General features: G+C 43.4%; 4 protein-coding genes across 8 annotated transcripts; 2 read left to right on the plus strand and 2 right to left on the minus strand.

The window, feature by feature from the left end:
- Positions 1-1,661: 1,661 nt before the first annotated feature.
- On the plus strand, positions 1,662-12,519 carry CCT2 (chaperonin containing TCP1 subunit 2). Its single transcript, XM_035127650.2, has 16 exons — positions 1,662-1,756; positions 3,750-3,824; positions 3,961-4,026; positions 4,211-4,322; positions 4,646-4,722; positions 5,029-5,141; positions 6,237-6,439; positions 6,976-7,076; positions 7,158-7,285; positions 7,692-7,795; positions 8,795-8,914; positions 9,926-10,054; positions 10,162-10,265; positions 10,931-11,030; positions 11,345-11,486; positions 12,259-12,519. The coding sequence occupies exons 1-16, from the start codon at positions 1,754-1,756 to the stop codon at positions 12,287-12,289; spliced, it is 1,608 nt and encodes a 535-aa protein (XP_034983541.1). The 5' UTR covers positions 1,662-1,753; the 3' UTR covers positions 12,290-12,519.
- A 74-nt stretch (positions 12,520-12,593) lies between these two features.
- LRRC10 (leucine rich repeat containing 10) lies at positions 12,594-14,851 on the minus strand. The gene has a single exon (XM_035127654.2). It carries the CDS (start codon positions 14,849-14,851, stop codon positions 14,021-14,023), a length of 831 nt encoding a protein of 276 aa, XP_034983545.2. The 3' UTR covers positions 12,594-14,020.
- Positions 14,522-30,880, plus strand: LOC118091055 (cathepsin E-A-like). Of its 3 annotated transcripts, XM_060279659.1 has the most exons (10): positions 14,522-14,539; positions 18,119-18,182; positions 19,241-19,418; positions 22,584-22,701; positions 23,028-23,146; positions 23,641-23,840; positions 24,752-24,874; positions 25,754-25,898; positions 26,620-26,718; positions 27,361-30,880. In XM_060279659.1, the coding sequence occupies exons 2-10, from the start codon at positions 18,127-18,129 to the stop codon at positions 27,523-27,525; spliced, it is 1,203 nt and encodes a 400-aa protein (XP_060135642.1). In that variant the 5' UTR covers positions 14,522-14,539; positions 18,119-18,126; the 3' UTR covers positions 27,526-30,880. The 3 variants fall into 3 exon arrangements, with proteins under 3 accessions (XP_060135642.1, XP_034983544.2, XP_034983542.2); XM_035127653.2 differs by lacking the exon at positions 14,522-14,539 and having other exon boundaries at positions 17,879-18,182; positions 27,833-30,880; XM_035127651.2 differs by lacking the exon at positions 14,522-14,539 and having other exon boundaries at positions 17,880-18,182.
- Positions 30,881-34,283: 3,403 nt separating this feature from the next.
- On the minus strand, positions 34,284-53,069 carry BEST3 (bestrophin 3). Of its 3 annotated transcripts, XM_035127783.2 has the most exons (10): positions 52,814-53,069; positions 50,334-50,503; positions 48,071-48,165; positions 46,611-46,844; positions 45,364-45,518; positions 44,358-44,435; positions 42,828-42,980; positions 37,728-37,808; positions 36,626-36,777; positions 34,284-35,360 (listed from the first exon to the last, which is right to left on the minus strand). In XM_035127783.2, the coding sequence occupies exons 2-10, from the start codon at positions 50,483-50,485 to the stop codon at positions 34,433-34,435; spliced, it is 2,028 nt and encodes a 675-aa protein (XP_034983674.2). In that variant the 5' UTR covers positions 50,486-50,503; positions 52,814-53,069; the 3' UTR covers positions 34,284-34,432. The 3 variants fall into 3 exon arrangements, with proteins under 3 accessions (XP_034983674.2, XP_034983672.2, XP_034983675.2); XM_035127781.2 differs by lacking the exon at positions 52,814-53,069 and having other exon boundaries at positions 50,334-50,624; XM_035127784.2 differs by lacking the exons at positions 46,611-46,844; positions 52,814-53,069 and having other exon boundaries at positions 50,334-50,624.
- Positions 53,070-54,815: the final 1,746 nt, after the last annotated feature.

Consider the following 54,815-nt stretch of genomic DNA (forward strand, 5'->3'; position numbering starts at 1 on the left):
TAGAGAGTTGTTTTGTGTTGGACCGTTCAAAAATGCAAGCTTTCCTTCTCTACCTTTAAAGAGTGGAGTCTTAATAGCTTCTGACCATTATTTTTGCTAATAGTTTAAATTGGGCCAGATCAGAGGGGGTGTCTAACTACTTTCTCCCCAGCAACAGGAGATTTGGAAGTTTTTTCTCTCATACACAAGTCAACAGATTGCCTGGATCTTGACGTCCAGGTCTCTGACATTTGTGGCAACTCGGTATATTATTTAGAACCTTCAGTTTTGCCTAATAAAAAAAATATATAGCCACTGCAGAAAACAAGATACCACTTTGCGGGACTACTATACCCAGAACTAACAGCTGCAATTCAAAGTAGGCCTGTTGCTGGAAGAAATCTAATTGAATGCATTTACCGTAAGTAACTGGTTAAATCTACATATGGAAAAGAAGCAGCAGCATTCTTTCAGGTTGGCTATTGTGGGAAACAATGCTGCTTGGAAAATAGCTATCTATGTCCCATATGTACGCATGTATGTGGGTCTTTGGTCTAATTCAGAATGCCTCTCGGGTTAAATTGTAGGCGGTGTGTATTGTCAAGGCAGCCGTTACAGTCATACATCATGCTGCGTTAGGTTCATGTTGCGTCTTTTTGGCTTGCGAAGGCGGCAAACCCAGAAGTGTATACTTCCGGGTTTTGCCGCTTGCGCAGAAACGTTCTGCGCACTTGGCACATGCACAGAAGCATACTTATCGCGCTTGCACAGAAGCGCTGCTCTAGTTGTGGACTTTTCGGGGTGTGAACGGCACCCTGGAACGAATTGTGTCCACAGCTAGAGGTACCACTGTATATCAGAAGATGCATTGCCACCCCCTGCATCTAAAAGCTTGCTATTTATGCATTTGAAGGTGGCTTAGACTAGACAGGTATAGGATTGCAGTGCACTATAAAAACCAGAGCTGCACTGAGGGGGTGAACCTTTGCCTTCCCCAGCACGCAACCTGACCCTTATGCATGTCTATCCAGAAATAGATCCCATCCAGTTCAGCGGGGCTTGCTCCCAGGTAGCTGAGTTGCAGGATTTTCAGCCGCAGCTAGATTTAAAAAAAATTAAATAATTATGCTTTTCAAGTTTATACATTTCACTAATTTTAATATTTCAAAATTTGACTTTCTTCCCTCTCTTCTGCGGTTCCTTAAATTTATTTTTAATATCTTCTGCATATCCAAATCAACTTAATTTACTCATTTATTCATCTACTTTGAATATATACTCTTACAAAACTGCAGGTGGTTATAATAATCCTGCCAGTGTTCTTATCTGTTTACAATTTATCTGTAAATATTCAATAAACGTTTCCATTCTTTTATAAAAAGTTTGTTATCTTGATTTCTTCTTCTTCCTGCATATTCCATAACTTTTTGTATCCAATTCTTCCTTTGCTGGGACTTCTGCTTCTTTCCATTTTGGGGCGAGTGAGTAACATTCTTGCCGCTGTACCCATCTCCATCCGTCACATTACAAACTCGTGCCGATCCCTGGCTAGGCTCCAACCCACTACGCAGAGGAATAAAGGACCCGCCGGTAGGGAGAAAACTACACTTCCCGGCATGCAACGAGCCCACTTTGCCCTTCCTTTCTGCGCCGGCGCCGGCGATCGTCATTTCCGGTGTTCGTTGAATCCGCTAGAACGCGCAGCTGCGGCTCCGGGCACGAGGCGGCTGGGAAGATTCGAGTAGCGGCCTGGAAGCCCGACCGCGCCGTCAACATGGTGAGCCTCGAGTCTAATAATCTCATTCTCTGTCCTTCTTCGCTGAGGGGGAGCAGGAGCCCGTCGTGGCCGAGCCGGGTGGGGGTGGTTTGAGGGAATCGAAGGTTCCAGAATTACCGGGAAGTGGGAGGGGAGGGGAGCCGGTGACGCCCTGGCGGCAACGGCCGGGGATGGAGAGGCCCCTGGGCCCCGCTCTCTCCTCGGGTTGGGGCCTTCATCCCTTCCTTCCTTCCGCCCGTCCCCCCCGCCAAGCGCCTTTCCTTGGCCCGAGGAGGAAGGCTCGCCTCCCTCTCCATTCAGTGCGCAGGCGGCGCCAGAGACAAAGGAAGCCGCATCTCTGGGAGGAAACTCCGGAGAGAGGCCTCTTGGCTGTAGTTACATGCAGCCGCTTCATAGAGTTGGAAGGAACCCCGGGGGTCATCTAGCCCAACCCCCTGCAATGCAGGAATCTCACCTACATCATACATGGCAGAGACGACCAGCGAACCTTTATGATTCAAAATCTCCCAGGGAAGGAGAGTCAGTCGCCTCTCGAGTTCGTCATTGGGGATCTGTGTGAAGACTTCTTTCAGGGGAACCCTGGCTGCTGCCATGCCTACGGTGTCGCATATCAGACCCACCCACACCACCCTTTATCTTATATTTTGATGTAGTGATTTGCACACCCTATTTGTTCACGTTGCATTATGCATCGGGGTGGGGAGACTGGATCTGGTGGGTGGACCAGATCCTTATTTCCTTCCCCTGCAGGCCATGTTTGACAGGTGGGTGAGGCTTACCCGTTTTTGCCCTTGTTTGAAACCAAGCAGCACAGGCAGAGAGGCACGTAAAGTGCTGAGTGTCGTCGGATAATTGAGCCTGTTGACACCATGTGTTTGGCGTTCTGCAAGAACCAGCAGCCGTCTGATCGGCAGGACTTGCAAAGTCCCATGCACAACACTTTGCAAGACTTGATGATCAGAGCCTGGGAAGCTTTGGGGACAGTGTGTCTTTAGCTGCCCCACACTTGACAATATCAGGTACAAGACAGGCTCGTGCGGCTTGACCAAAATGGCCTGGTTGGGCCGTGTGGGCATTATTTGGCCTGTGGTCCAGATATTTCTCATCACTGTTCTCCAGCTGTAAGCTCTTGTTTAGTTGTGTGATTTGTGTGTACATTTTACACCTGAGGAGGGACGAGCATGCTAAGCTCATTCCCCAACCATCACCATCCCTGTTGCCCTCCACAAATTGGAGGACGAAGTGCTTCTACTCATGGAGGCTCCACATGTGATCTAGAACCCTGCTTTTGTAATATTTTTATTATTATTATTACTATTATTGTTTATTAAATTTGTATATTACCCTTCAGCTGACAACCACAGGGCAGTTGACAACATTAAAAAACAAAACAAAATGAGAACACAAAATACATAATAAAACAAAAACAAACCAATTGCTTCTCTGCCACAAACACATTTAAAAAGCCATAGAATGTTAATCAGCCGAATACCTGGTTATAGAGTAACATTTTTGCTGGGCACCTAAAGATGTGTGATGAAAGCACCAGGTGGACTCCTTGTGAAGAGCATTCCACAAATGGGAAGCCACTCCAGAAAAGACCTGATATTGTGCTGCCACCTTCCAGATCTCTTGTGGCAGAGGCACACAAAGAAGCACCTCAGGTGATGATTGCAGGGTCTGGGTCAGTTCATACTTTAAATCACACTGTCATCCTCCACCCTAACCCCCAAAGAGAAAATGCTGTCCACTTCAGACTCATGAAGGGCGATGACAGTGGTGATCTGGGAGGCAGAACCTAGTGCTCTTGTACCTGTTAGTGTGTAGGGTTTATAAGTGAACATCATGCCTGAAAAGAGCAATAGTCACAATGTGAGCAATTCAGAAATTACATAACACTCATAGTAAGTGGATGGGGCAAGGTGTAAAATTGTTATTTGAAAATTAAGTCTTTCCTATATGCTAATTGGCATTTTGTTTCCTTTTATTTCAGGCATCCTTATCCCTAGCACCTGTGAATATTTTCAAGGCTGGTGCTGATGAAGAGAGAGCAGAGACAGCCCGTTTGGCAAGTCTAATATTAAATGACACTTGATATGTAGAAATAATGTTGCACCTGTACTGGTATATGTTTCACCATAAAAGAAAGCTTGAGCATATTCTGCTTGGGGTCATATTTATAATTTCCCCTTTTTTTATTCCAGTCATCTTTTGTTGGGGCTATTGCCATTGGAGATCTAGTTAAAAGCACGTTGGGACCTAAGGGCATGGTAAGTTATCTGTAATTTCTGAAATACATTGTTTTTGTCACTGTTACCACTTTTGAGTCAAATATTTAATAATAATAAATAAATAATAATAAATAATAAATAAATAAATAATAATAATAATAATAATAATAATAATAATAATATATTATTTATACCCCGCCCATCTTCAAATATGGACCTTCAGGACAAGATTCTCCTCAGTACTGGAAGAGAAGGCACAGTGACAGTAACCAATGATGGGGCAACTATCTTAAAAGCTATTGGAGTGGACAACCCTGCAGCCAAGGTTTTGGTTGGTATGTTTGACTAAATACATAAAAGAGTGTAGATTGTCTGCTTCCTGTGTAAACTACACTGTGTTCCCAGTCTGACATTATTCACCACATCATGCTGGTTCTTGAACCAAAGCAGTCAGAAAACAGACTTAAAGAAAACGCTGGATGGTGCTGTATTTGCTTCTCATGGCATAGTGCCCTATCCTGGGCACACACAGCCTTGCCTATAGTATGACAGTGCACTTAGAGAGATCCTGCTTTTATATCTGATTTCTGTATAGCCGTATAGAATGCTAACATGATATTTCAATGTTAAAGCTTATGTGGTAATGTTCTCCTCACAGATATGTCCAAGGTTCAAGATGACGAAGTTGGAGATGGAACTACTTCAGTAACTGTTCTGGCAGCTGAATTGCTAAGGGTAATAAATAGTTACATTCTTTAAAACACTGAAAAGATATGCTGAAATGCTAAGTTGAAGGGTTTTTTTTCTGCAACAAACCAATATAGCTAACTTTATAGAATATGTATAAGGTATACTGATTAAAAAAAATTAGGGAGTTTTTATTTGTTGAAGATTCCGGGTAATCTTATTTCAGCCATTACATCATTGAGACAACTGAAAAAAGGAACAAGAAAGTGGCATGTGTTTGCCAGAAAGCACACTTGAAGTTATTGTTTTTCTTGCAACTGCATTAAGATAAACTAAATGCTTTTATAATTCTAGGAGGCAGAATTATTGATTGCCAGAAAAATCCACCCTCAGATCATTATTGCAGGTTGGAGAGAAGCCACAAAAGCAGCAAGAGAAGCCTTGGTGAAATCTGCTGTGGATCATGGGTTAGTTCTAGTCACAGACAACATGCATTTGTCTCTCAGATCATGTAACTAATGTCGGGTGTGTGCAGCCAAACAAAAAGGGAAAGTAGCATTAAGAGCTGAATGGTGCTTGCACTTAAAGAAGTGTTTCCTGCTATTTGAAACACACAACTTCATTGTAATATTCTACCAATAAGCAAAATAGTCTTGAAATCTATCCTGAACATACTACTAGTACTACTACTACTACTTATAATAATTTATTATTTATACCCTGCCCATCTAGCTGGGTTTCCCCAGCCACTGTGGGCGGCTCATAACCAATTAAAAACATTCTAAATTCTGCAGTATATTATTTTAGATACAGTATTGCTGTATTTATTTATGAAAAACATGTTTTAAAGACAGTGGTGTCTGATGTAAATGGCTTCTTCCCTCCTAGGTTTTCTGCTTTTCCAACTACTTTAAATATTTTACAGTGGCTATTATGGGAAAATGCTTTTGTCCTAGTGAACAAGACTTCTTTACACCTGGATAGGACAGTGCTCTAGGACGTTCTCCTATATTTTGAATAAAATTGTCTTGTATTACAAAAAATGTACCTGTGTTGCAAAACTTTGATTTATACCAGAGTTCAAAAATGTGCTAGTTACAGAGGGAAATGAAGGACTGGGTGTATGGCACATTAATGAGGCAAAACCCTATTGTACTGCTGTTTATTCATGGATTTTAAATGCTGAGGAGATTCTGCATTTGAAAAAGTCCATGATTCGTGGATTAATTTAGTCTCTTCAATATGCAAATGAAACATTGGACATCTTTATATGAAAATACAGTTTTACATTCTTCTAAAATACAAATAGTGCAGCACATGCTATTATGCCTCTGCTAGCGCTTATTTTTGTTCCTCACATTTGAAGATACTGAATGTCTTCCAAGTTTGGATAGTGGCTTGTTAGGTTGGTGTAGGTGGGTGGTTGCTGTTCAAAAATGGAGAGTCAGAAGCCTTGCAATTATATGCAGAACTTTGCTGTGTGGTCCTCTGGAGCAAGGCCATATATTTTAGTGATGATCCAAGATCTGCTTTTCAAAGTTTACTTTTTTTTTGCTTTTCAGGGGAGATGAAGCTTCATTTCACAAAGACTTAATGAATATTGCAGAAACCACACTCTCTTCAAAATTGCTTACTCATCATAAAGATCACTTTGCAAAACTTGCAGTAGATGCTGTCCTTAGGCTGAAGGGATCTGGTAACCTGGAAGCTATTCATATCATCAAGAAACTAGGAGGAAGTCTAATAGACTCCTACTTGGATGAAGGTATAATTTTGCTTACTGGTAACAATTCAGTAAATTATGTCAGAGCAAGGAACCTTCTCATTGCTTACTATGAAGATAAAATAGCAGGCTTGCCGCTAAGCCAGTTTAAAAAACATTGTTTACTGTCATGTAAGCCATAACACCAGACAGTGTTCACAAACAAAATTGTGCCCACTTTATTCCTGCAGGCTTGCACTGGGAGAAAACTAGCTCACAATTCCTGTCTTAGTGTTATGCCCAAACTAGGAATCATAGTTTGTTTCACTCTAAATAAACTGATCTGTGAATAAATTTTCTTATTTGCTTACTTCTCATGGTTTGTAGGAGCAAAACCATCACAATCCCTGGTTCAGATATATAGTGGTACTTTGATGCTTCATATGATTTGGGGGGAATACTGCATTGTTTTATTCAGCTAAGTGTTTGAATCTATTCCTATGACTGTGAAAAGAGACCCAGCTAACCTGTTCAGTTTCATAAAATATGCCCAATAATCCTTGCTGCTGTAACAAAAGTCTGATTCTTCTTCATTTTAGGTTTTCTGTTGGATAAAAAAATTGGAGTCAACCAGCCAAAAAGGATTGAAAATGCAAAAATCCTTATCGCAAATACTGGCATGGATACTGATAAAATTAAGGTACGTAATTTTTGTGGTGCAAATCCTAGTGTAGTCAAAGCAGTTGAGTTATTGCTGAAAATTGCCATATTTATTTCTTAGATATTTGGCTCCCGTGTAAGAGTGGATTCCACGGCAAAGGTGGCAGAAATTGAACAAGCAGAAAAAGAGAAAATGAAGGAGAAGGTTGAACGTATTCTGAAGCATGGAATAAACTGCTTTATCAACAGGTATGTATTATGCTGAGGGATGTTTGGAACATGCTGATTGACCCCTCAGAGGCTCTGCTGACAAGCATGTAACATAGTGGCACAGTTCACACACCACCTTAAACCACAGCTTAAAATAAACTGTAGTTTAGTGTGAACAAACAGCATGCTGGTGCAAGGTGCTCAGAAATTCCCACATCACTCCTTCCTCACACCTGCTGCTGCCATGCCATGTCATGCCATGGATGAAAGCTAGAGCCTGGCTTGTCGAACCCAAGAACAAAACCTTGCTTACTAGTCGTTAAAAGTTAAAGTCATACACAATGTATAAAAATCATTGTACTGTTAAGCACTATGAAAGTTTTTGTTGAGATAAATTAAGATATGTTTTCTGCCACATTATTATGAGCACCTTTTCTTATTACAGGCAATTGATCTATAACTACCCAGAACAGATGTTTGCTGCTGCTGGTGTTATGGCTATTGAACATGCAGATTTTGCTGGAGTTGAACGTCTAGCTCTTGTTACAGGTACAGAATTATTTTTAACCTGCCTTTCGTTGCACAAGGGATCCCAGAATGTGGTGCAGTAAAAACAACAACAACTGCATAATAAAAGTAAATCAGCAGCACCAGATAAAACATGCCACTAATAACCAGGAATCACATAGTAAATACCAGACCTTGACTGCAAAGTACCATCCATTGAACAAAGGATCTGAATTCCTACTCCTATACTTCATTTTTTTTACAACATACTGTAAATCTGATTTCTTTCTTAGCTTTTCAAGAAAGTTAGACAGAACCTAGCTTCTTTGCTGCGTGTGGGCCAAATATGAGAGCTGAAATTAGCTACCAATACATTTTTTAAAAAAAAAAATCGCACAATGATAGTGGGGGTGTCTCCATAATTTAAGGTGAAAAGTGGCATATCAGCATAGTAAAGGTAAAGGTACCCCTGACCATTAGGTCCAGTTGCAGACGACTCTCGGGTTGCAGTGCTCATCTCACTCTCTAGGCCAAGGGAGCCGGCGTTTGTCCGCAGACAGCTTCCGGGTCATGTGGCCAGCATGAGTAAGCTGCTTCTGGCAAACCAGAGCAGCACACCAAAATGCCGTTTACCTTACCCCCGGAGCGTTACCTATTTATCTACTTGCACTTGACGTGCTTTCGAACTGCTAGGTGGGCAGGAGCTGGGATCGAACAATGGGAGCTTACCCCGTTACGAGGATTCGAACTGCCAACCTTCCGATTGGCAAGCCCTAGGCTCTGTGGTTTAGACCTGTGTCAGCATAGTAGTTTCTTTAAAACAACAACAACAACACACACACACACACACACACACAGAGAGAGAGAGAGAGAGAGAGAGAGAGAGAGAGAGAGAGAGAGAGAGAAGACTGATGGACATCTGCTCATACTTCTTTTCATAAAAGCTTTTCAAAGTTCAGGTTTGTATGCCTATTAAGTAAACCGTTACTAAAACTATTTTACACTTGGGAAAGGCTAACATGAAGTTGCATTCATTCTCAGGTGGTGAAATTGCTTCAACTTTTGACCATCCAGAATTGGTAAAGCTAGGAAGCTGCAAGCTGATTGAAGAAGTCATGATTGGTGAAGATAAACTTCTTCATTTCTCTGGAGTTGCCATGGGTAGGTTTTGCTGCTAAATGTTAGACAGAACAATCATATGTACCAGCTACTGTCCACTGCTATGTCTGTGGAGCAGCTGGCACCTTGCATTCATACTTTACCCCAGGAAGGGAGGAGGAGATACCCACAATCTTAAAATTTTAAAAACAACAGGCACATCTGTCAAGCAGAGATTTGACAGGCATATGTCAAGAATGCTTTGATGGTGTTTCCTGCTTGGCAGGGGGTTGGACTGGATGGCCCTTGTGGTCTCTTCCAACTTATGAATCTATGATCTCTGGAAACTATCGGGGATGGTGGTTAGCAGCAATGCTCATATGTTACCCATACATGGAAAGAGCAGTGACCCCAGCACCTCTACCACCTAGAGACAGTATAACACCTTTTGCAAGTACAGTGGTACCTCGGTTTAAGTACACTATTGGTTCTGGAAGTCTGTACTTAACCTGAAGCGGACTTTCTCATTGAAAGTAATGGAAAGTGGATTAATCCGTTCCAGATGGGTCCACGGAGTACTCAACCTGAAGCGTACTTAACCCGAAGTATGAGTGTAATTGGTTCTGGAAGTCCGTACATAACCTGAAGCGAGCTTTCCCATTGAAAGCAATGGAAAGTGGATTAATCCAGACACGTCCGCAGAGTACTTAAACTGAAAGTACTCAAACTAAGGCGTACTCAAACTGAGGTATGACTGTATGCAAAGGCAAATGCCTGAATATGCAACATCTAGTGGAGGGAGAGGGGTTTCTTGGTTTGTTGTTTTTTCTTGTTTTTATGCTTTTGTATTGTGTTTTTCTATGTTGTGAAGTGCCCCAAGATCTGCAGATGAAGGGTGGTATAAATATTTTAACAATAATAATAATAACAATAACAACAACAACCAGTCACTACTATGCAGCTTTAGAATTTGGCTTGATAGCAGCAGGTTCAATGTCCTTTTATATATTGCTATGTAGGAGACATGATTTTGTTGCAAATATTTTTATTGCTTTCTCCTTTTTATGACTTTAGGTGAAGCATGCACTGTAGTTCTGCGTGGTGCAACACAACAGATCATAGATGAAGCGGAAAGATCTCTGCATGATGCACTGTGTGTTCTTGCCCAGACTGTAAAAGATACTAGAACAGTGTATGGTGGAGGTAAATATACAGTGCTCTTATTTTTACTCCCAAAAATTGAAAGGTTAACTTTAATACTTGCTCAGGTTGGTTACAAGGTATCTGCTTGTTTGCTTTCTAACTCATAGGCTGCTCAGAGATGTTAATGGCTAATGCTGTCTGGGAGCTTGCAAAGAGAACACCAGGCAAGGAATCTGTAGCAATGGAGTCCTTTGCTAAGGCCTTGAGTACGGTAAGCTAGTGTTTGGTTCTCTTTACTACCAGTATAATGAAGCACAGTGCTCTGTAAAACTAGTAATTCTGAGGAGGAGGCTGAGCACCCAAACCACATTTATTGGTTGTTGGTCATTGCAAAGTCTTTCGAGTTGGTAGTTTTCAGGTTTGTGCCCTTGTGCCCAAACTGTGCCCTTGTTAACCAAGGAACAATAACATTACCTATCTTCCTCTAGGCCCTTTCCCATGTTTCCTTTGGCTTGGCTGACTTTACATAGCGTTCTTTCTAAGCGCTTCTAAAACATGGGTTGGCTTTCTCTCTCTCCAAACCAATTGTAGCAGGATTCCCTTGAACCAGGAATGGGGGACTGTGGCCCTCCAGCTGCTGTTGGACTCCACCTTCCATCAGCCCTGGCCAGTGTGGTCCAGTGGTCAGGGATAATGGTTCCCTAGCCTTGTCCTAAGCAGAGATCTGGGATTCTCTTGTAAACTTGTTTCTCTTCAATGAATGGGATTGCCAAAGAAGGATACACATACTTTGAGTAAGGATAGTGCAATAGTACAATAGTAATTAATAGCGCTTACATGTGCTGTGCATTATTGTTATTTATTTTTGTAGTTGGTATATAGTTTGCAAGTTTGATCTTTGCCAGATGATCTAACAAGCCTGCTTTATTTTGTTAGCTCCCAACTATCATCGCTGATAATGCTGGCTATGACAGTGCAGATTTGGTTTCCCAGCTTCGTGCTGCTCATATTGAAGGGAAAACTACATATGGACTTGGTGAGGAATTTTATTTATAGTTTGTATGTTTTATTTTTTAAAAATACACCTTTGTGTTACTAAGACCAATAAACACTTGCAGTGGGAATAGAAGCTGCTTTGGGGTGGTTTATATTCAACAGCAGCAGTGAAAATTAAAATCAGGCATAAGACTGAATTTCACTAAATGCAAATTCCACTTGAAAATGTGTAAACCTTTAATTAAAATCAGTATCATTTTAATAGTGCCAAGATAGAAATGCAAAACAACTATGGAAATGGGATGCTTGCCTTATTAACACTGAGAAACTTATTTTTTAAAAAATCTCTTGAAGACATGAAGGAGGCTACCATTGCAGACATGGCAACTCTGGGAGTGGTGGAAAGCTTTCAAGTGAAACGGCAAGTTTTGCTGAGTGCTGCTGAAGCTGCAGAGGTGATTCTCCGTGTCGATGATATTATTAAAGCAGCTCCAAGGTACAAACCAAAGCTTTCCCAGTTCTTGCGAGACAATGCCGTAATCAATCTTTATCAGAAAAAGAATTGATTTGAACTATAATTTCCTTATAATAGGTATGCGTTTATGAAATTTCGTTATGGTTGTACCTTTGATGCTGCTGGCTAATATAGGATATACTGCATCAAGGTACCATCATCAGTTTCCTATCTGGTCTAGTAGGATCTGTTCCATCCAGGTTTTGAGGCCTGAGGATGTGGCCAAGGGAGTTGAACCAAAAACATACCCTCTCAGCACTTGCCTTTTGTGGCTGATTCAAAATAATCGGAAAGGCTTGGCCAGAGGGAACCAATGTGTGGTGAACTCGTACATGAATATCTGTGGGGAGGCCCCCTTGATGGAGCTGCAATTAATGTGACTGATACACAGCGCAGGAGGGAGGGCTTTCTTGGTGTTGGTTGTCTGTTGAATTCCGTCCCTGCCTTCAGATATAGCTGGTGCCAACTTTCTTGTAGAAATACTAATTTGTCCAGGCATCTGTGGTAGTGGGCCGAATGGTGGTTTTATCCTCTTGACTTGTAGTTACCTCTGCCTGATACTGTTATGAATTGAAATATCATTGTAACCTACTCTGGGATTACCTGGGCAATTAAGAATGGACCAGGAAGACTATTGCTGATGAACTAAATAACAAACATGTACGAACACTTTTAGGTTCTTACATGCAATGAACTTGGAAACTCTTCTTTCCTCCCAACATTTGCTTGTACTGAAGTCTTATTCTTCTTTCAGGAAAAGAGTACCAGATCGTTATCCGTGTTGAGTATTCCATGGTCAGTAAGAACACGTGGACCAGAAGTTTGCAAAATACGTTGTGCACTTCAGACCGATTTGAAGAATAAAGGGATGGAATTTAGAGCTTTGGCATGTGATCAGTCTTTTGTTGGTTTAACTTATATCGTTTCAAAAAGACCAATTCATTCTTATTGTATAACATCTATACTTCCCCACCATCCTCTTTGTAGTATCCCATAATAAAAGTTTCAAATCTGTTTTGACTTTCTATTTACCTTGGTAAAGTACTAGAGTGTGCACTTTTTATTGGAAAGACATTCGAATATATACATGTGAAACAATGAGAGCACAATTCAGATAATATGCAGGTGGCTGATCATGAAACCAGAGTTTGCTGCTAGTATTTAAAAATGTCATCCTGTGCGATCATTTTATTAAACATTGCATGAAGATAATACAGGCCACTAAACCTTTAGCTAGTTGTCGGCACATCTCGGCAAGGAGGAAGTAATCTGAACCCTCACTGTTTTTGTTGGAATTGGAGGTTCAAGTGCATGACTCCCTCAAGACAAAAAAAAAGTTAATTTCTAGTTGGCATGTTAAAAAAACCTGGAATAAGTAACCATATTAGATGATTGCAGCAAATGATAGAGTGCTGTGGTACTGTAACTGAACACATGTCTTGTGGCATGAGCTTTTATAGGCTGTAGTCTACTTTCAGAGTTCTGAAATAGCTTGGAATGTTGGAGGAGAAATAGTTCACAATGAAATAATTTAAAGCTGTACTTAGGATCCCAGCCAACATATTTCATGCCTTTTAATTTAAAAGGTAAAACAACCAACTGCATAGATCCTCTAACTTGTTAGGCACATATAACGGGCTAAAGAAGTTGTGGTCCAAGGCACCATTCACATAGCAAAAAGTACCAGAGATACCAACATTTTCAAAAGTAGGGGAGTCATTGGCTTGACTTGAAAAATGGGGTCCGCAGTACTTCGTTAATTGGAAAGCACTGGGCTAAATAGTTAAATGGCAACAAATTATTCCAATGGCATATCTATAAATCTTTTCTATCAGTCATGGCTTCCCCAAAGACTGAAGGTGCTGAACACTATGCTAGGGGCCCTATGTCTCCTAACCCTACACATTTCCTACATTTCCCTGAGCAGCTTTCAAGCTGGTATGCAGATATGCTCCACATGGTTGGATTTGTGACTGGTGAACCCCAACTTAAAAGTTCCCCTTTACACGCACAAAACCAGGATAAAGGCAAATTATTTCCCTGTTTGGCTGTATTAGATACATTTGCAGGATGAAATATCAAAGTGCCTTCAAAATACACACAATTTCTTCAATACCACAGGGCTAGTGGTTTTAATTTACAAAAGGCAAGGCACCTGCATTTTTATCTTTAAATTGATTCCTTTCCCCCTTCTCAAATTAAAGATTCATTCATAATGTGTACTAGGTTTTGTTGCATCTGAATTCCATAGAAGAGCTGCAGGTATCAGAGGGGATGCATTAGCTGACTGTCACAGTTCGGAGTTTATCTTACTAATTCCAGATATTTAAATTACTCACCAAGCTGGGCATGCACAGAATACCGTAGAAATCAAGTGAAATCAAACACATGAAGCTTTACACTGGATTATACAGCCTGTGAAAACACAGTCCAAATATTCTCATCTTTATCAAGAGATGGATACCCTGGATGAGAAGGCTCCTGTGGCAAGCTCTGCAATCCAGTGGAAATTTTTGTCACTCGGCTAGGCTGAGATGCCCTGGAGGAGGGAGAATGGAGTCTATGTCCTCGGATCCTTTGTCCCTCTCCATACCAGAACGTTTCCTAGGTTCGGGGCTTTCCTCAGACCATCTCCCAACCCTATGCACCCCCTTTGCTACCTTGGGTGCATTTCTACAGGGGTTGTGGTCATAGATCACCAGCTTCAAGCTGCTCAGGTGCACAAGACTGGGGAAGTAAGTGATGGCATTGCGGTCGACGTCAATAATTTCCAGGAATGGCATGTGAAGCAACACGGGGGGAAAATCGGGCAGCAGGTTGCCTGAGAGCCAGATGCTGCGCAGGTCCTTCAGGTAACAAAGCTGTGCAGGCAGGGAGTGCAGCGCATTGGAGCCAGCGTGCAGCGTCTTGAGTTGCTTCAATTCGCACACCACATCGGGCAGGTGATACAAACAGTTGGACTCAATCCAGAGCGTCTTCAGGTTCTGCAGCTGGCACAGCTCCACAGGCAGGTCTCCGAGTTTGTTGTTGCCCAGGTAAAGGATGCACAGCTGCTTCAAGGTGCACACCACCGGGGGGAGAGTTTGGAAATTGTTGAAATCCAGTGCCAAGATCTGTAGGTTCTGCAGCTGTTCTAGCTCAGAGGGCAGATGATTCAGATTGTTGTCGCTCAGGTACAATTTGACCAGTTCCCTGAAAGAACAAATGTGCAGTGGGAACCGCCTCACCTGCCTGCTGCTCAGATCCAACATTTTATCAATTGGCATCTCTTCAAGGTCTCCCAGGATGTATTTCTGGCAGGCATCTGATGGGAAGAAAGCAATGACTGTTCGTAAAGCGTTGCCCATCCTAACAACTTCAGAAAGTTACATTGGTTCTTCGCTACCCAGTGAATCAGGCTTACGGAGTAGGGAAGCTGCCTGGCTTCTATTTTGTGTGCTGTTCCCTCCTCCTTGCTGTAATATATATATATATATGGTCCACATAGCAACAATCATGAATCTCAAGAGCCCTGAAATGTTCCTGATAACTGAATGAGTGTCTGCTGATGAGAAATACAGGCATTGCCTTGGAATAGCTCTCACCAAGGTGAAGTTCTGAGATTGCACAGTGGTTAATCAGACATATTTTCCAAAACAGTCCCAATGTTGCCCTTAGCATGCTCTACTCTAAAAGCTCTGCTGTAATGGTGCTTTATGCTATAGTCACTTGCTAGTAACATGTGAGAGAGAGATGTTCAGTACACATTTAAGTAAATGTCATCTACTGTAAGTACTGTATTTATTCATTGCAAGTAACATATTGTGCTCCCTGGCACAAACTAAAGGGTTCTCAGCCATGGCTTTCAGTCAGGGTTCAACCATCAGCCAAGCAATTCTCGTTGGCCCTAAACTGTGACAGGTTCCCGTTCCTGGTAGGTGTGGCTGTTTTAGTATACCTGATGTAAACCACCCTTCACCTGTACCACAAACCTGAACTGAATTGGACTCCATTGGCTGATTTTGGTTAAAAAGTATGTGGGAGTCTTAAGCATGGGATTCAAAGACACCTTTAACATCTAATTTGACACCGAATGGATGGTTTCAAATTCCATGGCACAATTAGGCAAATCCTACTGCTTAACTTGGACATTGATTTATATGACATTTTGCTCTTTCTGGATGCAGAATGCCCATTTACATTTATTATGTTGTTAAGGAACATATTTAGGACTTACCTAAATATATTATGGGGTAAAAACTCTGGTTCACAGCTTAACTATTAATCTAGCCTTATCAATGCAGATCACAATGACCTTAGATTGCTGCACCTTGTGACTGTGTTGGCAAGCCAAAGTCTCCTTGCAGTGGGCTAATGAGATGAAGGCAATGAAAAAATAGCCTAGAGTCTGGACTTTTGAGGACATTAATGAGTGGTGGGGGTGAAGATCAATTAACATAGGATGCTCTGCCTCTCAGAGGTGAAAGTCTTGAGACAGACAGTAGTTGCACCTTTGTTTGCAAGAGAACAAGAGCTGATTCATGTAGCCCTCCACATGTGATCAGATGTGAGTGTTGATTGAATCCTGATTCAACTTGGGTTGTGTCCCCAAATGGTCATGCAGTGACTCCATCCACTAGTGCCCATTGGGACTGCTGGAGTGCAAGGCAAGGAGGCCAACAGGAAGTGGAGCCACAGCCAATGACAAACAGAGCCATCTAAATTTGTTTGGATCCCATCCTTGTCCCTGCTGAGTTTTACAATGATATCAGAGAAACTGGGGAGGAGGAGGGAAGCGATAGGCAATGCTACCCCTTGGGCTATAGTTGTAAGCAAGCAGCCAGCCAGGTTTGGGTTTGGTGGGGCAGTGAGCCATTTGCCCTAAAGGAAGAGCCTGTAGTGTATAGTCTTCGTTACTCACTGGGCTTGCCCTGAAGTCTTTGCAAACCTGCTTGCGTTAGATGTGCAAGCCAAAGGCCAGAGCCATTGAGCAACAGTTTTTGACACAAGGATTACTCAACTCCACATTATATATGTCAGGGGCAGGGAAGCTTTTTCAGAGGACCACATTCCTTTACAGGCAGCCTTCTGGGGGCCACATGCCAGTGATGGGCAGGGCCAGAGGTAAGGAAGAGGCATTGCCAGAGTTCAAGGATGCATTTGAGCCCCAGGAGGGTGCAAAAGAGGGCTAGTGAGAGGCATGGCCTGGGGAGAGGCTGTGTGGCTGAGGAGGAGGAGGAGCAAACTGGAGACAGTCTATCTGGAGGAATGGATGTGGCCCCCAGGATTGAGGTTCCCCACCCCCAATACATTTTGTAGGATTGCAGACAAACTCTACCTTTGAAGCACGTTCTTTCTCTCCATGAATTCTGGACCCTGTCCTTTGTTTATGAGGTGCTGGGAATTATAGCTCCGTGAGGGGTAAACTACAACAACCAGAATCCTTCAAGGGAAAGAATGTGCTTAAATGTATATAGTGCCTACACAGCCTTAGAGTGCAAGCTTTGCACCTGCCTCCTTGGGGAGAGGTTAAATCAGGCACCCCCAAACTTCGACCCTCCAGATGTTTTGGACTACAATCCCCATCATCCCCGACCACTGGTCCTCTTAGCTAGGGACCATGGGAGTTGTAGCCCCAAACATCTGGAGGGCTGCAGTTTGGGGATGCCCGGGTTAAATGAAAGTAATTCAGTAATAGCTAATGAGAAAAATCAGGTGAAATAAGGAAAGGTCAAATTGCTTGTTATGGTGCTGAATCTTTCAGATGATCCCATTTACCCTTCATCTTTCTATAGTGCTTTGAATTGCATAGGTTCACCTATGAAGACCTGGGGACATGGTAAGAGACCTGGGTTGTAATTACTTAGTCCACACTGAAAAAGACTCATTATTCTTAAGCGTTAGTGGCATGTGTGGTGAGACACAGCCAACTTCCTTACAACGGAGTCTACTAGAGGCAGAGTTTAAAATTTTAATGGCACCCTGTGCAACACAACAAAATTTGGCACCCCCATCCCCATCTCTCAACTTTCATTATAAGTCATTGTGGGTGAACCAGTCGTGCTTCCCTAAATCCACCTCTGTCACTGCTCCTTATTTGGACAGCATTGGGGGAGGGCAATAGTGGCAAGTTTGGGGTGGGGTGGTTGTACCAGTGGGAGAATCCCTGCCGGCCCAGCACTCCTGTCAGTGCAAATGCACAGTCTCGCCCTTATTGGCACCTCAGCCCCATTCAGGTAAGCAACCACACCAGCGTCAAGCTCTACCACACGCACTGCTACTACCTGCCTCCATCACTCCCTTGTTTGAGTATTCTAATGCAAGGGTGGGGAATGCGTGGTCCCCTAGATGTCACTGAACTCCAACTCCCAGCATCCCTGGCTATTGACGATGCTGGCTGGGGTTGATGAGAGTTGGAGTCCAACAGCATCCTGAGGGCCACCGGCTCCCCATCCACCTTGTAACAGATTGCAGTATTTACACAAATTGGTGGGTCCTTGTCCAGCACATTACAAATGTTCTGCCAAGCAACTGACCTGCAGTCGTTGATTGACCCCGCAAACAGCTGGTTGTGATCCAGCAAAGTATATAAAAGAGATAGAGAGAAGAATAGCCAGCTTTATTTCCACTTCCAGCTGAAGCCATGAGGGTTCTCTTAGCAGCTCTGATTTATATTCCGTGCATCACAGCTGTAGTAAGGTAAGGAAATATTTCATATATTTTCAATGTGTTCTTAGCAGTGGGCCCGTGTTTCTGTAAAAAGAAATCTTGTTAATTACTTTAGAAGCTTTTTTTTATAAAAAAAGAAACTTTTGGTGTTGGCATGCTATAGAAAGGTATTTGCTACAAGATGGCCCTAGCCTCAAACCCTGGGCAAAATTCATGGAAACATTTCCCCTGCAACAAGACCCAGTGGTAGGAATGCATAATACCACATTCACAATTTATGTTAATTTCAGTTCTTAGGAAGATGCTTTATACTAACCCAGGCTATTTTTCTAGTCCAGTATACTACACAGACTAGCAGTGGCTCATGTACCTCAAATAGGAATTGGGGAGAAACTTGATTCCATTGGCTCTGAAAGCTTACCAACTTTGTGTCTTCTGAAACAAGATGCGAACTGAAGAACAACTATCCTTCAATATTCTCAGCCAGCTTTTTCAGCGCAGTTCTCCAGTCAACTAATGTACATAAAAGTGCCTATACAATGGTAAAGGGTACATATATTAGTGAAAATAACATATAAACATGTGAATATTGGTATGCGCATTGGAGAGATTTTCGCTAAAATGTTAAATTTTCATGAGGATTTTTTTAAAAATCGCAAACAGATGCAGAAATGTGGAATTTAAGATTAGAAAACCGAGAGAACCCCAAAATGGACATGTTCGCCCATTCCAGGCCTCAACATCTACCTTGTAATTTTATAACACTCTAAAGGCCGGATTCAACTCAACTGGTGCACTAGCAGAAGCCAGTGCAAGACTTCTGATAGCTCAGAAGAGCTTTCCCTCCTCTTCTCCCCCTGCACTTCCCCAATTCATTTCAGAGGGTCGGGGAAACCCCAGAACAACACATGTGGGGAGGAGAAGGATGATTGTTCCATCTGGTAGGCAGAAATGCTTGAATTATCTTATTAGTACTATGTTGATGTCTATCCTAAGCTAGGCAAAATTAACAAGGTACGTACCAGGGCAAAAATATTGCTTTTCTGGGATATCATTGTCCATTGTATGCATTCATGTCATTCACCCAGGATCCCTCTAACGCGATTTGAATCTATCAGAGGAAAACTCCGCAAAAGAGGAGAGCTGCATAAGTTTCTCGAAGACCGCCAACCTGACATTTTTGTTCAGAGGTACCCGCACTGTCTCCCTTCAGATATTAATTTGTCACAGGGACTTGCAACAGAAAGGCTCTATGATTACATGAATGTGAGTATGTCATTGCATAATAATGGGGTGAAAGCTCATAGGACTGATGCTGCTCATTGATTGACTGATTTGTAGACTGATAACCTGCTCTTTCATGAAATAATAAGGCTCCTTCATAAAACAAGGCAGATTGCAACATATAAAAACCGTCTATAAATGTCCATTAAAAAAGTAAAAATGTCAGCAAACATCCACTGCTCAAAGTATATGTCCATCTGTCCCTTAGTAAAATTGCTGCACTTGGCACCTATTAAGCCAATATTTATAGAGCTGTTAGTAGCCCAGACCATACCAGAAGCATTATTGTCGTATTGTAAAGTAAACCTAAATTAGATTGCAAATTTAAACCATCCCTTCACTCCCAGGACAGAGTAGGAATTAAAGCACATGCCTCAAATAAGCAACAATTGACTTTTTTTACATTTTCTGAAAATATAATAAAGGCTCCATATGTAAATTCCTAATTCTAGGAAACATTTATTCCTCATAAACTGCAAAGAGAAGGAAGGTTGGTTTTATCATTTAACATGCCATTGGCAATGTGGTGCCATCCAGATGTTCCTAGACTACTACTTCCATCATCCCTGACTGTTGACCACACTGCCTGGGGCTGGTGGGAGCTGTATTCCTATGAAATCTGGCGGGCTCCCTCTGTGCTAACCATTTGAGCAGAATAGCAACCAGGCTTCTTGTCTCAGGATTTGTGAGTGGCTCTTGGTTTAATTCTGATCCTGTTTGCTTGAGGAGGTGGCTGGACTTAGAGGAGGTCCTTCCAAAGGGACTGTGCGAGAAAAGGAGGAGAAAGGGATCGTGAGGTAAATCTACTTTATGAGAGGTGTGGTAAAAGCAACTCTTTCCTCAAACTGCTGTAGAAAAGGAACACGACGAGATGGAAAACAGTTTCCTTGTGAGGCCACAAATGTTTTCATTTTGTTTTAGCTATGTTTTGAGGTAGCCGTGAACAAGGTTGCTGCCTTGGGCCAAAGATTGGGGGGGGGGGGCAGCAGTGCCACGGTGCGGTGCATGTGTGACATGCCAGTGAATTTCGCAACGCGTGTTGTGTCATGTGTTGTGTGTGCGTCATCGGGAGGAGACAGGTCGTCGGGGGGAGGCCTTGCCAAACACCACGCAGCTTCAATGACCACAGCTCCTCTCTCACACTCAGGAGGAGGTTGCCTTTGATGCTGTGCCACACTTGGCTTGGCGCTTTGGCCTCCTCCACCCCCTCAATATTGGGGGCGCTGAGGCCCCTGCTAAGAAATATTGAGGGCACTGACGGCACATCCGCCCCTTAGAGTTGGCACACCTGGCCGTTAAGGTCTGTTAAAGCAAAAACAACTAGGAGTATCGTGGCCCCACTATTATATATGCATATGCGTATGTATACAGTATGTATATAATATTAATTGTCAATAGCAGTAGAGGGACTTGCTCCCTTGCAGTTGTTGACCCATGTTGCTTCAAATGTGTCAACGAGGGCTGGGGAACCCGTGGCCCTTCAAACATTCCAGAAATAAAAAGGTAAAGGACTCCTGGACGGTTAAGTCCAGTCAAAGGCGACTATGGGGTTGCAGCGCTCATCTCACTTTCCGGCCGAGGGAGCCGGCGTTTGTCCACAGACACCTTTCTGGGTCATGCGGCCAGCATGACTAAACCACTTCTGGTGCAGCGGAAACCAGAGCACATGGAAACACCGTTTACCTTCCCGCCATACCTGTACGTACTTATCTACTTGCACTGGTATGCTTTCGAACTGCTAGGCTGGCAGAAGCTGGGACAGAGCAACGGGAGCTCACCCCATTGTGCGGATTTGAACCGCTGACCTTCTGATTGGCAAGCCCAAGAGGCTCAGTGGTTTAGACCACAGCGCCACCTGCTTCAGACATTCCTGGACTATAGCTCCCATCATCCCTCCCTATTTGTTCTGCTGGCTGGGGCTGATGGAAATTGGAACCCAGCCATGTCTAGGGCGCCACAGGTTCCCCAGCCCTGCTGTAAACAAGGCTCTTGGTTTGCTCAGGAAAGAGTGAAATTGCTCCAGGACAGCCCCATAGTAGCTTCTCCTATTTTGTTCTTTAAAATTTGCCGGGGGAAACAAATATGCAAAATATGCATTTCCAATTAAAGCAATGAAAATATAAATTAAAAGTTAAAGCCTGTTTTTGGAATACAAGATCATGTCACCTTCTGCAGCAGATGCCTGGAATGGGTTGTTGTTGTTTTAAATACTAAAAATAGAACATGAGATGGGGCTGTGCTGCTCGTCAGGGGATGATATGGAAGTGGAAGGCTGATAAGCTTGTGGAGTTCATCTGTGGGCTGATCCTGTCTTGTCATCCAGGACTCTTTGCCTGGTTTCTAAATTCACTTGGATGTTTAAGAAAGCATAATAAACCCACAAAGCAAAGCTTAATCAGGCTTGTTAAGAATTTCTGAATAAAACATTCCCTCCCCCCAATTTGAACAACATTCCATGCAGGGTATGGCTCAGAGTTCTGTGCAGTAAGTCATTTAGAAATATAGCTGTGCCTTTAAGTGCAGGGTTTTGTTTTTAAAAGCAAAATTACCATGGTGGGTTCCCTAATGCAAATGGGAATCCTAGCATGGGGTGGGTGGGAGGGAGGAAGGGGGGCAGAAGCATTACATATTTGCCTCTGTCATGGTCTCAGTCTGGATTGAGGCCCCATGCCTCCAGTTTGCATAACAAAGAGAGGGGGGAAAGCTCCCATTGCTGGTGTAGGGATTGGGACCACAGCAGGAAAACAGGATTAAAGCCCTCTGCCACTATGCTAAAATCCCAGTCCAGATTGGGACACTGTGCTGACAATCCCTATAAAAGACGAACACCACATTGGCAGGCATGTGACTAATGTAACATGCGTACTTCCTTCCCACAGAGGTGTGCCTGGCACCTTTATTAGACAGCTTCTCGCGAATGCTGAAGACATACCTCTTTACCTTGGCTATTTAGGTGTATGTTTTTCAAACCCACCTCTATTTTCAGTGTTAGGCTTGGAGGGTCATTACCTTTGCACCTAAAATGGAACTACCTATGCAATGATGTGTTTACCTGCTGGGCACCACCACCCACCCGAAGCTCCCCCAACCTTGTCTGTCAGGTGACTGAATACTGGACTAATGGGTTGTTCTCCCCCCCCCCCCCAGGCCCAGTACTATGGAGAGGTGAGTGTGGGCACTCCACCTCAGCGATTCACCGTGGTGTTTGACACCGGCTCCAGTGATTTTTGGGTCCCATCCACTAGTTGCTACAGCAAAGCTTGCAGTAAGAAATATTTTGACATTTAACGGATTTAACGCAGTAGCAATCTCAAACATATTCCACCTTGTGTACCACAGAATTCTCCAGACCCAAACTAAAATATTTTAAGGTTTGTTTCCTCCCCACAGCCCCCCAAAGATGGGCGGGGTACAAATAATATATATAGAGAGAAATAATGGATTGGAGACGGGGAAAGGGAGATTTTAGATGCAGTGCTTTGCTTTTAATTAATGAAATGCTTTGCTTTTATTATTTAATCAAAATTAGGCCTAAACCTGGGGGGAAATCATGTTTATTGCTGAGGTTACTAATGGGTTTTGTTTTTGCAGGCATGCATAAAAGATTTGAGTCGTTTATGTCACACTCCTATGCGCTAGGAGGGCAGCCGTTTTATTTACAATATGGGACTGGGAGTTTGATCGGCATCACTGCCAAAGACACCGTACAGGTGAGGGAAGCTCTTACTAGGGTTGCCTTCAAGCATTCTGTATTTCGTTGCGTTCTTGGCAGTACACGTGAGGGCATGGATAATTTCGGACATGTCTTTCATAGTAATTCAGCTGATGTTCAAAATGCATTGTTAAGGAAATCCAGTCCGTGTTTTATGTTCACCAAAGTCTCTTTGAAGGCAAGGGAACACAAATCACACAACTATCTTATAAAGTCACTTTATATGCAGATGATATAGCACTAATACTATCATTCTTTCTCATCTTTGCCGGAACTGGAGAAAGTTGCTGGCATATATGGTTCAATATCAGGTTGTGTGATAAGCTTTTTCCCATCAGAGGCGGGAAAATGTAGGCCCAAGCTGTAGAATTTTGTGACATAAACCAAACCTGAAAAGGTTCAAGAAGGAAATTGCTTTGAACTGAATAACCTCAACTATAATGTGGTTACATGTTTTTCATATTGTTTCTCTTTGGCAAATAAATGAACCAGTTCAGCAACATTTCCATTGAGGCTCAAGACTTTGGAGAGTCTGTCTATGAGCCTGACCTGACCTTCATCTTTGCACACTTCGATGGGGTGCTGGGCTTGGGATATCCATCGTTGTCAGTACTGCATGGACTTCCAGTATTCGACAATATGCTGAGGCAACAATTGATAGAGGAACCTGTATTTTCCTTCATCTTGAACAGGTCAGTGTTTGAGAGTGAAAAGACAGGATGACCAACAAACCAGCCTTTCCACAGAATGGTTTCTGGGGAAATATTCATGTTGTTGTTGGCATCCATCTGTCTCGAGAGACCATAGAGTGTGCCTTCTGGGGTAAATCAAACCACTGTGATAGCAACACCAAAGTAACTTCCCTGGGGCATAGGCCTGGGCTTTGTGTATGAGAGTCCTGGGCTGCCCAGACAAGACCACCATCCCTGGTAGCAGATTTCTGTTCCATCTTTTTGTTAGGAAATGAACATATTCATATTCGAGCTTTTAAAGAACTCCAATCAGGACAGTAATTTCTAATGAACTTCTATTATTATTATTATTATTTTCAATTTATACACCACCCTATACCCGGAGGTCTCAGGGTAGTTCACAAACAAAACTACAACATATAAAACCAATCAAAAAACTCAATTAAAAAAACAACCCCAACAAGCCACATTCTAAAAGGGTGTGGGATGTCAATAAGATCAATCTGAGTTGCTTTTCAGATTTGGACTTGATGGTTCTGAAGTATTAAATACTGTTTTTGCATTCCGGCTATTCTCTTGTCATGGTTTGACTACGGCTGCACACATACCATACATTTAAACCATGACTTTCCCCAGAGAATCATGGCAATGACAGGTTACCTCTCACAGAGGTACAATTTTCACCACCCTTATCAAACTCCTTTTCCCAGGCTTATTTGAGGAAAGTCATGTGCTTTAAATATGCTTTGAATGTATGGTATGTTGGCAGCCTAGGACACTTGCAGCTTCCAAGGCAAACACAAATACGTATCTGAGAAAACTGAACTAGGTTACACCCTCATTCAACTTCATGTCAAACCACAACTCTGTTTACGCTTGCCTATCCAATTGTTTTTCTTTTTTCCCTTTAGAGGAGGCAACACTGAGAATGGGGGTGAGCTGATATTTGGAGGCATTGACCATTCTCTCTACAAAGGGTCCATTCACTGGGTTCCAGTCACTGAGCAAAAGTATTGGAAAATTCATATGGACAAGTAAGTTTGAAAAATAAATGGACCAGAAACCTTTGGAGTGGTAATGTAGAAAGGAAATCATCTCTGGATCAAATAACACAAAAGAGGGAGGCACGTGTGTGTGTGTGTGTGTGTGTGTGTGTGTGTGTGTGTGTGTGTTGTGTTTGGACCAAAGCCCTTGTAAAATGTGATTTATGGAGCAAAAAATTTGCAGGCTCCATTCTAAGCAATTGCTTTGGGGAAAAAGAGCTTGCTCTCACCTTTCAGTATTTTTAACCAATGAGCCAACTCATGCATGTCCTAGAGAGGAATTGTAAAACGAACCAGGAAGTTCCTTCTCCAGACAATGGCTGGCTGCAATTCAGCAGGTTAAGCCTTGGCTATTATGGAAATACAATTATGGTGGAAAGTTTACCTGAGGACATTATGCTTGTCGGGCAAACTTATTACTTGTGTGTGGCTCCTGATTATTTTTGTGGGGGTTTCCTCCACTCCTTTGCAAAACAGTTTGAATACAAATACATTTTATTGCTAATTTTATGCAAATATTGTGCCAGTCTTTGCAGGGTGTGGGGATGACCCAACCCACATGCCATATACCAGGCCCAGAAAATCTCTTTGGAGCTCCTGGTTGATGGTATTTGGAGCCCAGCAAAATCTGGATGCCACAGTTTCCCCAGCACTGTTTTAAGATATTAAAAATTAGAACTAGTTGAATAATACAGAGTCAAATTTTAATATCCTTCAGAAGATAATTTTGCTGAGATGATTTTAAAAGGTTATGTTTTAACTGAGTGCTGACCCTTGCTTGCTTTCCTCATCTATATATGCCCCACATGCTTGCAACCTGATTCAGTCAAGAGTATTCATGATTGTTCTTTTCTCCCCATAAAAATACAGCGTGAAAATCCAGGGACAGATAGCAGCATGCAAAGATGGCTGTGCAGCCATTGTAGACTCGGGTACTTCCCTCATTACTGGCCCACCCTCACAAATAATACTGCTGCAGCAAAAAATCGGAGCCCACCCAGCCCCGCATGGCGAGGTAAACAGAATGTTTGGGCAGCAGAGCCCCAAAGAAAATCCAGAGCTGTTGATATGATCCATAGCTGCCAAGTCTTCCGTTTTTCACGGAAAACCCCCAGATTTTAATCCGTTTTCCGCTGTTATCCTGAATAGAAAAAAATCCCGGAAATCCCCCGGTTTTCCTACCTGCCAGGGAGGCTCCATTTCGGGTGCCACTCTGCCCATGCCTGGGCACCGGAAATCGGGCAGAGGGGCTCCGGAAGTCGCTTCTACGCATGTCTGGACATGCGTAGAAGTGACCTCCGGTGCCGCACCGCTGCTGATCCCGCATTTTACAGCGGGAGACTTGGCAGCTATGTCCAGGACATATTGTTTGAGTTGCGGGGGGGGGGGGGAGGAATCAAAGGTCAAAATAAGGGGGAGGTTTTGGGCAAGGCTACATATATACTTCGCTGGAATTTGAGAGAAATAGGAAGTTACGTTTGTCTACTCTCGCGTTATTGGCAAAAGCAACAAAGATTCTCGGGGCACCTTGTCTCATCTGCACCATACATTTAAAACAGTCTTCTACCACTTTAAGAGTTGTGGCTTCCCCCAAAGAATTCTGAGAACTGTTGTTTGTCAAAGGTTTCCTAGCTGCCAGCTCTCCCCACATACCAACGCCAATAGGTCACTTTCGCTGTTTATGTGAATGACAATAAGAACCCCAGTTCAAGTGGAGGAATTAATTTCTGTTACAGTTTACTGTAGACTGCAGAAGACTCTCCAGCCTGCCTCCGATAACCTTTACCATTGGGCAGAGAGAATACACAATAACTTCAAAGCAGTACATAATCAAGGTATGTATCTGAATTCTCACGGTTGCTATCTTCTGATGCAAGAGCTGTGTTGAGTGTTTGTGGGCTGAGTGTCGATATGGAATGTGGGTTTTTAGCTGATGGGCATAAAAAGCCACTCAAGAGCCTCCCTAACAGCTGGCATTCAGAGGAGAGCACTACCTTTAACAGTGGGTGCCCACTGCCTTCTCGCCACTTTCCCCTATACAAACATCCCTGTACCCTTTGGCCAAAGGGTGTGAAAAATTGTGAAAGGGAGGGCATGTGTTTTGCAGAGGCCAAGCGGCTTATGAAACGAAAGCCTGTCGGTTTTGGTTCAATCCAGGGAGGGCATGGCTCATTTCACCACCTAAGGTGAAATGGGAAATGCCAGCTTTACCCTGCTGCTGCTCCCACCCTCACATGTCCTCCTGCATCTGCAGCTGGCGGAGAAATGGCATCACCACCAGTATTGATTTTAGGCAAGATTGCACCGATTTGGGGTGACATCTCACCCAAAATCATGTGAGATCTTGCGCTCTCTGCGTGGGTGGCATCTGCCGCCCGAGGCAGCGGCCTCCCCCTGCCTAATAGCTGTGCCAGCTCTGGTTCAAACGCTAGTGTAAAAGCATCACCCAAACAGAAGTGTTTGTTTTTCTGTGACAGCAAACCAGTGGAGGAGAACCTTTTTGCCTCAGTGGCTTTCAGGCTCTGGATCTCGGCCCCCGCAACAAACCGATGTGGATTCTGGGAGACGTATTTATGTCAGCTTTTTATTGCGTCTTTGATCGCGGGAATAATAGAGTTGGATTTGCTCACAAAGCAAAATAGCACGAGTAATGGGAAATGCTTTGACAGCGGTTTGCATCCCGCCAGTAAACCTGCCCTAGGTGCAACGAGTCCAACTGATTTGGATGAGGGGGTGGGAAGAGGCAGTGTTAAAGAAGACTTGAAAATTCTTGGATCAACTTGAAAGTGAACCAGTGTTTATGTGGGCATAGGAAAGCAGTCGTAGGTTGCAACCCTGTAGCCACTTACAGTGCTACCTTGGTTCTCGAACGGCTTAGTTGTCAAACAAATTGGCTCCCAAACACCGAAAACCCAGAAGTAAGTGTTCCAGTTTTTGAATGTTTTTCAGAAGCTGAACCTCTGAGTGCAAGAAGTGCAAGAACTGCTTGAGTGCAAGAAGCTCCTGCAGCCAATCGGAAGCTGAGCCTTGGTTTTCGAACTGTTTCAGGAGTCAAATGGACTTCCAGTTTGAGAACCAAGGTACCACTGTACTTGCGAATAAACCCCATTAAACTCGGGGCTAACAATGCATGGAATTGTATTTTAAATCTCTGGGCTAGAATTTTTCTCAAGGAGCTGAAAGTAAAGCAGGAAGTGAAGCCATCTCAGGGATGCTGGCCCTCCCAGAGAAGCCTGACTTTTCTAAGAATTGTATATGCACCATTGTTCTTGCCTTCTGTGGTCTTCCAATGGTACATTTCTTTTCTTAGTGGAGGGAATAGGACACCTGACTAATATGAAAGGGAAGAACCCAAATTATTCACTGCAGACTGGATTTCCTCTTCTTCTGAGCAGTAGTTAAGGAAAGAGGAGTCTTGGCTTCTCAGAGTTTGTGTTGCGTTATAGGTAGGCAGTGATAATAATAAAAAATTCCTTTGACCGTGCAATCCTATGCATGGTTTACTCAGAAGTAGGGATAGAAGGACCTTTTCAGTTCTCCCAGTTTAACAGTTTTCCAACCTTAAATTAAGTTCTTCCCATTTCTGCGGCAATCTGTGAATCTTTTCTAAAAATCCTCATGGATTTTTTAGTGCAAGTTTCTCCAAATAAACATATTTTTGTATGTTCTGACTAATGTACACATTTTTTTGCAAGTATTTCCCCTAAATATAGGTGCTTTTATATGTTATTTTCACTATTGTATCCACACTTTTCCATAATTGATTTTTTTTTGTAAACCTTATTTGGTTGGAGAACTGCACCACAAAGTTTGGCTGAGTCTGAATTTTGTAGGATATCTGTGTTTTGGTTCTCGTATTGCTTTGGCAAGTGCAAATTTAATAGATAAGGTTTTAAATGTGTACTGAATCAAAGTTCTCCTCAGAAGTCAACAAATTCCAGTGGGGCTTATTGCCATGTAAGTGTGCATGGTCCAATGAATGGGATTTGCAGGTTAAACCTATGCAGAGCAGCACTGTAAGTCTGGAATTTGTCACTTGCACAGTAGAAAGGAGAGAACTCCAGGCAATTTGGTTTTTAAATCTCAGCTACAGATGCTGAAACCGCTTAAAGCAATTTAAACTTTACTTCTGGCAACTGTGTCAACATGTCACGTTTTAGTTCCTGCTCTGTCCTACACAAAAATATTTTACAAAGGCTGAATACTAATCAAATGGTGTTTAAACAGATCCTTTAAATGGCTGCATTTTTCACTAATGCCCAAAGGGCTAGATTTATTAAATCTGGTTTTAGAATCAGATGTATGGATGAATTAAAGTTGATCAAGAAAATGCCCTTTGGGGTTGTCCTGTTTTCACTTTATTTGACCAGTTTGTTTTCATTTGCAAATGACTTCACTCTGTTTGTGTCCTCTTGCGGATTTATGCTGTGGGAAAAGGGAATGGAGGACATTAACTCTGTCATACAAAGAAATGTCTCTATTGTTGTGAGGCATAAAAGGGGGAAAATCCAAATATAATGGAGTGGAAATCTCCAAAGGGTTTGCTGCCGACTTTGATTTACAGCTCTTCCTTTCATTGCATTCTCCAAATTTGATTGGAGATATTTGTTGGAGACAAACAGCATATTTAAATTTGAAGGAATCCTGTTGTTACAAACATGACAGTTCTTACTTCAGCCAGAAGGATAACTACTCTAAATGTAGCTTCACGGATCCTGTGAGAACTCCTCTTTTAGTTGATATTCCCGTGCGCAGATTCAAACATCATTGTTTCATCTGCCCCACTACCCCCACAGAATCAGGTGGCGCTGTGGTGTAAACCACTGAGCCTCTTGGGCTTGCTGATCAGAAGGTTGGTGGTTTGAATCCCCACGAGAGAGTGAGCTCCTGTTGCTCTGCCCAGCTCCTGCCAACCTAGCAGTTCAAAAGCACACCAGTGCAAGTAGATAAATAGGTACCGCTGGGAAGGTAAATTGCATTTCTGGGAGCTCTGGTTTCCATCACAGTGTTCTGTTGCGCCAGAAGCATGCTGGCCACATGACCCGGAAAGCTGTCTGTTGACAAACGCCGGCTCCTTCGGCCTGAAAGCGAGATGAGTGCCGCAACCCCATAGTCGCCTTTAACTGGACTTAACGGTCCAGAAGTCCTTTACCTTTACTTACCTTACAGACAGTGGGAGAAGGACAAAGGAGATTTTAATGGCCCAACTCTCTTTGGGACTGTCTCTTCCACCTCTGTGCCTCCCTGCAGCTTTTTCTCCCGTCTCTGACTGCCCAGCCTCTTCCTCTTCCCCCTGCCTCATGGATGGCACAGAACCCCACAAATCACCGGTCCTTTCTCCGGGATCATCCTCCTGCCCCCCTGCCTCCTTTGCCCACACTTTGGACTCTCTAGCCTGTTCATGACACCAGGCCTTTACCAATGTTTCATTCCTGTCAATTTGTTAATTTGTACCCTGTTGTTGGTTTATCAACTACACTGGTTATTTTCACTACAACTTTTTTGTTTATTTTTTTATTTTTTAAAAAACATTATTTCAATGGGCAGTCTCTGGCCCCACCCACTCTTGGCACTCAGCCCCTGGAATAGTCACTACAAGGGGATGCAGCCATTGGGCTGGATTCTGCCTCGGGTATCAAGATGTCTTCCCAGTGCAGATAAAGGCTGCTGAACCGCACCCACCATTGTGAGGTCTTGCTGAGGTCATGATGATGCCTCCAAGGCTGCTTCCATTGGCTGTGGACTGCCTGTGATGTCACAAAAGCAATAATGCTGCTGGGTGGATATATTGGAGGTCTATCCCCTTCTTCCTAGCAGAATGCAGTTGGCAACTGCTGTGATGTTCAACCCTAAGGTGGTCACACGGCAGACAGAAGGAGGTAATCGCCCAGTCATGAGATGCTGTGGAGCAGCAAGAAGGCAAGTTCATATGCTGAGTGGGATTGAGGCTTGAAGGGACGTGATATCCATGGTTGGTTTCAATAATAATAATAATAATAATAAATAATAATAATAAATAATAAATAATAAATAATTCTTATACCCCACCCATCTGACTGGGTTCCCCCCAGCCACTCTGGGCGACTTCCAACAAAAATTCAGAGGGAAAGAAGGAGGGTGGGGGGGGGGGAAGAAACTTCAAACCTTAGAAGCTTCCCTGTGTCTCAACGGCACCAGCCATATTAAGAGCGTTCAGGCTGCTGAGGGGGAAATTAGACTTCTGCTTCAAAGAGTGAGGTGGGGGGCATCAAAGAGGGCTGCAAAATGGGGGAGGAGGGGAAGGGCACCTGGGGGGCATAAGAGGGGAAGGACAGTAGTTGTGACACAGTAGGAAATGAAAAGCATTATTTGTCAAGCCCTAATTCCTCTGACTGTGTGCCTGAAAAGTCGCTTGATGCACACACAGAGAGACAGAGACAGCGTGTGAAAGTGGCCACAGCGGCCATATTCACTTCATACATAGTTGTTCCCTGTCATGAGGGATTTTATCGTTAACCCATTCTGGGGAATGTAGCTATCTGAGGGGAATAGGGAGAGTCCTCTAGCAACTCCCAGCACCCATAACAAACTAGCTCCCAGAATTCTTTGTGGGAAGCATTGAAAGTGGTATCAGAGGGCTTTAAACACATAAAGTGAATGTGGTTTAGAATTGGCGTACATCCTGAGGAGAATGGCGCTTACCTGTTTTCCATAGCCACTGCAGCTAGAGCTGGGAAAATGAGATAAGGGGAATGCTGACTGCTATGCTATCCATGTGGCGTGGTGGTGGGCAAGGCTTAGATTATGATGGAGCAGCTGCCGTTTCTGCTGTTCTTCACACTGTGGACCACCAGCATGGAGCTCTCAGGCCACTGGTGATCCATGGACTAGTTTGGGAACCTCTTGATATAGGCCAGTGGTTCCCAACAGGTGGTCCGGGGACTCCCAGGGGTCCGCGAGCTATGCAAGAGGGGTCCGCAAGATGCTATTAGAATAAAAAATATATTAAATATATTTCGTATGATAACAAATTTTTTGTTTTGGCCGCTTCCTGCATGAGCAGAGTCTAGCGCAAAACGAGAATTAGATAGAGGCAGTAGTTCTGCTGTATGCCGTTAGGTGGCGCTTTACAAACACTACTGTTTTGCAAAGAGGCAGCGCACACATTCTACTAACGCTCCCCTCCCCAAGATGCTTTGCGCACGTCGGCTTCATTTGTGCGCTACTGCGCAGGTACCCTGTCTTCTCCATTCCCCTCCCTCCTCCCTGGTGCGCGCTGCCTCTTTGCAAAACTCTTAATTTGACTCTCACTTTTTAATTTTAGGATTAGGAATTAATGGGGGTCCTTGTCACAATAGCGGCTCGATGAGGGGTCCTCGAGAAAATTTTGTTGGGAACCCCTGATATAGGCAACTGTATTGATAGGCAACTTTCTATATTTGCTCCAAAGTAAGATCATGTAACTATTGTAGTGCTAATCATTAGGACTATTTTTGGCTCCTAATTTTTTTTTAAAAAATAATTCTTATTTGATTTTACAAGTATAGAAGTATAACTTACATATCCATATTTAGAGATATTTCCCATATTTAGAGATATCTCTAGACTTCCCACCTTCCCCTCCATGGGTCCTATTTCCCACCTTCTCAACTGCACATTATTTCATAGTCCATATTTTATCTCTCCATATTAACCTTAGTATTTGCTACATACAAGTGTTATTAGAATCCTGCTAATGTTTTCATCTGCTTACAGTGGTCTCCTAGATAAATTTTTCCCATTCTTTATTGAAGTTTTGGTCTTCTTGGTTCCTGAGCTTTCCGGTCAATTGGCTCCTAAATTTTCTATAATTGTTGAGCTAGCTCTTAGAAATCTGAGTACAATTTTACTAACAACAAAAAAGAAAAGTTTTGAAAGGTATTAGTTATTAAAGGACAATTCAAGAGAAACGAAGCCATTGTAATGATATCCCACTTCATGCAAATAACGCTCATAATATTTGCACAAGCGTATGCTGTTTTTCGAGGCTTCCTGCATGTGTTTTCGAACAGGTTTTCTTTCTGTTGAAAAAGGCCACTGAAATAGTTGTGTGGCGCTTTCTAATTGAAAACGTCACCAGAAATGTCACACTAATTAAGAAGGCCTGATAGAAACTGATGATCTGATATTGGTGCCAGAACTGTGAGAAGCTTATTTTGCAATATGCCAAACCTGCCAGGGTGTTAGTGAACAAACACAACTGATATTTATTTGTTCACAGTTTGAAGGGGAAAGGATGGATCTTAAGGCAACAGGGAAAGTCATGGTTGTTTCGAAGCATGCCACATTTTACCTTTTGCGAACAGTGCTGCCTTTGAGTGACTGTAGTGCAATATCCCATCCCCACAATATAGTCAGTGTTGAATAAATAAAGCGGGAAGGGGTGGAACTGTAACAATCTCTGCAACTGAGTGAGGGTGTGTGTCTGGATCCCATGTTACAGTAGCAAGAACAAATTTATTACGGCAGGGGAAACATCTCATAGAAAGGGGAGATTATCCATTTCCATCGCTATCACAGGCAAATAGAGATCGAGGGAGAGGCTATCTATGCACACATTCACTAGGCTTCCCCATTGCAGACATTTCTCCAACATGGCATGGAGGTGGGGCTGGCAGTGGTCTCGGTGGTGGGGCAGGGCCAATGGGAAGCAATGCCACGCCCTCTTCATGCAATCTTATCAAGAGCCTGCTAGATCAGGACGATGGCTCATCTAGCCCAGCATCCTGTTCTCACAGTGGCCAAGCAGATGTTCCAACGGGAAACCCGCTAGCAGGACCCAAGCACAAGAGCTTCATCTGCTCCTGCCGTTTCCAGCAGCTGGTATTCAGAAGCAATACTGGCTCTTAACTGTGGAAGGGGAGTGAGACCATCATGGCTAGTAGCTCGATGTGATTAAGCAACAATTAACCACGGAGGGTAAGGCTAGTTAGTGACTGATGGGGACTTCTATGAACTTATTTCTTTCCTACCTATTACGTAGCAAAACAGGCTAGAAATGATACGGAATGTAATGCCCCAGTAAAATGTCAACCAGTTGCCAAAATGGACAGGGCTCGGAGGAAGAATTCTCACCCTTCTCCAGTCACAATGTGCCAGTAATGGGCAGAAATATGCCTGCTGAATGTTGCCGCTGCCCTCTTATCTGTGCTTCTTAAAGAAGCTCCAATGCAGTGTCATCTTTATGACGTTTCTGGGTCACTTCTGGGTTCGGTGCAATGGACACACATATTGAATGTGCAAAAAAGGCGCGCTTACCTGCATGGTCATCTTATTGTGAACACGCAACGCACACATACAACCCCCTCACACCTGTATCTCATATTTACCTGTTCAGTTTGAGCTAAATTACCCAGAATAATTAAACCAAGATAGGATTAAATATTTTTAAATTGTATTATCAATATGGAGGCTTTTGGTGAAGCATAATGTTGCCTGCAAGCTGTTGCCTGCCCTGAGGTGAGCTGTTAAAAAATAGATGCCCTGCATGGCATGAGTCAGCAGCACAACATCTTGGTGCTCTCCAGTTTGTCAGAGGTGTCCTTTATTTTTCTCATTGCTACACTCAACGATATAAAGGATATCAGTTTCTCTAGCATCCACTTGTTCCGGTAAGTGGCCTATGTCAAATGTATTAGTAGCAGCAGGAGAAGACGTGGGAGTGCTCTCAGCACTTAAGCTGCCTTCTCCAGGCATTGTCCCAGACTCTGTGGAAAGAGATTCAGTTTTTGTCCTAGGTGCCACATGGCGAGTAAAAACATCTGGGCATTGCCACATTTGATTATTTGGCAGGTTGCTGGATGTGGTGCTTGGATGGGTGTGAGGTTCCTTTTCCTGTTTTGCACCAGTGGAGGAATCCTGTTGCCCGGATCCCATCTGAGGTGGTGCAATTTCTGAAGGAGATATGAGCAAATCTGTGGGAGAGCTGTGCAGGGGGGCACAGTGGGTCATCACAGGTTCTTCAGAATCAGTCTCCGACTCACTTTGATTGCCAAAATCTTCTTCTGTCAGGATGTTAACGTCCCTGTTGCTTTGTGCATTCAATCTGCCTTCGTTTTCAACAACCATCTTTTCAATGGCTGCCGAGTCCATTTTAGCTAGGCTTTCTTCCGCACCGGACTGGTAGCCTGTCTCCAGACCTTCATTCCTGCTGCTTTCTCTAATGACTCCAAGATCCAGGCTCCCGTGCCCCCTCTCATGGCTTTTCATGCTGTTTGAGGAGAACTGTCTCCCCCTGGAGTGCATTTCTAGCAACTTGCCAATGTGATGCATTTCGTGAGAGGGGAAGAAAACAGAGTTCTCACTCGACTGCCTTTGGTAGGACCGTCTTGTTGGGGCAGGAGAGACTTCACGAACACTCAGGAACCGCTTCACTTTTCTCAGCATCGAATGCTGCCTTCTGGGTTTATCGTTATTCCGGGGCCAGTTTTCTCCATGAAAAAACTGGCTCTCACCCAGGCTGCAAGTTAAAACATGAAAGCAGTTATCATCCCTGTTGCTATCAATGAACGCAATTCTTAGTGTGTGGATCCTTATGGGGCCCCATCCACACATGGTGGCATCATCCATGAAGAAAAGGGAGGCAACCCCCCCCCCCCCGGGATTTACAGAAGTACAACAAAACCTTTGAGAGGAGAACACAGCCCAACCTTGACTGACTCTCCCCATATAAACTGTCCCAGGCTCTGTGCTCATCACCTGAGGCCCATCTTTGTGTGCCTCCTCCATGTGAGGTCCTGAGGGTGGCAACACGAGAACAGGCCTTCTCTGTAGTGGCTTCCCATTTGTGGAATGCTCTCCCCCCAGGGAGGTTCGCCTGGTGCCTTCGTTATACATCTTTAGGCATCAGACAAAAACGTTCTTCTTCAACCAGGCCTCAGGCAGATTCATATTCTGCAGGCTTTTAATATGTGTCTGTGGGAAGGGTGGGTTATTGTTCCACTGATTTGTTTCAGTTATTTACATGTGTTTTCATCTTGTAATAAACTACAATATCTTGTAGTTTATTCTGACTAGTGGTCACCGATAGCTTCCTCTAACATGAATTTGCCTACTAGTCATGGTGCTAAAGGTTGTCTACACTGGGTTGGAGGCAACGTTCTCTAGAATACCACTTGCCGGAAACAACAGTGAGAGAGTGCTGCTGCCCTCATGCGCTTGCCTGGTGACTGGAAACAAGAGAGTGCATGAGATAGCTCTTTTGTCTGATCCAGCAGAGCTCTTGCTATGTTCTTAATAGTCTGACATCTGGTATCTTCTATCAAGAGTTAGGTATGTCTAAGCGGGTGGCGCTGTGGGTTAAACCACTGAGCCTTGGGCTTGCCGATCAGAAGGTTGGCGGTTCGAAACCCCGTGACAGGGTGAGCTCCCGTTGCTTGGTCCCAGCTCCTGCCCACTTAGCAGTTTGAAAGCACGTCAAAGTGCAAGTAGAAGGTAAACAGGAAGGTAAACGGCATTTCTGTGCGCTGCTCTGGTTTGCCAGAAGCGGTTTTGTCATGCTAGCCACATGACCGGGAAACTACTCTGGCTCCCTCGGCCAGTAAAGCGAGATGAGCGCGCAACCCCAGAGTCATCCATGACTGGACCTAATGGTCAGCGGTACCTTTACCTTTACCTAAGCCTGAATTCTTTTAGGACTAGGCTGTTAATGATGGAACAAACTGGGCCCACAAGGAACCATTTTCACCCCGCCTAACTATGGTAGGAGACCGCAGACTTGCGTACCGCATTTCGATGGTGGATCCAAGGAAAGATGGAATGCAGGAGTCTGCAGCTGCTAATGTATAGGGCGGGCGGGCGGAGGAATCATCCCAGTAAATGTCTTTTTTCATTCTGGGTAAATTCATGTGCATTTCATCAACAGCCAGAAGTGAAACCTGGAACGAGGGCCGTGAATTAGAAAGCTTGCAATGCAGTTTTAGGCACAATAAACTCTGACCACAGTCTAGAGAATAGAGAGAACTGCACTATTCATACCCAGAACACCCAACATGCCTTTGTCATTAATTTTTTTCCAAGCAGCAGTTCCTTGCACCATATGACAAAATTACATTGAAACGTGGGCATTTCAGAAGCAATATGTGAAGTGGTTGCTGCTTGGAGTAGGGCGGATCTGCTCCCACAGGGCTTTGAGCATGCCTAAAAGAGCTCCCTTCTGGTAGCTTTAAGCTACAATCTGTCCAGACTAACAAAACCAAAGGAAAATGAGACAACCTCAGAGAAGAAAACGCCACCATTGGCCAGAGCGCTCACTAGGGTCTAGAGCAGGCATCCCGAAACTGCGGCCCTCCAGATGTTTTGGCCTACAACTTCCATGATCCCTAGCTAACAGGACCGGTGGTCGGGGAAGATGGGAATTGTAGTCCAAAACATCTGGAGGGCCGAAGTTTGGGGATGCCTGGTCTAGAGTACCTGCTGTAGGGAAAATGCATGCATATGAACACTAAAGAGCCATGCAGCACACAGCCTGACGTTTCAGATACCGCAGCTGCAGCAAAAAAATATTTGGAACTCCTGATGATAGCATATTGTAGGGTAATGATGTGTTTCTCCTGTACTTTTGCCAAGACAACAAGCAGCCTCTTAGCTCTGAAATAAGTGAAGGATCAGTCACAGCAAAATAAATGAACGTGGCAGGCAGTGAAGACCCTTCAGCAATGTGTTGAAGTGGAGCTTGCGAAGAAGTGTTTGAAATATGCCTGAAGTCTAATCTGTGAAATGTGGGAGGAAGGCATCACACAATATTATCCACGGCAGAAAATAAAAAAAATTACATTGCTGCAGAGCTGAAGAAAATAATTGTAAGTGGCAGCAAAAAAAGTCACACCTGCAGATTCCTATCGATGCACCAATTTGTTTCAAAATCATCGTCGTCTTCACCAAATGGGTTGATGAGCTGCTCAGCAACCTGTTATTAGAATTGCGCGCATATATAAGTACATCACCAAAAGCTGAAATATCAAAAAATATTTATGCTACAGATTTGTACTAATGCACAGTCCCCTAGAGCAGGCATGTCAAACCTGCGGCCCTCCAGATGTTTTGGACTACAATTCCCATCTTCCCCAACCACTGGTCCTGCTAGCTAGGGATCATGGGAGTTGTAGGCCAAAACATCTGGAGGGCCGCAGGTTTGATATGCCTGCCCTAGAGGGTAAGGACAATGCTTTTGATAGGTGATTGTGCAAGCTCCACATTTTCCCAAGTGGATTTTGCAGCACGCGGCACCTGATCTACTGGACTGAGAAATCTGTTGGAGTAGGGGAGGTAAAGTATACAAAGAGGCTGGGTTTTCTGTGATAAATCTGACAGATTCTGCCAGTTACAGAGAGGAATGGCATGAGTTGGGTAGAAGAATCCAAAGCCCTGGTCAGCCGTGATGGGGCTTAACAGACCAGCATGACCAATATCACCTCGAAAGCCCAGCTGCTCATGATGGCGAGAGCGGAAGGTGGGTGGTTCAGGAAGGAAAGCCTTCTTTCGTTATGTCACTCCTGGGCTAACATGATGAAAAGGACTAGATTGGGCCCACCTTACAATCCTGTGATGGCAGAAGGATTGGCTCAAGGGTGCAGTGGATCCCAGCACGAACCCAGTGGATTCAAGATGAATTACGATTTTACGAACAATTATGTAACTAGATGTTACAGAAGTAGGACAATGAGACTTGCTGTACTACCTAGCTAGGCAGATATCTGTGAACAAGCAATCACATTGCAGGGCATCCTTAAATGAATGTGGAAGATATAAAGGAGAGTGACTACAAGGGGAAACATTGCGTTGGCTCATCTGCCATGGGCAATGCGGCACATGATATCACAGTCTGGAAAGAAATGCAAACCAGGACAATTAAGTGCTATTTTAGGATTCCTGGATATGAGAATTGAACAGATTAGTGACTAATCCATGACAACACAAAGTAGGATTAAAGGGGCCTCATGTGAGGGGGACTGTTGCCCTATACATAACAGCAATGACTGGCGGCCAGGCAATGATTTCAAATAACCTGTTTTGCAAACTAACTTGTATTCGGTGCCATCAGTAGATGCAAATGTTCCTTTCATCTAAGACTTTATAGAACCTTTATTTTCAATGAGGATAGAACTCACAGGAGGAGAATGCTTTTATTTTTATGTATCTTTGTTATTTGTAGAGGGAACCTTTGTATAATACCTTTGGAGATGTGCTGTAACTTCTCCTTCCAGGCTGTAATGCTTTATGGTGTACATTGTTATTTCTTTTTGTTATGTTTGCACTTCTTTTTGGCTAACAAATCAACACAATATTCTTTGGCATTCTTCACATCGTCATATCAGGCGGACAGCAACGTGTGTTTTAACATCGTTACCGGGGCCAGCAGCATAACCGCAACAAACCTCTTTTGATATAAAAAAAATGCAGCAGAGGATGTATTCCTACTCGCAATTTCACTATGACAAGGTCTGCTTTGTAGACATTGTCAGAGAGTGAGGGGAGAGTTTGACCCAGTAAGCACAGTCATACCTTGGATCTGAAAGGGCTTAGTTGCTAAACGTTTCGGCTCCCGAACGATCGAAAACCGGAAGTGAGTGTTCTGAAGCCAAACGTCCGTCGTGGCTTCCGATTGGCTGCAGGAAGCTCCTACAGCAAATCAGAAGCCGCATCTTGGTTATCAAACGTTTTGGAAGTCAAATGGATTCCGTTAGGCTTCCAAGGTATGACTGTACTTGCAAGAAGGAAGCCTCGGGGCTTTTAACAGGGAGATTGGAAGTGCTGCTACTTTTTTAGTTGCATTGTGACATTAGGAAGCTCTTATGATGAAGTTGGACTGGGCTGTGATTTTTTAAGTATCCCCCCCACACACACACATTGGGGGAAAAGATGCCTGCATTGCAGGGGGTTGGACAAGGTGACTCTTGTGGCCCCTTCCAACTCTACAATTCTATGATTCAAAGTCTGATTAAAATGTATAACCTGCCCTAATATATATACTGTGTATGTGTGTGTGTGTGTGTGTGTCTTGATTGTATAACCTGCCCCATATCTGGAATTTAAGATGTGTGAGAGTTACAATGTAAACATAACATACTGGGGAAACCCAGCCAGATGGGCGGGGTTTAAATAATAAAATTATTATTACTTCATATGGTAAAATCAGATTAAAACATATGGTTTGATGTTCCTAAATAGGCACCATTAGAGGATCAATTTTCTCTGGAGGAGGATAGTACCAGAGAGTTACTGTTTTGTTGCCGCAATCTGCTTATTTGCTAATGTACAGGTTAAGCAGATATTATAGAGTCACTGAGGAAAAGCAAGTATGTTACTCGTCCCCAGGTACGTCTTCACAACTCTGTGGACAGGCCCATACTAGCTAACCACTCTCACAGGAATCATGGGAGACAGGCATGCACACAAACTATTTGTTTGCACCAGTGTCTCCATGTGCAATGGCTTCTGAAAGGGCAGTCACAGCCCTACAGATCACGGTGGCCCTGTGTATGTTCAGCATTTCTTGCTCCTGTTGCTCCTGGCAAGGAGGAGTCTACTCTGGCAGGGATGGCGAGCCTGAGGCTCTCTAGATGACTCCCATTTCTTTTCATTATTGGCCATGCTGGCTGGAGCTGATGGGAGCTGGAGACCAACATCAGGGAGTGGCACACATTCCTCACCCCTGTGCAATGGCAAGGTTTCATCTGATACAGTGGCTGTACCCTTTTGGGGAGACATGACCTCTTTCCACAATCAGGTAGGCTTTTGTCTTTCCAAGGATGGTCTATTGCAATGAGGTGTACATAGCATTATGGACCGAAAACCCGAAAGTAAGTGCTCTGGTTTTTGAACGTTTCTCGGAAGCCGAACATCCAATGTGGCTGTTGGGTATTGTTTCCAGGGCTCCTACACCAATCAGAAGCCATGCCTTGGTTTCGGAACATTTTGGGAGTCAAACGGACTTCTGGAACGGATTACGTTTGAGAACCAAGGTACCACTGTTTTTGGTGCTTTTGTTTTTGCTATTTATTTTGCGTTTTTGTTTTTGAGGCTTTTTCGGTTAATTTGTTTTTGTGACTGTGTGGAACCCAGTTCAGCTACTGATTGATTGATTGATTGATTGTGTGACTGAGGAAATGGATAAAAGCCCCCCATCCAAACAATGACTATCAGTGCAAGTAAGAAATATTTTTTATTTTATTTTTATCATCTATAATGCTGTCTTATTTATTTTATAGTACAGTAGATTGATTATTGCTTTCATTATATGGATCAATGGTCTTGTCAGATAGTAAAATTCATGTTAAATTTTTAGAGGTTGTTTTTAAAAGTATGGAACGGATTAATGCATTTTACATTACTTTCTATGGGAAAGCGCGCTTTGGTCTTGGAACGGACTTCTGGAATGGATTAAGTTTGAGAGCCAAGGTACCACTGTACATTGTAGGAAAATGACTGGAGAGCAACTTCCCTCTTCATCTGTGATATACACTATGGTAGAAGCAGGAAGCTCTGGCCACTCACTCATCTCTCTCTCTCTGTACTATTTTTTTTACCTTGTAAGCACCTTTGAGCGGGCTCCTGCCCTTAAAAGGCAGCCTCAAAGCCCCCCACCTCACTACTACAGTTGATGAAGTGGCCTGTGAAATCCAAGGCTGACAGATTCCTCTATACACAACATACATAGCCTTCTCAGTGGGATTTCAAGAGACAGAATAACACTTGTAGCAATTTATAGTAGGCTATGTATAAAACTGCCAAAACCTGCATTGCTGATAGCGGGGCTGTTTGTAAAGTTGAGCTACAAGCGGCTCAACAGATTGGCATGGCTGATAATGGGCAGGATGCTGTGCATAATACAGTGGTACCTCGAGTTACAAACGCCTCGGGTTTCCAACGCTTCAGGTTACAAACTCCGCTAACCTGGAAGAGTTACCTCGAGTTGAGAACTTTGCCCCAGGATGAGAACGGAAATCGTGTGCTGGCGGCGCAGCAGCAGCAAGAGGCCCCATTAGCGAAAGTACGCCTCTAGTTAAGAACAGTTTCAGGTTAAGAACAGACCTCCGGAACGAATTAAGTTCGTAACTAGAGGTATCACTGTACTTGGAATTTGCAAGAAGCCTGCAATTCAGAAATGCTGCTCGCAGTGTCATTGTAAATGCCAAACCTTCTGCAGTATGCACTCTCAGCAGTGCGAATCATTGTAAGAAACATAGCACATTGGATAGCTATATATTTTTGGTATTGCCTAAATCCAGTGCTGCTTTTTTTTCTTTTAAAAAATGTTTAGGGGCACTCTCATTTTCCTACTCATCTCGAAATACTGCCCTTCAATGAGGCCAAACTTAGTAGATTCACAAAATGTTTTGGGGTATGTGTACCCCTGCCCCCCCCCAATAGCACTGCCTAAATCAATATGTGATGCTGTATGCTGAATAATTGCTAAGTGTCCCTCTCCATCCTCTTTACCGGTACTTTGTAATTGCGTCTATTCAGATTGCATGCCTGAATAGCATAGCCGGTGCGCTTTTAAACTTTATAGAATATTTTTAAAATAGAAAAAAAAACACAGTCTGAATATCACTGTCACTTTATCTCAGCCTAGCTTGGACTATGAGACATGGATGTGGGCTGTTGGCTGAGCTCCATGAAACACAGTAGGCTGTGTCTAGCGGTGACCTCGTGTGACTAGAATGGGCTTCTATCTGAGTGACAGGACAGACTTTCCAGAGCAGATTTTCCAGAGCAGATTTGCAAGGGAATGGGAGAGGGGGAATGGGGTGGGGTGGGGTGGGGGGAAGGAGAGGAGCAACAAAAGTATAGATAGCTTTTTCAAGGGGCCCTTTACTTCCATTGACTTGGCTGGAAGAAATCCCAACAAAAAAATCTGAACAAAAAAAAAAAGCACAAGAAAATTCCAAACATACTGGAAAACTATACAGTAGTAGCGATTTACCTTTAGCCATCCTGCATAGAAGAAAAACTGTAACAATGTGAAGATAGGAATATAAAGATCTAAATCATGACCTGGATAGTTTTGTTCAGGGTCCAAAAACTGACGTCCTATCAGGCACGTGAAGAAGAAGGTGTAGACAGCAAGTGTTACAACCTGAAATGAATTAAGGCCACATTAAGCTACTGCTATGGATACAGTATAATATGGGACGCAGGTGGCACTGTGGGTTAAACCACAGAGCCTAGGGCTGGCTGATCAGAAAGTCGGCAGTTCAAATCCCTGCGACGGGGTTCCCGTTGCTCGGTCCCTGCTCCTGCCAACCTAGCAGTTCAAAAGGATGTCAGACTGCAAGTAGATAAATAAGGTACCGCTACAGCGGGAAGGTAAACAGCGTTTCCGTGTGCTGCTCTGGTTCCCCAGAAGTGGCTTTGTCATGCTGGCCACATCACCTGGAAGCTGTACGCCGGCTCCCTCGGCCAATAACATGAGATGAGCGTCACAACCCCAGAGTCAGTTACGACTAGACCTAATGGTCAGGGGTCCCTTTACCTTTACCTTTATGGATATAATAAGGTAAAGGACCCCTGGACAGTTAAGTCCAGCCAAAGGCGACTATGGGGTGCAGTGCTCATCTTGCTTTCAGGCTGAGGAAGCCGGCATTTGTCCACAGACAGCTTTCCAGGTCATGTGGCCAGCATGACTAAACCGCTTCTGGTGCAACAGAACACTGTGACGGAAGCTAGAGCGCATGGAAATGCTGTTTACCTTCCCGCTGCAGCAGTACCGATTTATCTACTTGCACTGCTTTCAAACTGCTAGGTAGTCAGGAGCTGGGACAGAGCAACAGGAGCTCACCCTGTCGCACGGATTCGAACCGCCAACTTTCAAATCAGCAAGCCCAAGACGCTCAATGGTTAGACCACAGCATCCCTATTACGGATATAATTACTGTATAATAAGTGTGCCATAATATATATATATACAGTGTATATATATATATATATATATATATATATATATATAGAGAGAGAGAGAGAGAGAGAGAGAGAGAGAGAGACCTACAAAGTGAACGTGCAAAGTTCTATTGGCCACCTACAGTGCAATACATTCTCATGCAAGATGATACAAACGTGACATGGAGTGGGAGAGCAGCTCCAAGATGGGCTGTTAGGGTTTGGTCTTTACTGAGTCTCCAATTCCACCTCAGCCCTAAGAAGTGAATAAACCAGGATGGGGAACCTGTGGCCCTCCAGAGGTTGCTGGACTCCAACGACCACAATCCTTGGCTATTGGCCAATCTGGCTGGGGCTTCTGGGAGTTGGAGTCCAGCAACATCTAGAAGGCCACAGGATCCCCATTCATGGAATCAACTATTTGTGAAAGCAGGAGAAGGTGGAGGGAGAAACACAAACCTTTCAGGCTTCAAATATACACTGCATTTAAGTTTAAACTTTTCAGCCTTCCAAGATCCATCTCTACCCACCATTCATCATTGTTTCTGTATATTGGCAAAAGGTTTCATTCCAATACCTGTGTGTACACTAGGGGAATTCCAACCCAGTCATAACCAAATAGCAGGCTACACCATGATCGATAACGATTCATCTCCTAAGTGGAAAACAAACATACACGAACACAAAGTTGATGTGGTCATTGAAGAGAACGACTTCATTCTTACAATTATTAGCATGGTGGAGCTTGGTAGTAATAGTGATGTAACAGACTCTCTGGCTGCAATTGGTTTAGCTGATGTGATGTCACAGAGTAGCAGAGCAGGATTGGTTTAGGCAATGGATTGCCTAGGGGGATGGCAGGTCTTGGTGCTATAACGCTAAGGCTGGAACCTTAAAGCCAAATAATAACATTTTATGAAATTAACAGTGCAATCTATACATGTCTACTCAGAAGTAGAATCCTATCTGTGGATAGGATTGCAGCCTGAACTAACCAATTATATTCTGGATTTTTCAGTTGAACTTTAAATCATATCATTGCTACAGACCAGAGGAGGTCACTTGTGTATGACAGCTGGCAATATAACACTGTATTTTTGGAACACACCTTTCATGTTTCTTGGGGCCAGGAGCAGCAAATTTAATGTCTCACAAAGTCCTAGAATTACACTACTACGAGGGCATTGTGGGAAATTAAAATGGGGGCTCCCAGACCCAATTGCCTAGTAGCCTACTGCTGTTAGATAAGCCAGAGGAGGCTCACCAACATAGGAGGAGAATCACTAGTGGGCACTTTGTCTGCCCCACACTCAAGCCTGACAGCAGCCATAGGCTACAAATGCAATGAAAATAAGGCATTCGACATGCGAACCAATGGAAGGGTAGGATGTGAAGACGCCTTGCCTGGGGTGTCATCTGATCTAGGGCCGGCCCTGGTGTACTGTAGTGTAGGATGAAACTCAGTCACTGTGATATAATGGAAAGGAAAGAGACAGGACTATGGTTTATATACGTAAACAAGGCATGTTTAAGAAAGAGCACATCCCACCCCCTTTGGTGTTAAGCTGTGTTGGCTTACTTACAATCAAAAGGCTCTGCAAGTCTACACTGTCTCTGATCCTTCCGTCCTGTCGTGCTTTCGTTGCCAAATTTCCAAACCAGACAAAGGGGACCCAGTATTTAAGGTGGGGAGATTTAAGATCATCAAATATTTTCCTTTCCTCTGGTGTCATAAAACCTGTTTATAAAGAAATAGAGTTGCCTTTGGATCTCCTTTATATGTTCAGAGAGCACATCCTCTGAAGCACGTGACCCCAAACAACCTTACTCATTTCTGCTTGTACTCCTATATTATTAAAAGTATGACCATAAAGCCCTTCATATGGTCAAACGTTATGTCTAAAACAAGGATGACGAATCGGCTCTTGAAGCAATTTTATATGACCCTTAATGGCCCAACCAAATTGTAGTCAAGGTGTAGTTTAAAAAACAAAAAACTTGTCAGTTTCACCTGAAAGAAAGAGAAGCAACAACTCATGCTGTGTGCTGCATATATATGGTGGTCCCAAGCCACCTTTGGGGTTGGTCTGGAGGCAGCAATTGGTGCAGAATGTGGAAGAGAGCAGTGACATGCGGTGAATTTTTTTGTAGGAGAACAGTTAGAGCCGGAGATACCAGCTTCTGAGGACAATTTTTTGAGGGGGAGGGGAATATGTTGTGCATGTGAGCATCGTGCCTTCCTCCCTAAGCCGGGCAGAAGTTTCCTGGGCTTTGGGAAGGAGGCGCCCGGCCTCTGACAGAAACTCTAACTATGGGTTTCTACCATTTTGAATCTAAGGTCTTCAAGTCAAACTGCACCTGCTTGTGGAATCCCATTTCCTATATAATGCTACATTTAGCATGATTCTAGTTACAGGTAGGTAGCCGTGTTGGTCTGAGTCGAAGCAAAATAAAAAAATTCCTTCAGTAGCACCTTAAAGACCAACTAAGTTTTTATTTTGGTATGAGCTTTCGTGTGCATGCACACTTCTTCTGTGTGCATGCACACGAAAGCTCATACCAAAATAAAAACTTAGTTGGTCTTTAAGGTGCTACTGAAGGAATTTTTTTATTTAGCATGATTGTTATGGTTCATGTATCACCCTAAGTACTCACTAACTGGAAAAGCAACTCCCAGGATGAGGACCGAAGTGCTGCTTCTCTTTCTGATGATGTGGCCCTGTGCCTTGTCTATATATACATTACTGATACATCAGAAGATTCTGCCCCTGCTTAGTTATGGCCACATGTGACGTAGCCAAGATGGAGAAGGAAAGAAATGGACAAATACCTCCTTCTACCACGTGGTCGATGGTTGGAAATCGCTTATAGACAGCTGTGCTCACTGAACGGAAGATGAGGACGGACGTTAAATTCACGTAACGTATTAGAGTTCTTCTGAGCAAGCGGCCATGCTCGTCTCTCCCCTGGATAGTACTGGAGATCAATAACATAAGTCTGTCTGGCCACGGCAGATTTACAAACTGGTTCCACCAGCGGTTCACCACCAAAGTAACATAGAAGCCTGGAGATTTTGAAAGATCCCGGTTCACATTTGCTTCTGCAAATCATCACATAGCTTTGGCTCTTCTAAAAAATGTGCACAGTTTAAAATATACACCTAGGCTTACAACAACTCCATCATGGAAAGCAACTTGTGGCTCAATTGCTTCTGGACTCCCACTCATCCTAGTCAGGAAGCACAATGGTTAGGGCTGATGGGAGTTGCAGTCTAGTAACATCTGGAGGCAGGGGTGCCAACTCAAATAAAATATGGGGAGGGCAGGGGAGCCCTGCCATGCATAATTGATCACAAGATGTGGCACCCCCCCCCATTTGAATGGCAATGTCCATCAACTTTAGGGGGCGGGCCCTTCAAATATTTTATTGGGGGCATTGAAAGGACCTCACCTCGGCCCCTAGGAGTTGGCTCCTATGTCTGGAGGGCCAAAAGAGGTTTTCTACTACTGCTGTAGCTCTTTTGTGAAGTCAGATGTTTTGATGGGAGCATTCAAAGAAAGAAGCAGGAAAAATATCATGACAGAGCAGCAAATGCATTCCTACTCCCACGCCAAAATTCAAGGTGTACAGCACCCAAGGCCAGCCATATTATTTTGGCAACAGAGGCAGAAAATTCCACAAGGACTTCCCCTCCTCCTTCCCCCTAGCAGTACAAATACAATCCTAATAATTTAAATAAGTAACAACTCACTGCCTTTCCATGATACCCAAAAGCAACTTGCCTGGAGCAGATGCTACACTCTTCCAGCCCTGGTAAATGGGGAGAAACTAGTGCTAGCATGTCTCCCGGCCTCAGAGTGGTACTGACACTGTGATCGTAGCAGCATCAGAGCAGCTTGTGAACTGAGCTGCCTACTGGCTGTACTACCCTGGTGTATATGACATGCAGTTAATATTATTAAACAATTTGGCAGTAAGAAATCTGGGCCAATCTACCATGACTCACCCAGAGATCTATCCAGTAGATCCCAAACGTCTTACTGCCCATCCCTGCTTCAAGGTTACTGGTGAAGTGGTTACTGGTGAAGTCCTAAACCAGGCACCCCCAAACTTCGGCCCTCCAGATGTTTTGGACTACAATTCCCATCTTCCCCAACCACTGGTCCTGTTAGCTAGGGATCATGGGAATTGTAGGCCAAAACACCTGGCGGGCCACAGTTTGGGGATGCCTGTCCTAAACAAAGTCATGGTAATTATGGGATATATAAATATATATATGTATATACTCACCAAGCACAAAAGTAACTGGGATTTGTTCTGCATATTTGTCACAATAAATGGCCAGTTTTTCAAAGTATCGTTTCTGGCTACCAGTAAGAATAAATCTGCAAGGACAAAAAAGAAAGAAAAAAAGATATTAGTTTTTCAAATTAGTTTTGTATAAAGAGCAGGTTAATTCCATATTAAGAATATAATATGGGCAAGCAGGAATACTAGTATTAATAGTCATTTACTGCATAGGAGGTGATAAGAAAGCTCATCTGTATGTTTCACAATTATGACAAAAGCCACTGCTCCGAGACTGACAAGTGAATGGAAAAATCTCAGATATGCAGAATGAAATCATTATACAACTATTATTCCGGGCATATAACTCATTGGGGCATGCTGCTTGGCAGACATGTACGGTATAGGCTTGTCCCTGCTTAGCAACGTAGGTGAAAATGAGAAATATTCAGTGCATTATGACAATATTTCTACAACAACACAATTCCGTATAATGGTAATAATACAGCCCATTAAAAACAGAGATCAGATTATATAATCCATGATGAGAAAGGGGGAATCAATCAAACAATGGCCATAATAGCTGATGCAGGTTGCGAATCTTGGAGGTTGTGAAAGATGCAAACTCTAAATCCACATCAGCACCCAGATCAAACTCTGCGGATTGCTTCTAAACCACTCTCATTACTATCCAGGACATTCCCCAAAAGATCTATAACAGGCACCCCCAAACTTCGGCCCTCCAGATGTTTTGGACTACAATCCCCATCATCCCTGACCACTAGTCCTGTTAGCTAGGGATCATGGGACTGACCACTAGTCCTGTTAGCTAGGGATCATGGGAGTTGTAGGCCAAAACATCTGGAGGGCCGCAGTTTGGGGATGCCTGATCTATAACAAGACAAAATTGGCTAGATTGCACCCTCCCTTTTATTCATTTATAAAAACAGTTTTGCACCACCTTTCAGTCCTAACTAGGGCCCCCTGTGGCGGTGAACAAGAAGATGATAACAAAATTAAAATTCAACAACAAAATAAAAACAGAAAATTACAGATCAAGCAAGAGCACAGTAAATGAAAAACCATTGCAAGCATCCAGCATCATAAAACATTTTTTGCTGCCTGCCTGTAATGTCACCAGAGATGGGGCCAGCCTAATGTCCCTGGAGAAGCTATCATGTGACCCAACTCTGAAGAAACCCAAAGCTCTGGCCAAGGACACCTCAGGAAGCAACCTACACTCAAAGCTCCACTTGCAGAAATTTGATAGGAAAAGCCAACACAAGATATAAGTGGGCCTGTTTTTGCTAGAATGTATTACTAATTGGGGGAGGGGAAACGATAGTTCTCCCATTGACATCTTATTATAATTGAGTATTTGTCTTCATAAAGGGATGTAGCTTTGTTTTCACAAAGCACTTTTGCTGTTGAATATCAGAGACGTTTCCATTTCATTGTCAGTCGGTGTAGTGGCGACTCCCATCATAACTGCAAGGCAATCAGCTTTCTTATTGGAACAGGAGATCCTGGACCATGTATATTCTTGCTGAAGCCAAGCAGGTCTGAGACTGGTCAGTGCCTGGATGGGTAGACCCTGGGAAACCACTTGTACGTTGTCTTGGGTTCCATGAGAAAAGCAGGATATACATTTAAGAAGATTAAATAAATAGTGGTACTGCACAGCTCCTTCAATAGAGCTTGTGCAGGAGAACATCCTAGTGGACTGTGTTCCAGGTAGTCATGTTTCTTCAAGTCTTTCTTCAAGTACCAATCTTTATGTGGTCTAGATAGCACCATCCTTATACAGTGTACAAGAAGATACAAGCAGACCTGGGGGAAATTCAGGTTTGGAGAAGTAAATACCGGTAAATTCTTTATGGAGGAGAAGGAACCAATGCATTTGCATTGGGGGAATAGTTCAGGCCACAGATCACTTGAGTGTTGGTGAGGGGGATGGGAGCCATAAAACTGGGAGGTGTGGCTAATATTTCACCATCCAGATGTTGCTTGACAACAACTCCCATCATCCCTCACCATGGCTGGCCATGATAGCTTGAGCTGATAGGACTCCCAACAACATTTGGAAGGCTACACATTAGCCATCCCTGGAACAGAGTATCCTGAGAAAGGGCAGGATTGGCTACAACTGCATCCTGAATGGAAAACAACATGCTGAAATGTTTTGTTGCAGATCCCTCCATCATTATCCAAGGAAAGATTGCAATACAGAGTTGTTCACGAGGTGGAAAAAAACAAACCCCAGTACCTGTATAATAGACTTATTGCTGTGTAAAGAAAAGCAAAGAGCAAAAATTCTCTGTAAAGCAGTTTGTAGATGCTTCCTTTCCACTTGAGAAGCAATCTGTGGAACCCAAAGAAAGTGGCATTTGCTACTTTACTAGAGTATGTGACTGTCATCGCCTCTGCTGATTGCTCCTGGGAAAATGGAAAGACAAAACACAACAGGTAACCCATATAATAATATTTATTTATTTGCGTACTGATAACCCACACTTTCATTAAAAATATATACAGTATACCAAGGCGGTATACTACATTTAAGAATGCAATCAGAAAAAAGCATCCATAAAAATGCTATTACGAGATCGAGAAAGCATCATTGGTTAAAAAAAGGGGTCAGAAAGAAGAGAGGAGGGGGTCCCACCAAACCTCTACTTGTATGGTAGGGTGTTCCACAGGGGAAAGGTCTGCCACACTACTAATGCCTCCTTCCACTCCCTACTGAAGGACAACCTCAGGGGTGTGGGGGACAACCACACTTGCCCCATCGGAAGATCTCAGTACATGTGGTAGCGTTTAAGGGATCAGATGATTCTTAAAGTAATCTGGGCCTAAGCTGACTAGGGTTTTGTGAATTAACACAAGCACCTTGGACCTGGTTGGGTAGCAAATCAGCAACCAGCGCAGCTCTCTCAGCAAAGTTACTGAGCAGAGTCACTTCTTGACAGTAATCTTCTCCTGTGAACAGTGTGAACATTTTGCCCTAGTTGAAACTTCTAGAAGGGATACAGGGGCAGAGGCAGACCCACGTAAAGCACATTACAGTAATCAAGCCTTGAGTTTACCATGCATGGGCCATTGTGGTCAGGCTGTTGTGGTGCATAAATAGTTGCAGCTGGCATACCAGCAGGAACTGGTAAATAGCACTCCTGGTCATGGAGGTCACTTGGGCCTCTGGCAACAGAGGTGGCTTGAGGAGTACCCACAGACTGCGTCCCAGCTCCTTCAGAGGAAGTGCAACCCCACCCAGAACAGGAAATCCAGCTGTCTTCTGGATCTGGGAACTACCTACCCACCCACCAGGCCCCTCTTTCCAGGATTTAAGCTCAGTTTTTACGTAGAGTATCAACTTATACAGCATCACAGCAGCCACCACAAGGAACAGTGTTTTCCGAGTATTCACAGCATGTACAATCCGGATGCCTGCTGTGATTTCAACAGACACAGCCTACATTTTTCCAAGCTACGTAGCTCCAAGAGATAACAACATGCTGTAAATTATGAATTCTGCAAGAGACATTGGATCCTGCATTTGTGTGGCAACCCTGCTAATAGACAGAATATATTCTACGTAACTCAAGCTGTTCTAACGCCAATCTAACATGTCATTAGCAATGGTGCTCCAATGAGCATAGAAATACTGATAGACCCTCTGGACCAGGCATAGGCAAACTCGGCCCTCCAGATGTTTTGGGACTACAACTCCCACCATCCCTGGTGGTCCTATTAGCTAAGGATGATGGGAGTTGTAGTCCCAAAACATCTGGAGGGCCAAGTTTGCCTATGCCTGCGACTTTTACTGGGGTTTCAACATGCTGCTCAGAATGCAACTTTCCATCCACCAAGTAGATTTAGCAGTAGGAGACGTGTTTCCCAACCAAGGCAAATGTTCCATTAGTGGAACCTCTAGCTGAAACATTTTCAAAGCACCGATTAAGCCGGTTGGGATCCAAAGTAACAAAAGACATTAGTTGCAATGTTATTGGCAGTATGCATTGGCTGTGTTTAAGAAACCACCTAACGAAGACATGAACTGCAATCTGGCTTTGCTGAAAATGGTGGAATTTAGGCTGTAATCCCTTAAACACTTAACCTGGAAACAAGCCCCACAAAATTCAAGGGGATTTACTTGTATGCAGACCTGCATGGTTTTATTAGCCACACATAATGGATAATGGGATTATACATTAGCCTCCAAACCATATTATTTATTCAATTTATAACTCAAAATTTTCAATTTTTTTTTAAATAATAGATTTTTAAAACTCATATTGGAAAGGAGTATTAATCTCACCTCTATTCACCATTTTCCCTTTGAGGCCCTTCCATGACACCCTCCCAATAAATGAGCTCATATAAATTGATCACGCAAGCTTTTAATAAATGTATTAAATAATCACAGACCATAATCTGCTCATCACGAAAAGCAACCACCGAATGCCTCTACAGCCAGTATTTTGCAACTATAAATAACTGCTGCGGGTTTTGTGTGTGTTGTACAGTAACTGTGTATCCTAGAATTGCTAGTGTAAATAAAACGCCGTAAGAACATCAACCACATGCAAGCATAGAAAGGCTACAGGAGGACTAATCAGTACTTTGCTACATGTTTAAAAAACATAATTTATTCCCCCCCCCCAAAAAAAGTGTGCACGTTGCAAATGCCATTTTAAGAGATCAGGTTAACTGAAGCACGGAGAGATATCAAAATAAAAATTGACTAACCTGCTGATCTGAGGCCTTCTGTGCTCCCCAAGCAAGGGAGCGTTCAGGTCACTTTGTTTCCCTCTCCACCTTAGGCACACAGCCTATCTGGGCTTTAATTGCTCCCTGGAGTCCTTACCGTAGCGGACTGACAAGCACAGGGGTTAACGTGTCTTTCCACTTCTGGAAGCCTGTTTTTGCCAAGTTCTCTACTGCTGTCAGCTACAACAGGGAACAAACGCAAGCAGCAACAGCTGCTGATCTGGCTCTTTTCTAATCTATAATTATCACTCCACTTGTTATCCAAAGGAGGACCCCCTTTGGTCTGAATGCAGAACCAGCCGTGGGCATGATTTGCCGTGATGTTTTTTCAGCTTGGATCCCCCCCCCTTCTGCCATCTGCCTAGTGCAGAAGAAGTAAAGAACAACTTCAAAAAAACCGGAGCCTGCTTTTAAAAAGTGCTACAGAGCAACCTGTGTCAAAAACAAATGGGACCCCCTTTTTTTGGGTTGCAACCCTTAACTGCTCTGCAAAGTTCAAAAACTTGTGCAATTTGGTCAAGGGGAATTGGATCAATAAATAGGGATTGCCTTGCCTGTTTGCTTTCTTCTGAAGGCAATCTGTCTATGCCTGTTTCCACCGGTTGCTGAGATCAGGAGAATCATTACAAAAATAATGTGATTAATCTGAAGACTGTATAATAGAAAGATGTATGAGGTCTGGGATTCTGGGCTTTTAAAAATCCTCAATCCTGTTAGCAGAAATTAGGAGAGAGAGAGAGAGAGAGAGAGAGAGAGAGAGAGAGAGAGAGAGAGAGAGAGAGAGAGAGAGAGAGAGAGTCAATTAGAATAAATTATGCACATTGAACATGCCATTTGTGCATGTGTTTTCTGTAACCTGACTCATGATGTGAATATGCTTTGTTTTGATGACCCAGGGTTCTTGGTGGAAGAATTGGGAATTGTGTGATGCATTTTTTCACTCCTCCACAGCTTAGAAGATGAGGGAGGTTAGGGGTCTGACTGGTGGGGCAGGAGGCTTGCTCATTCCTTGGAAATGGGTGGAACTAGTGAGAAGTAGTAGCTCAGGGAATTTATTTGGGGCTTGAAGGGGCCAATGTATGGAATGCAGAGTAGAATTGTTTAACATAAATAATATGACATGGTAAATATGTGAGATGGATGAATTGGGACTTAAGTCTGACATGTGATGAGATGGTTGCATTATTGACCTAGTTTTTTAGGATTTACTGGTGACATTGTTCTCGAATATTTTTCCAGTACTTAGAGTTTATACTGAGTTTATTCTGATACATCAATTCAGTAGTTCATTCAGATTTTCCACTTAATAAACGTATAGGCCATCAGCAAGAACTAGGGATGGATGAATTTGCCAATTTCCACCATTTCTTTTTTTCCTACTCCTAGACTCAGTTCTCCACATTTTTGCAGTACTATCCAATTAAAAAAAAAAAAACCTCAATGAAAATTCACCAGCATTTCAGTGTGTATGTCCCCGATGAGAATTTTTTTGTAGGCACCTAAACACGTTACAGGCAATTTCCTTTAAGATATGCATATTTGTATGGTAGTTTCACTAATAGATGCATTTAATGCACATTTTCTCCATATTCATGCATTTTTGTACATGTCGTTGGGTGGCAAAACTGCATCACAAAATTTGGAGAAGTGTGAATGCTAGCTGGGTTTCAGTCCAAGTGTTGGTTCAAGAAGTGCAAAACAGGTAGTTTCTCATTGACCATACAAACAAAACTGAATTTCACCTCCATCCCAAGTAAGAACCTTTGTACAGCCGTACCTTGGAAGTTGAACAGAAAATCTGTTCCGGAAGTCCATTTGACTTCCAAAACGTTCAGAAACCAAAGCGCAGCTTCCGATTGGCTGCAGGAAGCTCCTGCAGCCAATCAAAAGCCATGGGAGCCTTGTCGGATGTTCAGCTTCCAAAAATAGTTCGCAAACCGGAACACTCACTTCCGGGTTTGTGGTGTTCGGGAACCAAAAC

Source organism: Zootoca vivipara, chromosome 10 (assembly GCF_963506605.1).
Source record: "Zootoca vivipara chromosome 10, rZooViv1.1, whole genome shotgun sequence".
NCBI lineage: Eukaryota > Metazoa > Chordata > Lepidosauria > Squamata > Lacertidae > Zootoca > Zootoca vivipara.

Excerpts from the sequence above, each read along its gene's own strand:
- LOC118091055 (XM_060279659.1), top strand. The coding sequence starts at position 18,127 with ATGAGGGTTCTCTTAGCAGCTCTGATTTATATTCCGTGCATCACAGCT. Across the intron at positions 18,183-19,240 it reads TGCATCACAGCTGTAGTAAG|GATCCCTCTAACGCGATTTG; the intron begins GTAAGGAAATAT and ends TCATTCACCCAG. Across the intron at positions 26,719-27,360 it reads CAAAGCAGTACATAATCAAG|CAAACCAGTGGAGGAGAACC; the intron begins GTATGTATCTGA and ends TTTCTGTGACAG.
- BEST3 (XM_035127781.2), bottom strand. The coding sequence starts at position 50,587 with ATGAAAGTGTGGGTTATCAGTACGCAAATAAATAAATATTATTATATG. Across the intron at positions 48,166-50,333 it reads GCAATAAGTCTATTATACAG|ATTTATTCTTACTGGTAGCC; the intron begins GTACTGGGGTTT and ends TTGTCCTTGCAG. Across the intron at positions 42,981-44,357 it reads TTCCCCTAGTGTACACACAG|GTTGTAACACTTGCTGTCTA; the intron begins GTATTGGAATGA and ends AATTCATTTCAG.
- LRRC10 (XM_035127654.2), bottom strand. The coding sequence starts at position 14,851 with ATGGGCAACGCTTTACGAACAGTCATTGCTTTCTTCCCATCAGATGCC.
- CCT2 (XM_035127650.2), top strand. Across the intron at positions 4,323-4,645 it reads TGCAGCCAAGGTTTTGGTTG|ATATGTCCAAGGTTCAAGAT; the intron begins GTATGTTTGACT and ends TTCTCCTCACAG. Across the intron at positions 6,440-6,975 it reads AGACTCCTACTTGGATGAAG|GTTTTCTGTTGGATAAAAAA; the intron begins GTATAATTTTGC and ends TCTTCATTTTAG.